The 72,089-nt window shown below is 37.9% G+C and overlaps 1 protein-coding gene and 2 non-coding genes across 3 annotated transcripts; 1 reads left to right on the plus strand and 2 right to left on the minus strand.

Annotated features, from left to right (window-relative positions):
* Window positions 1-17,509: 17,509 nt before the first annotated feature.
* On the minus strand, window positions 17,510-17,617 carry LOC112798509 (small nucleolar RNA R71). Its single transcript, XR_003200119.1, has one exon. It is a non-coding gene; the product is annotated as a small nucleolar RNA R71 (small nucleolar RNA).
* An 11,155-nt stretch (window positions 17,618-28,772) lies between these two features.
* On the plus strand, window positions 28,773-32,029 carry LOC112794846 (uncharacterized). Its single transcript, XM_029297594.2, has 9 exons — window positions 28,773-28,835; window positions 29,312-29,328; window positions 29,486-29,546; window positions 29,649-29,840; window positions 30,141-30,338; window positions 30,427-30,540; window positions 31,478-31,497; window positions 31,774-31,853; window positions 31,962-32,029. The coding sequence occupies exons 1-9, from the start codon at window positions 28,773-28,775 to the stop codon at window positions 32,027-32,029; spliced, it is 813 nt and encodes a 270-aa protein (XP_029153427.2).
* Window positions 32,030-67,611: 35,582 nt separating this feature from the next.
* On the minus strand, window positions 67,612-67,719 carry LOC112798545 (small nucleolar RNA R71). Its single transcript, XR_003200154.1, has one exon. It is a non-coding gene; the product is annotated as a small nucleolar RNA R71 (small nucleolar RNA).
* Between the last annotated feature and the right edge of the window lie 4,370 nt (window positions 67,720-72,089).

The following is a 72,089-nucleotide window of genomic DNA, read 5'->3' on the forward strand; positions in this document are numbered from 1 at the left end:
AAGGGAAATTAAATTGCAGCAGGGGTTCACAAAAGAACCAACAGGGGAAATGGGATCTCAGGACTCCAGAGACTAGATAGTAAAGTCTAGATCTCAATTACCTTCCCAGATCCAAGTTCACAAAACAATTAACAAGAAATTAAAGAAGAAGCAGTAAAGGAAATGTAATTGGACTCAATTGAATGGAGATTGAGACAGAAATTCCTCAATTCTTCACACCCAAGACTCAAACAAGAAAAGTTAAAATGCTCAAGCAAGAACAAGGAAGAAGAGAGATCAATTCTCCTTCCTAATTCTCTCAAATCTCAGTTCAAAGCTCTCAGAGAAGATGAAGTTTCAAAATGTAAAAATTCAAAAATCAAAAGAAGGGTCAAAGGTCCTAATTACATCAAACTATCTCCTATTTATACACTTTCTATTCTTGGATTTTGGAATTTGGATGGGCTTTTGATTTGGTGAAGAAATGAATTAAATTGGATTTTTAATCTAATTTTCAGCCCATGAGAAATTTGCTTCCAGGAGGCTGCCCTGCCCTTGTGGAGGGCAGAGCAGGAAAATTGTGCAAGCGGCCTCGTGCGTGTGATGGGCATTCAAGATGCTATAGGATGCTACCCTGCCCTTGTAGAGGGCAGGGCAGTGTTGCCATGGTGCGCCAAGTGCTGCCCGTGCGTGCGTGCTTGCTGGCCGAGTGCTCAAGTCCTGGCCGTGCCAAAATGCTGCGCCATGCACCAAGAAATGCTGCCCTGAGGGCAGGGCAGTGTGCCAATGGTGAAGTCCCACGTTCGAAACTCGGTGAAGGCACATGCTACTCCTTTTTCCTTGGTTTTCTTGGCACCAAAGTAACGCCTAGTTCCTTGCTTCCTCATGGTGCCGTGTTCAATTCTTGGAGATTGAAAGCAAGCCAATTTTTGCTTGTTTTCCTTGTGTTTGAGCGATACTCTTTTCCTCTTTGTTCTTGGGTTCGAAACCCATAGGAAACACTAGGAAGCAATTTCCTTTGAATTATTCTTGGATGAAGCCCGATATTGCTCTTGAAGAGGGCAGGGCAGAGTTTTTGCTTCCTTTGGTCCTTGGCATCAAATTGTGCTCCGCCCTTGTTGTGGGCAGGGCAGTGATGCTTTTCAAGGCTTGGTTCAATATGCTGCTCTCCTGGAGGGCAGTGTGCTCTTGTGGAGGGCAGTGTTTGCCTCCTCCTACTATGTTGCACCACACTTCTCATTTCTTGGCCACACTTCTTAAGCCACGTTTTTCTTCTTTCCTTCCTTTCTTCACCTACAAGAAACCAAAACAACCAATCAAAGTATCTCTAAACTCATAAGGTTTATAATTCATTAAAAAACAATTAATTTTTGCTCAAACCTCATGATTTAGCATCAATTTAATGGTGGTTGTTTGATTTAAAGAAGTTATGCATTTTCATTCCAAATCACTTACTTAGGATGCAAGAAAGTGCATAAAGACTAATGAAACAAGTGAAATTAGCTTGAAAAATGGGTATATGATGACCTGTCATCAGCTACTTTATGAGTCTTGGCCGTGGCCCAAAGCACTCTGTCTTCCAGTATTACCACCGGATACATACATGCCACAGGCACATAACTGGGTGAACCCTTTCAGATTGTGACTCAGCTTTGCTAGAGTCCCCAATTAGAGGTGTCCAGGGTTCTTAAGCACACTCTTTTTGCCTTGGATCACAACTTTATTTATTTTTTTCTTTTTCTTTTCCCTTTTTTTTTCATTTTTTTCTTCTCTTTTTTTTTTGTATTCAGTGCTTGTTCTTGCTTCAAGAATCATTTTTATGATTTTTTAGATCCTCAGTAACATGTTTCCTTTTTCATCATTCTTTCAAGAGCCAACATTCATGAATAACAAATTCAAAAGACATATGCACTGTTTAAGTATACATTCAAAAATCAAAAGTATTGCCACCACATCAAAATAATTAATCTGTTATAAAATTCAAAATTCATGCAATTCTTCTCTTTTTCAATTAAGAACATTTTTCATTTAAGAAAGGTGATGGATTCATAGGACATTCATAACTTTAAGGCATAGACACTAAGACACTAATGATCATAAGACACAAACATGGATAATCATAAGCATGAAAATTTCAAAAAACAGGAAAATAAGGAACAAGAAAGTTAAAGAACGGGTCCACCTTAGTGATGGCGGCTTGTTCTTCCTCTTGAAGATCTTATGGAGTGCTTGAGCTCCTCAATGTCTCTTCCTTGCCTTTGTTGCTCCTCTCTCATGATTCTTTGATCTTCTTTAATTTCATAGAGGAGGATGGAATGTTCTTGGTGCTCCACCCTTAGTTGTCCCATGTTGGAACTCAATTTCCCTAGGGAGGTGTTGATTTGCTCCCAATAGTTTAGGGAGGAAAGTGCATCTCTTGGGGCATCTCAGGGATTTCATGATGAGTGGGGTCTCTTGTTTGCTCCATCCTTTTCTTAGTGATGGGCTTGTCCTCATCAATGAGGGTGTCTCCCTTTATGTCAATTTTGACTGAATAACAGAGGTGACAAATGAGATGAGGGAAGGCTAACCTTGCCAAAGTAGAGGACTTGTCCGCCACCTTATAAAGTTCTTAGGATATAACCTCATGAACTTCTACTTCCTCTCCAATCATGATGCTATGAATCATGATAGCCCGGTCTATAGTAACTTCGGACCGGTTGCTAGTGGAAATGATTGAGCGTTGGATAAACTCCAACCATCCCCTAGCCACGGGCTTGAGGTCATGCCTTCTCAGTTGAACTGGCTTCCCTCTTGAATCTCTCTTCCATTGAGCGCCCTCTTCGCAAATGTCTATGAGGACTTGGTCTAACCTTTGATCAAAGTTGACCCTTCTAGTGTAAGGGTGTTCATCTCCTTGCATCATGGGCAAGTTGAATGCCAACCTTACTTTTTCCGGACTAAAATCTAAGCATTTCCCCTGAACCATTGTAAGCCAATTCTTTGGGTCTGGGTTCACACTTTGATCATGGTTCTTGGTGATCTATGCATTAGCATAGAACTCTTGAACCATTAAGATTCTGACTTGTTGAATGGGGTTGGTAAGAACTTCCCAACCTCTCCTTTGGATCTCATGTTGGATCTCCGGAAATTCACTCTTTTTGAGTTTGAAAGGGACCTCGGGGATCACCTTCTTCATGGCCACGACTTCATAGAAGTGGTCTTGATGCACCCTTGAGATGAATCTCTCCATCTCCCATGACTCGGAGGTGGAAGCTTTTGCCTTCCCTTTCCTCTTTCTAGAGGTTTCTCCGGCCTTAGATGCCATAAATGGTTATGGAAAAACAAAAAGCAATGCTTTTACCACACCAAACTTAGAAGGGTTGCTCGTCCTCGAGCAAAAGAAGAAAGAAGAGAGTAGAAGAAGAAATAGAGGAGATGGAGGAGGCTTTGTGGTTCGGCCAAGGGGGAGAAGTAATGTTTAGGTTGTGTGAAAATGAAGAAGTGAAGATGGGTTTATATAGGAGTGGAGAGGGGGTGTAGGGTTCGGCTATTATGGGTGGGTTTGGGAGGAAAAGTGGTTTGAATTTGAACGGTGAGGTAGGTGGGGTTTTATGAAGGATGGATGTGAGTGGTGAAGAGAATAGTGGGATTTGATAGGTGAGGGGTTTTTGGGGAAAAGGTGTTGAGGTGATTGGTGAATGGGTGAAGAAGAGAGAGAGTGGTGGGGTAGGTGGGGATCCTATGGGGTCCACAGATCCTGAGGTGTCAAGGAAAATTCATCCTTGCACCAAGTGGCGAGCAAAAATGCTCTTTATGCCAATGCTGGTGTTAAATGCCGGGCTGGTGCCCATTTTTGGCGTTTAACGCCAACTTCTTGCCCTTTCCTGGCATTTAACGCCAGTCTGGTGTCCCTTTCTGGCGTTAAACGCCCAGAATGGTGCCAGACTGGGCGTTAAACGCCCATTTGCTGCCCTTACTGGCGTTTAAATGCCAGCAAGTTTTCCTCCAGGGTGTGCTGTTTTTCTTTCTGTTTTTCATTCTGTTTTTGCTTTTTCAATTGATTTTGTGACTTCTCATGATCATCAACCTATAGAAAACATAAAATAACAAAGGAAAATAGATAAATGTAACATTGGGTTGCCTCCCAACAAGCGCTTCTTTAATGTCAGTAGCTTGACAGTGGGCTCTCATGGAGCCTCACAGGTACTCAGAGCAATGTTGGAACCTCCCAACACCAAACTTAGAGTTTGAATGTGGGGGTTCAACACCAAACTTAGAAGTTCATTGTGGCCTCCCAACACCAAACTTAGAGTTCGACTGTGGAGGCTCTGTTTGACTCTGTTTTGAGAGAAGCTCTTCATGCTTCCTCTCCATGTGTACAGAGGGATATCCTTGAGTCTTAAACACAAGGGATTCTTCATTCACTTGAATGATCAATTCTCCTCTGTCAACATCAATCATAGCTTTTGCTGTGGTTAGGAAGGGTCTGCCAAGGATGATGGATTCATCTATGCACTTTCCAGTCTCTAGGACTATGAAATCAGCAGGGATGTAATGGTTTTCAACTTTTACCAGAACATCCGCTACAAGTCCATAAGCTTGTTTTCTTGAATTGTCTGCCATCTCTAGTGAGATTTTTGCAGCTTGCACCTCAAAGATCCCTAGCTTTTCCATTACAAAGAGGCGCATGAGGTTTATGCTTGACCCTAGGTCACACAGAGCCTTCTTAAAGGTCATCGTGCCTACTGTACAAGGTATTGAGAACTTTCCAGGGTCCTGTCTCTTTTGAGGTAATTTCTGCCTAGACAAGTCATCCAGCTCTTTGGTGAGCAAATGGGTTCATGGTGGACGAAATTGTGATTCCCTTTTTTTCTTGTAATTGGATTTATAAAAGATGTATACTCTGAGGGCATTGTTTATTTTCTTCACAATCTCGTTCAACTAACCAGCAAGTGTACTGGGTCGTCCAAGTAATAACCTTACGTGAGTAAGGGTCGAATCCACAGAGATTGTTGGTATGAAGCAAGCTATGGTCACCTTGTAAATCTCAGTTAGGGAGATTAAAGGGTAATTGTGATTATTGGAATAAAGAAATAAAAAGGAATAATAAAAAGAAATAAATAATAAAAGGGATAGAACACTTATGCAGATTCATTGGTGGGTATTTCAGATAAGCGGATGGAGATGCTGTAGAGCTCTTGGACGCCTGCTCTCCTACTCCTTCTACTCAATCCTTCTTACTCCTTTCCATGGCAAGCTTTGTATAGGGGTTCACCATCAGCTGTGGCTACTTTCATTCCTCACGGGGAAATAACCTGTGCGGCTGTCACTCGCACAGCTAACCAGTCTGGAGGCATCACCCATGGCTGATAGCTACATCCCATCCTCACAGTGAAAACTATGCTAACGCACTCTGTCACAGTACGGCTAATCACCGGTTGGTTCCCGCTCCTACTGGAATAGAATCCCTCTTTTGCGTCTGTCACCAACGCCCAGCAGGTTAAAGTTTGAAGCACGTCACGGTCATTCATGATCGGAATCCTACTCGGAACACCACAGACAAGGTTGGACTTTCCGGACTCCCAGGATCCTACTCAGAACACCACAGACAAGGTTGGACTTTCCGGATCCAGATGAATGCCGCCAACTATCTAACTTATACCACGAAGATTCTGTTGGGGAATCTAAGAGATACGCATTCAAGCTCTGTTGCATGTAGAACGTAAGTGGTTGTCAATCACGCGCGTTCATAATTGAGAATGATAATGAGGGTAATTGAACTCATTACATTCATCATGTTCTTGGGTACGAATGAATATCTTGGAATAAGAATAAGAGAGAATTGAATAAAAGAAGATAGAATTTCATTAATACTTGAGGTACAGCAGAGCTCCACACCCTTAATCTATGGTGTGCAGAAACTCCACCGTTGAAAATACATAAGCAAAAGGTTCAGGCATGGCCGAATGGCCAGCCCTCTCCATGATCAAGTGACCGAATAATGAAAGACTTAAAGTGGTCAAAAGATGGTCAAAAGATGTCTAATACAATAGATAAATGTCCTATATATACTAGACTAGCTTCTGGGGTTTACATGAGTAAGTAATTGATGCATAAATCCACTTCCGGGGCCCACTTGGTGTGTGCTTGGGCTGAGCTTGATGAATTCACGTGTAGAGGCATTTCTTGGCGTCAAACTTCAGGTTATGACGTGTTTTGGGCGTTCAACTCCGGATCATGACGTTTTTCTGGCGTTTTACTCCAGACAGCAGCGTGTACTTGGCGTTCAACGCCAAGTTACGTCGTCATTCTTCGAATAAAGTATGGACTATTATATATTGCTGGAAAGCTCTGGATGTCTACTTTCCAACGCCGTTGAGAGCGCGCCAATTGGAGTTCTGTAGCTCCAGAAAATCCATTTCGAGTGCAGGGAGGTCAGAATCCAACAGCATCAGCAGTCCTTTTGTTAGCCTTCTTCAGAGTTTTGCTCAAATCCCTCAATTTCAGTCAGAATTTACCTGAAATCACAGAAAAACACACAAACTCATAGTAAAGTCCAGAAATGTGAATTTAACATAAAAACTAATGAAAACATCCCTAAAAGTAGCTCAAACTTACTAAAAACTATATGAAAACAATGCCAAAAAGCGTATAAATTATCCGCTCATCACAACACCAAACTTAAATTGTTGCTTGTCCCCAAGCAACTGAAAATCAAATAGGATAAAAAGAAGAGAATATACTATAAAGTCCAAAATATCAATGAATATTAATTTAATTAGATGAGCGGGACTTGTAGCTTTTTGCTTCTGAACAGTTTTGGCATCTCACTTTTTCCTTTGAAGTTTAGAGTGATTGGCTTCTCTAGGAACTTAGAATTTCAGATAGTGTTATTGACTTTCCTAGTTAGGCATGTTGATTCTTGAACACAGCTACTTTATGAGTCTTGGCTGTGGCCCTAAGCACTTTGTCTTCCAGTATTACCACCGGATACACAAATGCCACAGACACATAACTGGGTGAACCTTTTCAGATTGTGACTCAGCTTTGCTAAAGTCCCCAGTTAGTGGTGTCCAGAGCTCTTAAGCACACTCTTTTGCTTTGGATCACGACTTTAACCACTCAGTCTCAAGCTTTTCACTTGGACCTTCATGACACAAGCACATGGTTAGGGACAGCTTGATTTAGCCGCTTAGGCCTGGATTTTATTTCCTTGGGCCCTCCTATCCATTGATGCTCAAAGCCTTGGATCCTTGCTACCCTTGCCTTTTGGTTTTAAGGGCTATTGGCTTTTTCTGCTTGCTTTTTCTTTCTATTTTTTTTTTTCGCCACTTTTTTTTTTTCACTGCTTTTTCTTGCTTCAAGAATCAATTCATGAATTTTTCAGTTCATCAATAACATTTCTCTTTGTTCATCATTCTTTCAAGAGCCAACAATTTTAACACTCATAAACAACAAGATCAAAAAATATGCACTGTTCAAGCATTCATTCAGAAAACAAAAATTATTGCCACCACATCAATATAATTAAATTAAATTCACTAATAATTTCGAAAATTATGTACTTCTTGTTCTTTTGAATTAAAACATTTTTCTTCTAAGAGAGGTGAAAGACTAATGGATTTTATTCATAGCTTTAAGGCATGGTTACACACTAATGATCATGAAGTAGAGACACAAAAACATAGATAAACATAACACTTAAAAACCGAAAACAGAAAGAAAATAAAGAACAAGGAATGAATCCACCTCTAGTGGCGTCTTCTTCTTGAAGGACCAATGATGTTCTTCAACTCTTCTATGTCCCTTCCTTGCCTTTGTTGCTCCTCTCTCATAGCTCTTTGATCTTCTCTTATTTCTTGAAGAGTGAGGGCGTGTTCATGGTGTTCCACCCTTAGTTGTTCCACGTTTTGGCTCAAGTCTTCTAAGGAGGTACTGAGTTGCTCCCAATAGTTGTTGGGAGGAAAGTGCATTCCATGAGGCATTTGTTGATGAACTTCCTCATGTTCTCCTTGGGGGCCGTGAGGAACTTCCCTTGTTTGCTCCATCCTTTTCTTGGTGATGGGCTTGTCTTCTTCAATGGAGACATCTCCATCTATGATAACTCCAGCTGAATAACATAGATGGCATATGAGGTGGGGGAAGGCTAGCCGTGCCATGTATGAAGGCTTGTCAGCTATTTTGTAGAGTTCATTGGCTATGACTTCATGAACCTCTACTTCCTCTCCAATCATGATGCTATGAATCATGATTGCCCGATCCACAGTAACTTCAGATCGGTTGCTTGTAGGGATGATGGATCTTTGGATAAACTCCAGCCATCCTCTAGCTACAGGCTTGAGGTCCAGTCTTCTTAGTTGGACTGGTTTGCCTTTGGAGTCTACTCTCCATTGGGCGCCTTCCACACAAATGTCCATTAGGACTTGGTCCAACCTTTGATTGAAGTTGACCCTCCTTGTGTAGGGGCGTTCATCACCTTGCATCATGGGTAGATGAAACGCCAACCTCACATTTTCCGGACAGAAATCTAAGTATTTCCCCCGAACCATTGTGAGATAGTTCTTTGGATTCGGGTTCATACTTTGATCATGGTTCCTAGTGATCCATGCATTAGTATAGAACTCTTGAACCATCGATAATCCGACTTGTTGCATGGGGTTGGTTATGACTTCCCACCCTCTTCTTTGGATCTCATGTCGGATTTCCGGATACTCATTCTTTTTGAGCTTGAAGGGGACCTCAGGGATCACCCTCTTCTTTGCCACAACATCATAGAAGTGGTCTTGGTGGCTCTTGGAGATGAATCTCTCCTTTTCCCATGATTCGGAAGTGGAAGCTTTTACCTTCCCTTTTCCTTTTCTTGAGGAAACTCCGGTCTTGGGTGCCATTGATGGTGAAAAAAATAAAAAGCTAGGCTTTTTACCACACCAAACTTAAAATTTGCTCGTCCTCGAGCAAAAAGAAAAGAAGAGTAGAAGAAGAAGAAGAAGAAAATGTGAGTAGAGAGGGAGAAGGGGGGTTCGGCTATGTAGAGAAGAAGGGGTTATGTTGTGTGAAAATGAAGAAGAAAAGGGAGGTATTTATAGGGAGGGGGGAGGGTTAGGTTTCGGCCATTTTGGGTGGGAATGGGTGGGAAATTGAATTTGAATGTAATGGGGGTAGGTGGGGTTTATGGGGAAGAGGAGGTTGATGTGAATGGTGCATGGGGTAATTGGGAAGAGAAATTGATGTGATTGGTGAAGGTTTTTGGGAAGGGTGACATTGAGAATGAGATTTGGATTAGGAGAGTGTGAATAGGATTAAAAGAAAAGGTAGGTGGGGATCCTGTGGGGTCCACAGGTCCTGAGGTGGGGATCCTGTCAGGTCCACAGGTCCTGAGGTGAAAAGAAATACCATTCCTTCACCCTATAGGCGTGTAAATTGCCTTCATGCACCATTCTGGCGTTCAAACGCCCATTGGTGCATGTTCTGGGCGTTAAACGCCCATGTGATGCTTGATTCTGGCGTTGAACGCCAGCTTCAAGCTTGTTTCTGGCGTTCAGCGCCAGATTGTCCTCTGCGTGCGCATCCTGGCGTTAAACGCCAGGATGTTGCTTGTTTTGGGCGTTCAGCGCCAGGAAGATGCTCTGTTCTGGCGTTGAACGCCCGCCAGATGCATCTTCTGGGCGCTGAACGCCGGCCCGTGCGTCCTCCAGGGTGAAAAATTTTTTTCTTCTGTTTTTTACTCTGTTTTTAATTTTTTTTGATTTTTTTTCGTGACTCCTCATGATCATGTACCTAATTAAACACAAAAATAACAAAGAAACAAAATAAAATAAAATTAGATAAATAAAATTGGGTTGCCTCCCAACAAGCGCTTCTTTAATGTCAATAGCTTGACAGTGGCTCTCATGGAGCCACAGAGCAATCAAGTCAATGTTGTCTAGTCCCAACACCAAACTTGGAGTTTGGATATGGGGCTTGAACACCAAACTTAGAGTTTGGTTGTGGCTTCACAACACCAAACTTAGAGTTTGACTGTGTGGGCTCTTCTTGACCTTGAACTGAGAGAAGCTCTTCATGCTTACTCTCTTTTGTCACAGAGGGATTGCCATGTGCTTGAAACACAAGGTATTCTCCATTCAATTGAAGGACTAACTCTCCTCTGTTGACATCTATCACAGCTTCTGCTGTGGCTAGGAAAGGTCTTCCTAGGATGATGCATTCATCATCTTCCTTCCTAGTATCTAGGATTATAAAGTCAGTAGGGATGTAAAGGCCTTCAACCTTTACTAGCACGTCCTCTACTGTTCCATAAGCTTGTCTTATGGACTTATCTGCCAATTGTAATGAGAACAAGGCAGGTTGTACCTCAATGATCCCTAGCTTCTCCATCACAGAGAGTGGCATCAGATTTATTCCTGACCCAAGGTCACACAGAGCTTTTTCAAAGCTCATGGTGCCAATGGTGCAAGGTATTAAGAACTTGCCAGGATCTTGTTTCTTTTGAGGTAGAGTTTCCTGAATCCAAGTATCTAAATCACTAATGAGGAAGGGAGGTTTACTTTCCAAAGTCTCATTACCAAACAGCTTGGCATTCAGTTTCATGATGGCTCCTAGATATTGAGCAACTTGCTCACTAGTCACATCTTCATCCTCCTCAGAGGATGAATAATAGTCAGAGCTCATGAATGGCAGAAGGAGATTTAGTGGAATCTCTATGGTCTCTGTGTGAGCCTCAGATTCCTCAGGATCTTTATTAGGAAGCTCCTTCTTGCTTGGAGGACGTCCCAGGAGTTCTTTCTCACTAGGATTTTCGTCCTCCTCCTCCTTTGTGCTTTCGGCCATGTTGACTAAGTCAATGGCTTTGCACTCTCCTTTTGGATTCTCTTCTGTATTACTTGGGAGAATACTGGGAGGAGTTTCAATAACTTTCTTACTCAGCTGGCCTACTTGTGCCTCCAAATTTCTAATGGAGGATCTTGTTTCATTCATGAAACTGAAGGTGGCCTTTGACAGATCAGAGACTATATTAGCTAAATTAGAATTATTTTGTTCAGAGTTCTCTGTCTGTTGCTGAGAAGATGATGGATATGGCTTACTATTATTCAGCCTATTGCGTCCACCATTGTTAAAACCTTGTTGAGGTTTTTGTTGATCCTTCCAGGAGAAATTTGGATGATTTCTCCATGATGGGTTATAGGTATTTCCATATGGTTCACCCAGATAATTAACCTCTGCCATGGCAGGGTTCTCAGGATCATAAGCTTCTTCAGAAGCTACCTCTCTAGTACTGTTGGATGCATGTTGCAATCCATTCAGATTTTGAGAGATCATGTTGACCTGTTGAGTCAACACTTTGTTCTGAGCCAGTATGGCATTCAGAGCATCAATTTCAAGAACTCCCTTCTTCTGAGGGACCCCATTATTCACGGAATTCCTCTCAGAGGTATACATGAACTGGTTGTTTGCAACCATGTCAATGAGTTCTTGAGCCTCTTCAGGCGTTTTCTTCAGGTGAATAGATCCACCTGCAGAATGGTCCAGTGACATTTTCGAAAATTCAGAGAGACCATAATAGAATATATCTAATAGGGTCCATTCTGAAAACATGTCAGATGGACATCTCTTGGTCAGCTGCTTGTATCTTTCCCAAGCTTCATAGAGAGATTCACCATCTTTTTGTTTGAAAGTTTGAACATCCACTCTCAGCTTGCTCAGCTTTTGAGGAGGAAAGAATTTATCTAAGAAGGCAGTGACCAGCTTATCCCAGGAGTCCAGGCTATCCTTAGGTTGTGAATCCAACCATATTCTAGCTCTGTCTCTTACAGCAAAAGGGAAAAGCATGAGTCTGTAGACTTCAGGATCAACTCCATTCGTCTTTACAGTATCACAGACTTGCAAGAATTCAGTTAAGAACTGATAAGGATCTTCAGATGGAAGTCCATAAAACTTGCAGTTTTGTTGCATCAAAGCAACTAGTTGAGGCTTAAGCTCAAAGTTATTGGCTCCAATGGCAGGAATGGAGATGCTTCTTCCATCAAATTTGGATGTTGGCTTTGTGAAGTCACCAAGCATTCTCCTTGCATTATTATTATTATTATTTTCGGCCATCTCCTTCTCTTGTTCGAAAATTTCTGAAAGGTTGCTTCTAGATTGTTGTAATTTAGCTTTTCTTAATTTTCTCTTCAGAGTCCTTTCAGGTTCTGGATCAACTTCAACAAGAGTGCCCTTTTCCTTGTTCCTGCTCATAAGAAAGAGAAGAAAACAAGAAAAGAAAAAGGAATCCTCTATGTCACAGTATAGAGATTCCCTCAGGTTAGTAGAAGAAGAAAGATGTAGAAGAATGAAGAAGGATGAAGAAGAATTCGGATGAAGAGAGGTGAAGAGAAGTGTTAGTAGTTAAATAATTAAATAGAATAAGAGAAGAGAAAGAAATTTTCGAAAATAATTTTGAAAAAATGGTTAGTGATTTTCGAAAATTAAAGATGAGATGAGATTAAAATTAGAATTTAAAACAATTAAAAAGAATTTTTGAAAAAGAGGGGGAGAATTTTCGAAAATTTAGAGAGGGAAAAGTAGTTAGGTGGTTTTGAAAAAGATAAGAAACAAACAAGGAGTTAGTTAGTTGATTGAAAAAGATTTGAAATCAAATTTTGAAAAAGATAAGAAGATAGGAGGTTAGATAAGATATTTTGAAATCAAATTTTGAAAAAGATAAAATTTTTGAAAAAGATAAGATAAAAGATGAAAAGATATATTTGAAAAAGATATTTGAAAAAAAGATTTAATTTTAAAAATTACTTAACTAACAAGAAACTACAAGATAAGATTCTAGAATTTAAAGATTGAACCTTTCTTAACAAGAAAGTAACAAACTTTAAATTTTTGAACCAATCACATTAATTGTTAGATAATTTTCGAAAATTTGATAAAAAGATAAGAAAAAGGTTTTGAAAATATTTTGAAAAATATTTTTGAAATTTTCGAAAATGCTAAAAAATGAAAAAGATATGATTTTTGAAAAAGATTTTGAAAAGATAAGATTTTTAAAATTGAAATTTTGACTTGACTTGTAAGAAACAACTAATTTTTAAAAAATTTTTGACCAAGTCAACCCAAAATTTCGAAATTTTAGAGGAAAATAAGGAAAAGATATTTTTGATTTTTAAATATTGAATGAAAAACACAAAAATGACCCAAAACATGAAAATTTTGGATCAAGACACAAGATGCATGCAAGAATGCTATGAATGTCAAGATGAACACCAAGAACACTATGAAGATCATGATGAACATCAAGAACATAATTTTGAAAAATTTTTGATGCAAAGAAAACATGCAAGACACCAAACTTAGAAAATCTTTAATGCATGAAAATTATGAATGCAAAAATGCACATGAAAAACAACAAAAGACACAAAACAAGAAATCATCAAGATCAAGCAAGAGGACTTGTCAAGAACAACTTGAAGATCATGAAGAACACTATGAATGCATGAATTTTCGAAAACAATGCAAGAAAAATTTTAAAAGCATGCACTTGACACCAAACTTAAAAATTAACACAAGACTCAAACAAGAAACACAAAATATTTTTGATTTTTATGATTTTCTAATTTTTTTTTTTGTATTTTTATTGATTTTTTTCGAAAAACATTTTTGGAAAAACGAAAAATAAAAGAAAAATTTTGAAAAAGATTTTTGAAAAGAAAATTACCTAATCTGAGCAACAAGATGAACCGTCAGTTGTCCATACTTGAACAATCCCCGGCAACGGCGCCAAAAACTTGGTGGACGAAATTGTGATTCCCTTTTTTCTTGTAATTGGATTTATAAAAGATGTATACTCTGAGGGCATTGTTTATTTTCTTCACAATCTCGTTCAACTAACCAGCAAGTGTACTGGGTCGTCCAAGTAATAACCTTACGTGAGTAAGGGTCGAATCCACAGAGATTGTTGGCATGAAGCAAGCTATGGTCACCTTGTAAATCTCAGTCAGGCAAATTAAACATTATTTATGGGTTTGAGGATAGGAATAATAAAAAGAAATAAATAATAAAAGGGATAGAACACTTATGCAGATTCATTGGTGGGAATTTCAGATAAGCGGATGGAGATGCTGTAGAGCTCTTAGACGCCTGCTCTCCTACTTCTTCTACTCAATCCTTCTTACTCCTTTCCATGGCAAGCTTTGTATAGGGGTTCACCATCAGCTGTGGCTACTTTCATTCCTCACGGGGAAATAACCTGTGCGGCTGTCACTCGCACAGCTAACCAGTCTGGAGGCATCACCCATGGCTGATAGCTACATCCCATCCTCGCAGTGAAAACTATGCTAACGCACTCTGTCACAGTACGGCTAATCACCGGTTGGTTCCCGCTCCTACTGGAATAGAATCCCTCTTTTGCGTCTGTCACCAACGCCCAGCAGGTTAAAGTTTGAAGCACGTCACGGTCATTCATGATCGGAATCCTACTCGGAACACCACAGACAAGGTTGGACTTTCCGGACTCCCAGGATCCTACTCAGAACACCACAGACAAGGTTGGACTTTCCGGATCCAGATGAATGCCGCCAACTATCTAACTTATACCACGAAGATTCTGTTGGGGAATCTAAGAGATACGCATTCAAGCTCTGTTGCATGTAGAACGTAAGTGGTTGTCAATCACTCGCGTTCATAAGTGAGAATAATAATGAGGGTAATTGAACTCATTACATTCATCATGTTCTTGGGTACGAATGAATATCTTGGAATAAGAATAAGAGAGAATTGAATAAAAGAAGATAGAATTTCATTAATACTTGAGGTACAGCAGAGCTCCACACCCTTAATCTATGGTGTGCAGAAACTCCACCGTTGAAAATACATAAGCAAAAGGTTCAGGCATGGCCGAATGGCCAGCCCTCTCCATGATCAAGTGACCGAATAATGAAAGACTTAAAGTGGTCAAAAGATGGTCAAAAGATGTCTAATACAATAGATAAATGTCCTATATATACTAGACTAGCTTCTAGGGTTTACATGAGTAAGTAATTGATGCATAAATCCACTTCCGGGGCCCACTTGGTGTGTGCTTGGGCTGAGCTTGATGAATTCACGTGTAGAGGCATTTCTTGGCGTCAAACTTCAGGTTATGACGTGTTTTGGGCGTTCAACTCCGGATCATGACGTTTTTCTGGCGTTTTACTCCAGACAGCAGCGTGTACTTGGCGTTCAACGCCAAGTTACGTCGTCATTCTTCGAATAAAGTATGGACTATTATATATTGCTGGAAAGCTCTGGATGTCTACTTTCCAACGCCGTTGAGAGCGCGCCAATTGGAGTTCTGTAGCTCCAGAAAATCCATTTCGAGTGCAGGGAGGTCAGAATCCAACAGCATCAGCAGTCCTTTTGTTAGCCTTCTTCAGAGTTTTGCTCAAATCCCTCAATTTCAGTCAGAATTTACCTGAAATCACAGAAAAACACACAAACTCATAGTAAAGTCCAGAAATGTGAATTTAACATAAAAACTAATGAAAACATCCCTAAAAGTAGCTCAAACTTACTAAAAACTATATGAAAACAATGCCAAAAAGCGTATAAATTATCCGCTCATCAGTGATGTTCTTATCATCACCAAAGCTGATTGATCTTCATCAATTTAGCTCTTGAATGTAATGTCCTGCTGAAGCTTGGTTAGCCATGTCTAATTCCTTTAGACTGAAGATTTAGACTAACATTGCATGATTCCTGGAATTCTTATTAAAAATTTTGAATCTCTTTATTTTCTTTTTCCACATAATTTTCGAAAAAAAACCAAAAAAATTACAAAATCATAAAAACCAAAAATATTTCTTGTTTGAATCTAGTGTCTCATTTTAAGTTTGGTGTCAATTGCATGTTTCTGTTCTTCTTGCATTTATCATGTGTCTTCAGTGATCTTCAAGTTGTTCTTGATGATTTACTTGCTCTGATCTTTAAATTCTCTTGTTTTGTGTGTTTTGTTGTTTCTCATATGCATTCTCAATTTGTTAGTGTCAGTAGTATACAAACTTCTAAGTTTGGTGTCTTGCATGCATTGTTTATTTGATTTTAGTTGCATTTTGATTTTTCCTCATCATTAAAAATCCAAAAAAATTTTTAATTTGTGTCTTTTCAAGTCAATAATACAGAGAATTGAAGATTCAGAACATTCAGCAGAGAAATTACACAGAAAAAGCTGGGCATTCAAAACGCCCAGTGAGGAAGGCAAACTGGCGTTTAAACGCCAGCCAGGGTGCCTGGCTGGGCGTTTATCGCCCAAAAGGGTAGAGCTTTGGGCGTTAAACGCCAGAATGTGCACCATTCTGGGCGTTTAACGCCAGGATGGCACAAGAAGGAAAGATTTTGTTTTTAATTCAAATTTTTTTTCAAGTTTTCAAAATTTTTCAAATCATATATTTTCAATCATATGTTTTCAAAATCAATTTCTTTCCTTTTTCAAAAATACTTGCTAACAATTAATGATTTGATTCAACATTTCAAGTATGTTGCCTTTTCTGTTGAGAAAGGTTTAATGTTTGAATCATATCTTTTCTTGTTAGCCAAGTCATTAATTTTTAAAATCAAATATTTTTAAATTGTTTTTCAAATCATATCTTCTCAACCATATCTTTTTAAAACTATATCTTTTCAATCATATATTTTTCTCACATCTTTTTCAAAATGGTTTTCAATCGTACCTTTTTTATTTTTAATTTCAAAATCTTTTTCAAAAATCACTTGATTTATTTTCCACTCTTGGTTTTCGAAAATCAATTAGTGTTTTTCAAAATGTTTTTAAAATCTTTTACTTAATTTTCGAACATTTCTTCCCCTCTTCTCACATCCTTCTATTTATGGACTAACACTACTCCTCAATGCACAATTCGAACTCCATCTTTCCTTGATAAGTTCGAATTTTCTACCTCTTCCTTCCATTTTTCTTTTCCTCTGACACCTCAAGGAATCTCTATACTGTGACATAGAGGATTCCATATTTTCTTGTTCTCTTCTCCTTCATATGAGTAGAAGCAAAGACAAAAGCATTCTTGTTGAGGCTGACCCTGAACCTGAAAGGACCTTGAAGCGAAAGCTAAGAGAAGCTAAGGCACAACTCTCTATAGAGGACCTAACAGAAATCTTCAAAGAAGAAGACATAGCAGCCGAAAACAACAACAATGCCAACAATGCAAGGAAGGTGCTGGGTGACTTTACTGCACCTACTCCCGACTTCTATGGGAGAAGCATCTCTATCCCTGCCATTGGAGCAAACAACTTTGAGCTTAAGCCTCAATTAGTTTCTCTAATGCAACAGAATTGCAAGTTCCATGGACTTCCATTGGAAGATCCTCATCAGTTTTTATCTGAATTCTTGCAAATCTGTGACACTGTCAAGACTAATGGGGTTGACCCTGAGGTCTACAGACTTATGCTATTCCCTTTTGCTGTAAGAGACAGAGCTAGGATATGGTTGGACTCACAACCTAAAGAAAGCCTGAACTCTTGGGAAAAGCTAGTCATTGCCTTCTTGGCAAAGTTCTTTCCACCTCAAAAATTGAGTAAGCTTAGAGTGGAAGTCCAAACCTTCAGACAGAAGGAAGGTGAATCCCTCTATGAAGCTTGGGAAAGATACAAACAATTGATCAGAAATTGTCCCTCTAACATGCTTTCTGAATGGAGCATCATAGGTATCTTCTATGATGGTCTGTCTGAGCTGTCCAAGATGTCATTAGATAGCTCTGCTGGAGGATCTCTTCATCTGAGGAAGATGCCTACAGAAGCTCAAGAACTAATTGAAATGGTTGCAAATAACCAATTCATGTACACTTCTGAAAGGAATCCTGTGATCAATGGGACAAGTCAGAAGAAAGGAGTTCTTGAGATTGATACTCTGAATGCCATATTGGCTCAGAACAAAATATTGACTCAACAAGTCAATATGATTTCTCAAAGTCTGTCTGGAATGCAAGCTGCACCAGGCAGTACGAAGGACGCTTCATCTGAAGAAGAAGCTTATGATCCTGAGAACCCTTCAATGGAAGAGGTGAATTACATGGGAGAACCCTATGGAAACACCTACAATTCTTCATGGAGAAATCATCCAAATCTCTCATGGAAGGATCAACAGAGACCTCAACAAGGTTTCAACAACAATAATGGTGGAAGAAACAGGTTTAGCAATGGCAAGCCTTTTTCATCATCTTCTCAGCAATAGACAGAGAATTCTAAGCAGAGCCACTCTGACTTAGCAACCATGGTCTCTGATCTAATCAAAACCACTCAAAGTTTCATGACTGAAACAAGGTCCTCCATTAGAAACTTGGAGGCACAAGTGGGACAGCTGAGCAAGAAAATTACTGAACTCCCTCCTAGAACTCTTCCAAGCAATACAGAAGAGAATCCAAAAGGAGAATGCAAGGCCATTAACATGACCCACATGGCCGAACTTGGAGAGGAGGAAGAGGCAGTGATCGCCACTGAGGAAGACCTCAATGGACGTCCACTGGCCTCTAATGAGTTCCCTAATGAGGAACAATGGGAATCTGAAGCTCACACAGAGACCATAGAGATTCCATTGGATTTACTTCTACCATTCATGAGCTCTGATGAGTATTCTTCCTCTGAAGAGGATGAGTTTGTCACTGAAGAGCAAGTTGCTAAATACCTTGGAGCAATCATGAAGCTAAATGACAAGTTATTTGGTAATGAGACTTGGGAGGATGAACCCCTTTTGCTCACCAAAGAATTGGATGACTTGTCTAGGCAGAAATTACCTCAAAAGAGACAAGATCCTGAGAAGTTCTCAATACCTTGTGCCATAGGCACCATGACCTTCAAGAAGGCCTTGTGTGACCTAGGGTCAAGTGTAAACCTCATGCTTCTCTCTGTAATGGAGAAGCTGGGGATCTTTGAGGTACAAGCTACAAGAATCTCACTAGAGATGGCAGACAATTCAAGAAAACAAGCTTATGGGCTTGTAGAGGATGTTTTGGTAAAGATTGAAGACCATTACATCCCTGCTGATTTCATAGTCCTAGAAACTGGGAAGTGCATGGATGAATCCATCATCCTTGGCAAACCCTTCCTAGCCACAGCAAAGGCTGTGATTGATGTGGACAGAAGAGAATTGATCATTCAAGTGAATGAAGGATCCTTTGTGTTTAAGGCTCAAGGATATCCCTCTGTCACCATGGAGAGGAAGCATGAAGAGCTTCTCTTAAAACAGAGTCAAACAAAGCCCCCACAGTCAAACTCTACGTTTGGTGTTGGGAGGCCACAACCAAATTCTAAGTTTGGTGTTGAACCCCCATATTCAAACTCTAAGTTTGGTTTTAGGAGGTTCCAAAATTGCTCTGAGTATCTATGAGGCTCCATGAGAGCCCACTGTCAAGCTACTGACATTAAAGAAGCGCTTGTTGGGAGGCAATCCAATGTTATATTTATCTAATTTTCCTTTGTTATTTTATGTTTTATGTAGGTTGATGACCATGGAAAGTCACAAAATTAATTGAAAAAGCAAAAACAGAATGAAAAACAGAAAGAAAAATAGCACACCCTGGAAGAAGACCTTGCTGGCATTTAAACGCCAGTAAGAGCAGCAAATGGGCGTTTAACGCCCAGTCTGGCACCATTCTGGGTGTTTAACGCCAGAAAGGGGCACCAGACTGGCGTTAAACGCCAGGAAAGGGCAAGAAGCTGGCGTTAAACACCAGAAATGGGCACCAGCCCGGCGTTTAACGCCAGAATTGGCATAGAGAGCATTTTTGCTCGCCACTTGGTGCATGGATGACTTTTCCTTGACACCTCAAGATTTGTGGACCCCACCTACCCCACCACTCTCTCTCTTCTTCACCCATTCACCAATCACCTCAACACCTCTTCCCCAAAAATCCCCTCACCTATCAAATCCCATCTTTCTTTTCACCACTCACATTCATCATTCATAGAACCCCACCTACCTCACCATTCAAATTCAAACCACTTTCCCTCCCAAACCCACCCTCACATAGCCGAACCTTACCCCTCCCTCCACTCCTATATAAACCCATCTTTACCACCTCATTTTCACACAACCTAAACACTACTTCTCCCTCTTTGGCCAAACCATAAAGCCATCTCCATCTCCTTCATTTCTTCTTCTTCTACTTTCTTCTTTCTTCTTTTGCTCAAGGACGAGCAAACCTTTTAAGTTTGGTGTGGTAAAAGCATTGCTTTTTGTTTTTCCATAACCATTTATGGCATCTAAGGCCGGAGAAACCTCTAGAAAGAGGAAAGGGAAGGCAAAAGCTTCCACCTCCGAGTCATGGGAGATGGAGAGATTCATCTCAAAGGTACATCAAGACCACTTCTATGAAGTTGTGGCCAAGAAGAAGGTGATCCTCGAGGTCCCTTTCAAACTCAAAAAAGGTCAACTTTGATCAAAGGTTGGACCAAGTCCTCATAGACATTTGTGAAGAGGGCACTTAATGGAAGAGAGAGGGAAGCCGGTTCAACTAAGAAGGCATGACCTCAAGCCTATCACCAAGAAAAGGGTGGAGCAAATAAGAGAACCTCATCAAGAGCATGAGGAAATTCCTTGTGATGAAATCCCTGAGATGCCTCAAGGGATGCACTTTCCTCCACAAAACTATTGGGAGCAAATCAACACCTCCCTAGGAGAATTGAAGTTCCAACATGGGATAACTAAGGGTGGAGCACCAAGAACATTCCCTTCTCATCCATGAAATTAGAGAAGATCAAAAAATCATGAGAGAGGAGCAACAAAGGCAAGGAAGAGACATTGAGGAGCTCAAGCACTCCATAAGATCTTCAAGAGGAAGAACAAGCCGCCATCACACTACAAGAAAAATACCCATTCAACCACACTTTTTTTAAGCTACATTTGAAAAGCGTAGCCTATTCTTAGCCTATTCTATGAATAGGCTACGCTTTTCCACATGTTGCCTTTTTATAAGAGAAAAGGATACACAATTGCAGCATCATTTAAAAAGTGTAGCCTTAGGTATTATAGAAATCACTTATAAAGCGTAGCCGTAGGTTGATATCTATAGGTTCACTTTTTGTATCAAAGGAGACGCTTTTAGAGGGTAGCCTATTTATTAAATTTTGGGTTCATTTTTAAAGTGATGCCTAATATATCTAGAACAAAAAATTAACACTTAGTGAAATTTTTTCCTCTTTCTTCTGAAAACAAATAAACTCACACTTAGTAAAATTTTTGTTCATTCCCTCCACAAGCAAACTCATACACAAAGTAAAATTCCCTCCAAATCACTCACATCCACAAGTAGGTTCATCCCCTTTCAGAAACCCTTATCCCCTTTCAGAAACCCTCATCCCCACAAGCACCGTCATCGAAGTGGAAACCCTGCCTCCAAAGCTCACCATCGTTGCCCCCACTTGATGGTATTTTTGTGGAAAAATGAATTTCCAAACATATAGATCTAACCGGCAAGTATACCGGGTCGCATCAAGTAGTAATAACTCAGAGTGAGGTCGATCCCACAGGGATTGATAGATCAAGCAACTTTAGTGGGTGATTAGTTTAGTCAAGCTAACATTGGTGAGTGAGAATTGTGGCAGCAGAATATAAATAGCAGTGAACTTAAATTGCAGAATGTAAATAGGCAGGAAGCTTAAAGAATAAGCAATGTAAATTGCAGAAACTTAAATGACAAGAAATGTAAATTGCTTGAATCTTAAATGGGTCAGGGATGTGGGATTACAGAAATTAATCAAGGAAAAATAAATTGCAATAAGTAGAAGAGTAGAGGATTGATTCAATGGAACTAGATTTTAACAGAAAAGTAAAAATGCCTTAAAGATTAAATAGAGAAATACTGGTGCTTAATTTGCAGCAAAACAAGTGCTTAAGTTGCAGCAATTAAAAATTGGGTTCAAGATCTCAGGAAACAAGTCTAGATCTCAAATCCTTCCTTGATTCAACAAGAATAGTTTGCAGCATAAAGAAGAAAAATGAATTGCAGAATTAAAGAGAAGATAAAGCAGTATGTGAATTTCAATTATGCAGAAAAAGTAAACAAGAGATCTCAAGGTGAGATTGAAACAGAATTTCTTCAATTCTCTACCCAAGATTTAAAGCAGAAAAGAAAACTAAATGAGAGAGCTATCTATTCCTAATGCTCCCTATTGTAGCCAACCTCCTGAAATGAGAGTGATGCCTTTATATAGGCTTTTTACAAAATGAAAATAAAATGAAATTGAAATTAAAAACAAATTCACAAAAATAAAAATCCTAATCTAGCTTTTCTGTGTGCCTTTGAGTCATGTTGTGTGGGCTTTGCTTGCTTTGGATTCGAGGAGAAATGGGTCTTGGATGGCCTTGGTTCAATTTGAGTTCAAAGGGAATTTTAATTGAATTTTGGCCCCTGTTGCTCCCAGGAGGCTGCTCTGCTCTTGTAGAGAGCAGAGCAGTGAAGCCTTGCATGTGGATCCAATTAGCGCGCCAAGTGTGGGAGGGGCATCAGGATGCTGCCCTGCCCTTGTGGAGAGCAGGGCAGTGGTGTCATGGTGCGTGCCATGCTTCCCTGGGCCGTGTCAAAGTGATGCGCGCAAGCTCCCTTGTGTGTAGCGCTCCCCACTTCCCCTTAGGTGCTTGGTTCGAAACCCATGGGTGGCACTTGGAGTTGATTTTTCTTGGATTTTCTTCAAGAAGAGCATGACATTGCCCTACTCTCCAAGAGGGCAGAGCAGAATAATGAGCACTACTTTGCTTTGGTGTGAGGCTCCAGCTTCGAACCTTGGTGGAAGCACTTTGGTTTATTTTCGCTTATTTTTTGCCCTTAAAGATGCCTTTCACTCATGCTTCAATTGTACGCCAAATATGGATTGCTATATATCGTTGAAAATCTCTGAATGTCAGCTTTCCAACACAACTAAAAGCACATCAATCGGACGTTTGTAGCTCAAGTTATAGCCCTTTGAAATAGGCATGGTCATGCTGTGAGCGGCCAGATTTTAACTTAGCGAAAATTTGCTCCAACCTCACTTTGTTTCATCATGATTCTGCCCTGCCCTTGGCAAGAGCAGAGCAGTGTGTGCTGATTGCTTATTCTTCATTAATTTGGTCATGGGCCACGCTTTTAAAAGCGTGGCCTAAGCCTCCAAAGTGTGCTTCAAGTTCAAAGTGTGCTCCAAAGCTCTTTTTTCCTCTTTTTTGTGCTTCTTTGCTTCTTTTTCTTCTTATTTCCTACAAGATTTATAAAATTAAAAGATCAAGGAAATCTTCCAATTAAGCACAAAAGAATGCAATATTTAAGCACTAATCATCAATTTCTTGTATGAAAAAGCATAGAAAAATAGGTATATGATGACTTGTCATCACAACATCAAACTTAAACCTTGCTTGTCCCCAAGCAAGAAAAGAATCATGCAATAAAGATTGACAATCCAAGGTAAGAAGAATAGCAACTCAATGTTCATGGTTAGCTAGTTTTCTATGCGTGCTTCAATCACAAAAGAAATGTAAATGATTGATGCTTCTATCTAGCTCATTTTATGAAATCTTTTTCTTATAATTCTTCCTTGAAACAAGCTTTTGATTTTTTTTAGCTTCTCCATTTGGGTGCTTTGCCCCATGAGTTAATAACAAAGCTACGACTTCTAAATGCTTTGTTTTCAAGTATTACCACTTGATACATAAGCACCACAAGCATTTGAATTAGAGGACTTCATTAAGCTCATTTTTTTTCTTTTCTTTGACTCTCTAATCATTGATGCTCAGAACCTTGAGCTTTGAAGGAGTGCTTTTGCACTTGAGCCTAGCCTTGACTTCTAAGCGTTTTGTTTTCAAGCATTTGGCTTGATACATAAACACCACAAGCACTTAGCAAATAAATTGCCATTGGTACTCAGAGCCTTTAGCTTTCTCATTCCTTCCCTTTTTCTTTTCTTGCTTTAATTGTATTTGCTTCTTCAAGGTTTTCATGATTTCAAAAGATTTCACAAAATGTACTAGATGAAAAACTTCAATTAAATAAAATCCAATGCAATTGAGCAACAATTAATCATACTAGCTTTCCAATACTTGTATGCACATGCTAAAATCTTCTTTAATGCCTTGTTTGTTTATGATCATGATGCTTTATTGCTTTTGAATTCACAGAATTCAAGTTGGTAGTTATAATGCCACAGCAACATATTACAAATCAAGATTCAAACTATGCTTATTCATACACACATGTAAACAGAAAAGATAATAAGACAATCATGCAATTTAAGTGTTGGAAACAAATTAGAAGAAAAGGAACTCTACAACCTTGTAGTTCATCTTCATTATTGTTGTCCTTTTTCCTCTATTCTTCCTCTTTCCCTTGCCAAACTCAGAATGCTTGCTCATCCTCAAGCAACAATTAGAATAATGGCTATGGGGCTAAGATGGATCATGAATGTCTTACACAATGAAATGTTAGCATTACATGTGTTGCAAGCAAAATTAAAGATAACAATCAAGGCACAAGAGACAGAGACATTTTGATTGCATAAATAAGAAGGTGAGCACAATACATTGCATAAAAGATAAGTGGCACACCAAACTTAGTGTGACACTTTCACTTGAAATTAATGCAAGTATCTAGTAAGCATTGGAACCAAATTTTGTTGCATAGCAACACCAAACTTAGAATGCAACCATATGTCAATTTATTTGAACTAAAACTAAACAAAAGAAACTATTATTTGTTGAATACAATCACCAAGCCAAAAATCTGTCATGAATAAGGATCTCTTGATGCTGTATTAACAAAAACAGTTGATAAAAGAAAGCTTAAAAATAAAGAGGTGACTAAAACAAAGAGAATGCAAACGAACTATCAAAACAAAAGAAAAATAATAATGCAAAGGCAATATGATTATGCAGACAAGTGATGTTGCTAGATGAGTTGCATAGAAAAATAAGTGGCACACCAAACTTAGAAACTTAGTGTGACACTTTCATGTAGAATTGATGCAATCATCCTAAGGAATTGAAAACAATTTGTTGCAGGGCAACACCAAACTTAGAATGTGATCATATGCCAATTTATTGAAATTTAAACACAGCAAAGAAAGAGAATAAACCAAGCAGAGAAATGAAATGTTACCTAAGGTTGGGTTGCCTCCCAACAAGCGCTCTTTTAGTGTCATTAGCTTGACATATTGTTCTTCACTTTCTTCCTCTTCTTCCAGTTTGTTAAAAGGAATGACCTCAAGGGGGGAGAAGTTTCAGCTATTGTCCCCTTTCTTGGTTTCCTCTCAGCAAGCTTCCTTTTGAATTTGGCTTGATTGATCTTGCTTACTGGATTAGGGACAGAATTGGTGCTCTTGCTAGTTGCCTTCACTTCTTTGGATTTAAGACTTGGTGGTTGTGTGATTGTTGGAGTGATTTCTTCATTAAGAGCTTCTTGCATTGGTGGTTCCATGAGCTTTTCCTCTTTGCACTTCTCCACTTCAATTGAGTGTGACTTTTCTGGAATGACTTCCTCACTTTCTTGCTCCTCCACTCCTTTCTTTGCACTCAACAATTGACTTAATAGTTCTTTTATGGAGGAGGTTTGTTGTTCTTCCCAAGATTTCTTCATCTCCTCTTCATATTTTTCGATCACAGATTCAAGGGAAATCTGTGAGGGTTGTGAGTGTTCATGTTTCTTTGTCACCTCAAGTGGCTTTTGTGAATATAAAATCCTTGGCTCATGTTCCTCATCTTTTATTGCAATTTCACTTGACACAAGGACCTTTTGTTCTTGTTTTTCCACTTCCTCTCTCACAAATTGATTTTCACTGTTTGATGGTTCTAAGTGTTTCCTTATGTTCTCCAGGTGCTTATTTGTCCTCTGACGGAGGATTTCTTTCCTTTTCCAGGCTTATTCTTGTCTTTCAAAAAATCCTCTGGACTTTTGAAGGAGATCCTCTGAATCACAATTTGAAGAACTGTTGAACTCTTCACAGTATGGATTGCTAAGATTTCTTTGATTTTGACTTTCCCAGTCACAATATGAGTAGTTGTTAGACTCATCGGAATCTGGATCATATTGTGTCTCTGGGAAGTGTCCCATATGATTCTCTTGCTCATCTTGTGTCTCTGAAGCAAGTCTCCATGGATTGGTTTGCTCAGAATCTGTTAATTGTTGGTGATATCCCCAGCCACCATTAGAGATTTGTGATGGTGGGTGATATCCCAGAAAATTTGTTTGATCACAAGATGAGTTGAACTCCATTTGAATTTTGTAAAACACAACACCAATGAAAATTGAAGTTCATCTTTTAGAGAAGAACTTCTGAGTGAGGCAAAAACACAAACACCTTGATTTCAATTTAGAACAGAGAATAAAAACAAAAAAATGCCTGATCTAGACTTCTCACCCACTTAATCATTGTTGATCTAATCAATCCCCGACAACGGCGCCAAAAACTTGATGGTGTTTTTGTGGAAAAATGAATTTCCAAACACATAGATCTAACTGGCAAGTATACCGGGTCGCATCAAGTAGTAATAACTCACTTAGAGTGAGGTCGATCCCACAGGGATTGATGGAACAAGCAACTTTAATGGGTGATTAGTTTAGTCAAGCTAACATTGGTGAGTGAGAATTGTGGCAGCAGAATATAAATAGCAGTGAACTTAAATTGCATAATCTAAATAGGCAGGAAGCTTAAAGAATAAGCAATGTAAATTGCAGAAACTTAAATGACAAGAAATGTAAATTGCTTGAATCTTAAATGGGTCAGGGATGTGGGATTACAGAAATTAATAAAGGAAAAATAAATTGCAATAAGTAGAAGAGTAGAGGATTGATTCAATGGAACTAGATCTTAACAGAAAAGTAAAAATGCCTTGAAGAGTAAACAGAGAAATACTGGTGCTTAATTTGCAGCAAAACAAGTGCTTAAGTTGCAGCAATTAAAAATTGGGTTCAAGATCTCAGGAGTATAAGAAACTAGATAACAAGTCTAGATCTCAAATCCTTCCTTGATTCAACAAGAACAGTTTGCAGCATAAAGAAGAAAAATGAATTGGAGAATTAAAGAGAAGATGAAGCAGTATGTGAATTTCAATTATGCAGAAAAAGTAAACAAGAGATCTCAAGGTGAGATTGAAACAAAATTTCTTCAATTCTCTATCCAAGATTTAAAGCAGAAAAGAAAACTAAAGGAGAGAGCTATCTATTCCTAATGCTCCCTATTGGAGCCAACCTCCTGAAATGAGAGTGATGCCTTTATATAGGCTTTTTACAAAATGAAAATAAAATGAAATTGAAATTAAAAACAAATTCACAAAAATGAAATTCCTAATCTAGCTTTTCTGTGTGCCTTTGAGTCATGTTGAGTGGGCTTTGCTTGCTTTGGATTCGAGGAGAAATGGGTCTTGGATGGCCTTGGTTCAGTTTGAGTTCAAAGGGAATTTTAATTGAATTTTGGCCCATGTTGCTCCAAGGAGGCTGCTCTGCTCTTGTAGAGAGCAGAGCAGTGAAGCCTTGCATATGGATCCAATTAGCGCGCCAAGTGTGGGAGGGGCATCAGGATGCTGCCCTGCCCTTGTGGAGAGCAGGGCAGTGGTGTCATGGTGCGTGCCATGCTTCCCTGGGCCGTGTCAAAGTGATGCGCGCAAGCTCCCTTGTGTGTAGCGCTCCCCACTTCCCCTTAGGTGCTTGGTTTGAAACCCACGGGTGGCACCTGGAGTTGATTTTTCTTGGATTTTCTTCAAGAAGAGCACGACATTGCCCTGCTCTCCAAGAGGGCAGAGCAGAATAATGAGCGCTACTTTGCTTTGGAGTGAGGCTCCAGCTTCGAACCTTGGTGGAAGCACTTTGGTTTATTTTCGCTTATTTTTGGCCCTTAAAGATGCCTTTCACTCATGCTTCAATTGTACGCCAAATATGGATTGCTATATATCGTTGGAAAGCTCTGAATGTCAACTTTCCAACGCAACTGGTAGCACATCAATCGGACATTTGTAGCTCAAGTTATAGCCCTTTGAAGTAGGCATGGTCATGCTGTGAGCGGCCAGATTTTAACTTAGCGAAAATTTGCTCCAACCTCACTTTGTTTCATCATGATTCTGCCCTAACCTTGGCAAGAGCAGAGCAGTGTGTGCTGATTGCTTATTCTTCATTAATTTGGTCATGGGCCACGCTTTTAAAAGCGTGGCCTAAGCCTCCAAAGTTTGCTCCAACTTCAAAGTGTGCTCCAAAGCTCTTTTTTCCTCCTTTTTGTGCTTCTTTGCTTCTTTTTCTTCTTATTTCCTACAAGATTTATAAAATTAAAAGATCAAGGAAATCTTCCAATTAAGCACAAAAGAATGCAATATTTAAGCACTAATCATCAATTTCTTGTATGAAAAAGCATAGAAAAATAGGTATATGATGACTTGTCATCACCACTCACTCTCTTCACTCTCGCCGTCGACACTCTCGCCGTTGACTCTCTCGCTCTTGTCATTGACCCTCTCACTCTCGCCATTGACCCTCTACCACTCACCACTCACCCGCACTCACCACTCTCCACATTGCTGCACTACTGACCGTCGCTGCGCCGCCCTACCGTCGTCGCTGTGCCGCCCTCACCACCGTCATCACCCCCAAATTAGAGAAAAGTGTTTGCCATCACCACTCACCACTCACGGCGTCACCACTCACCACTCCAGGAAGACTCTGTGCTCATTCATCTTCCCCACTCATCTTCATCGTCGCTTCTCTTCGCTGCGGGTCACGTCTCGAAGACTCTGTGCTCAACTGAACGCTTTCTTCATTCGCGAGGTTAGGGTTCTGAATTTAGGTTTCAATTTGGGGGTTTGGTACAATAATCTGTGACATCATGAATTGATGAACATGCATGCTATTGTGCAGTGCAGGAGAACCCGTGAATTTAGGGGTTTTATTCCATTAACACAGGTGAGTTTGGCCATGATTAGTTGCTGCACAGGAATACCAGGATGAGTTGCTTATTCTATTTGTTGCTTATTATTAGTTTTCTTTTTCTTTCAATTCTACTAATTAATAGTTTCAAGTATTGTGTAGCTTCAATTCTTACTATTAGGTCTCAAGCTAAATTTGTTGGATTCTTGATGAACTCAAATAAAACAAAATATGGCTGTGAAAGTCTGATCCCTTAAATAATGTGTGAATCACCTGGCACCACAAGAAAAATACCCAACAAGTTGATGCATGAGCCAGATATGCCATTTTTAAAACCGGTTTCTGCTCTATAATCACAAACACAACAACTATGGTCTTGTTTATTTCTTGTATTTCAATTAGAATGTTGAAATTTGAGAGTAACCAAGTTGATGCATGAGCCAGATATGCCATTTTTTAGCTGAAATCGTATTTGATTTGGGTGACATTTTAAGATGTTTATTTATTTTCAGGTGACATTTGTATTGAAGTGTGATTAGTTAATTAGATCCGAGTAATTTGTTTGGTGTTTTGGTATTATCTTTCTCCTTCACCACTGAATAATAATTTGATGTTCACAAGTTTGATTAAATTAAGCAAAAAACTAAATTATGAATAAACCTTACTTATATCCTTCCTGTCCTGAGGCTCTGTCCTGTTCGAGCAGGAGGTCATGAGTGTGGTTGTTTGCCTGTTTTGGCTAGAATGGTATGCTTTTTCTTTGTTACTTATATCCTTCCTTTCTGTAAGGAGCTTTTCATTCCCCTTTACTTTGCATGAAATACTGAGTAGATGTAAAACCTTTCTCAGGTCATGGAACATTGCATAGCTAGACTATATGTAGCAATGTTCAATGCAATTCGTTGGGAGTCAGCACTTGAGATCCCAACTGATCCTGTATCAGATCCTATTGTGGATTCGAAGGTTTTGCCAATTCTCGCAGGAGATTTGAGCTTTGGTTCTGGTGCACAGCTGAAAAATTCTATATGTATACATTTGTTTGTATTAAATCTTATGGGGTGTGTCTATAACTTGAATTTGAATGTTTGGACAATAGAAAAATCTTCTATTGATTAAAGCACCATTTTCTTAGAGGGATAGTCATTATGCATAAGATTCAAATTTTTGTTGCCTAGCATAGAATATTGCTGTAGTGATTGTTGGAAATAAAAATGATTAATATGAACTAACAAAATTAGGGTTTACAAACATGTTGATGTGAACAGCACAACTACTGTAGTTTCACATTTTCATCTTATGGAAAGTTCATTTAGGCTTATGAAAGGACTACTTGAACTGTAGGTTGGCAATTGGTCTCGATGGCTTACTGATATGTTCAGCATGGATGTTGAAGATTGTCTGCAAGATCAGGAGAGTGGTGAGAACGATGAGAGCAGGGACAACGATAGCAAACCTAAATCTTTTCTTCTCCTTAACGATTTGAGTGACCTTCTAATGCTCCCAAAGGATATGCTTATGGATAAACAAGTCAGACGAGAGGTTAATTCTCTTCTGTACCATTTCCTTTTCACTTTCTTTTTTGTTGCTCTATCATTATGTTTATTCTGTTTCTTTAATTGTTGAGCAGGTATGTCCATCTATCACCCTTTTGTTGATTATACGGGTGCTCTACAACTTCACTCCTGATGAGTTCTGTCCAGATCCCGTTCCAGGAATTGTGCTGAAATCTCTGCATGAGGAGGTTTATTCATAATTTAGTTTTTTTGCTTGATTTAATCAAACTTGTGAACATTAAATTGTTATTCAACTATACTATGTTATGAATGATTGAATGTCAAACTTAGTTATTGTGGTTTCTCTAAAGATTCAAATTTGACCATTACCATGTTTTTGGCAGTTAGAAATTTACGAGTAATATAAAATGTGTAGTATCCCATCACTTTGAAAAAGAGAAAAAAAAACACCATATAGGATCATCTAAGTTTTGATTTTGTTTTGGACAATACTGTTAGTTTCGTGCAGAAAAGAATGTGGGACTTGGCAAAGACTATACCATCCTCTCCTTGATTGATGGAGTTGTAAAAAATTTGGGCCTGACAGGAAAAATGTTAAGTGAATCTTTTTACACCTTGATTATGTTACTTAGAAAAATTATAGAGAATACAAATTGAAGCTTAATTATTATGATTTCTTCTACTTCATGTGAGTGTTTACCCACGAGAAGTGCAACCTGAGAATCCCAACAGCTATAGAGCAAGGAAGAGGGAGTATTTCACGATGAGGCACAAACACAGAAAGGCTAGAGAAGCAGGAGCAGTACTTTAACCCCAACTGGTGCTAGCTTCTGTTCCTGATGTTGCCATCACTAATCCAGTGTGCTAATATATGTGTAAAATTCCCCCTGTATCTGTGATTCCCTTATAGCATTGTATTCAGTTTTGTTTTGAATTTTGAAATAGAAAACTAATTATGATTTTATGTATTATTCCTGACATTTCTTTTTCTTCAATAATTTTCTGTTTGATGATGAGTTCTCACACTTTCCACCTTCACAAGCTAAGCTAAATTGATATACATTGATATCACCGGGTCATTCACCCTTCCGATTATTTTTTTTACTTTGGGTCCCTAACTTTAATTATTTAATCATTTTTCTTGTTCTTATTCATCTTTTTCAGGTAGCTAACCTCCGCGAAAGGTTCGAGCAACACAGACACGTGGTTCGTTTCTCATCCAACATTACATTCCTTTTAATTAATGCTGAATTTAGGTTGATGATTCTCACTTTACTCTTTGAAACAACGCCGTTTTCCCCTTTTGCACTTGAAATTAAACTGATTGGCATGATTTTGTGAATTTAGCATTCAGCTTTAATGAGAATAATAAAAAAGCAACAAGTTTATTTTCTTGTATTTTTAATCTTTAATATGATACTTGCAATTGGAACATGTGCTTCATTTGTTGCTTTTGCCAGGCAGACTTTTCATAATTCATTCGGTTCTATGATTTTGTTTTCTTCATGTGTCGCAAGAATGGTCAAAAGAATATTTGTAAGTAGCCCAGTCATTTCCTTTAACATAATCTTGTATTGATTGCGTATGGTGGTGAATCAGTATGCAAAATCTTTACATGCTTCTCTTTTTGAATTATGATAATATGCAGCTGTAAGCAGGGCAGTAACTGCTTGGAAATTAGTTCTTGCTGGGAATGAACAAGGGAATGAACACTGATACAATTGTTAAGGCCAAGAGTTTTTTTTATGGTGATGAAGATCAGCATGAAAAAGATGTGTTTGAGAAGAATTTGAAGGCGCGTCATTATGCCAAGATTAGAAGATTAACGATTTTCTGTTTGTTAAGTTCTTTTCGGATATAGAGTGCAAACTTTGAATTTTAATTGATATGTGATACAAGTTTCATGCGACTTAAATTATCTTAAGTTATATTTTGATTGTTAATGGCTTCTTAAGATTATGTCTTTGTATTGTGTAAGGATAATTTTTATTATTTAAAAAAATTATTTAGTATAATTATATGTTTAATTTTATTTTATAATATTTAACTCATTTAATTAAAAATATAAAATTATATATGTAATAATATTATTAAATATTATGTTGTATAAAAAATTATTAGAATATTATATACATATAGAAAATTAAAAAAAATTAAAAAAATGAGGAACCTAAGGCTACACTTATATAGAGTAGCTATAGTTATACAGAAAATTAAAAAAATAATAAGGGACCTAGGGCTACACTTATATAGAGTAGCTATGATATACAATGGGGCTACGCTTTACAGGTGATGCAGTAGCGTTGAAAAGCGTAGCCTATTCTGGTAAAAATGGAAGCTAAAAAGCGTAGCCTTTGGTCCTGGACAGCATCACTTGAAAAGCGTAGCCTATTCCCAAACGCCAAAAGCGTAGCCCTTGGTGCAGAAAAGCATAGCCTTTGAGAATAGGCAACGGCCGAATAGGAATCACCCCAAAAAGCGTAGCCGTAGCCCAAAAAGCGTAGCCATAGCCTAAGGCATCATTTTTTTTCACTTTTAGCTACACTTTTCAAGTGTACCTGAATGGGTGTTTTTCTTGTAGTGTCACTAAGGTGGACCCCTTCTTTAATCTCCTTGTTCTTTAATTTCCTGTTTTTTAAATTCTCATGCTTATGTTTATCTATGTTTGTGTCTTGTGATCATTAGTGTCTTAGTGTCTATGCCTTAAAGTTATGAATGTCCCATGAATCCATCACCTTTCTTGAATGAAAAATGTTCTTAATTGAAAAAGAGAAGAATTGCATGAATTTTGAATTTTATAACATATTAATTATATTGATGTGGTGGCATTACTTTTGTTTTCTGAATGTATGCTTGAACAGTGCATATGTCTTTTGAATTTGTTGTTCATGAATGTTGGCTCTTGAAAGAATGATGAAAAAGGAGACATGTTACTGAGGATCTGAAAAATCATAAAAAAAATGATTCTTGAAGCAAGAAAAAGTATTGAATACAAAAAAAAAATCGAAAAAAAGAGAAAGAGAGGAAAAAGAAAGAAAAAGAAATAATAAAGTTGTGATCCAAGGCAAAAAGAGTGTGCTTAAGAACCCTGGACACCTCTAATTGGGGACTCTAGCAAAGCTGAGTCACAATCTGAAAAGGTTCACCCAGTTATGTGTCTATGGCATGTATGTATCCGGTGGTAATACTGGAAGACAGAGTGCCTTGGGCCACGGCCAAGACTCATAAAGTAGCTATGTTCAAGAATCATCATACTTAACTAGGAGAATCAATAACACTATCTGGATTCTGAGTTCCTATAGAAGCCAATCATTCTGAATTTCAAAGGATATAGTGAGATGCCAAAACTGTTCAGAGGCTAAAAGCTAAAAGCCCCGCTCATCTAATTAATACTAATCTTCATAGATGTTTTTGGAATTCATTGCATATTCTCTTCTTTTTATCTTATTTGATTTTCAGTTGCTTGGGAACAAGCAACAATTTAAGTTTGGTGTTGTGATGAGCGGATAATTTATACGCTTTCTGGCATTGTTTTTAGTATGTTTTAGTTAGTTTTTATTATATTTTTATTAGTTTTTAGTTAAAATTAACTTTTCTGGACTTTACTATGAGTTTGTGTGTTTTTCTGTGATTTCAGGCATTTTCTAGCTGAAATTGAGGAACCTGAGCAAAAATCTGATTCAGAGGCTGAAAAGGACTGCAGATGCTAATGGATTCTGACCTCCCTGCACTCGAAGTGGATTTTCTGGAGCTACAGAAGCCCAATTGGCGCGCTCTCAACGGCGTTGAAAAGTAGACATCCTGGGCTTTCCAGCAATGTATAATAGTCTATACTTTTCCCGAGATTTGATGGCCCAAACCGGCGTTCCAAATCAGCTCAAAACTGCCCACCGTTAAACGCCGGAACTGGCACAAGAATGGGAGTTAAACGCCCAAACTGGCACAAAAGCTGGCGTTTAACTCCAAGAAAAGTCTCTACATGAAAATGCTTCAATGCTCAGCCCAAGCACACACCAAGTGGGCCCGGAAGTGGATTTTTATGTCACTTACTCATCTCTGTAAACCCTAGGCTACTAGTTCTCTACAAATAGGACCTTTTCCTATTTTATTTTCATCTTTAGATCTTTGAATCTTTTGATCACATTTTGGGGGCTGGCCTCTCAGCCATGCCTAGACCTTGTTCTTATGTATTTTCAACGGTGGAGTTTCTACACACCATAGATTAAGGTGTGGAGCTCTGCTGTACCTCAAGTATTAATGTAATAAGTGTCTCTATCTTTACTTTATGCTTTATTCATATATCATCCATAACCATTTGAATCTGCCTGACTGAGATTTACAAGGTGACCATAGCTTGCTTCATACCAACAATCTCTGTGGGATCGACCCTTACTCGCGTAAGGTTTATTACTTGGACGACCCAGTACACTTGCTGGTTAGTTGTGCGAAGTTGTGATAAATAGTTGAGATTGCAATTGAGCGTACCATGTTGATGGCGCCATTGATGATCACAATTTCGTGCACCATTTTCCTTTCAATTTCTTGTTGCTACATCTTTACTCTCTTAGTTCTTCTTGTTAATTTCTTCTATTTTGCTATTTTTATGTTCATGCACTCATGTTGGATTTTAATTTCCTTTAATGCAATTTTATGTTTTATGTTCCTTTATTGTTTAATTGCTTTGTTATTGTTAATTCCTTTAATTGGTAGTTTTTAGATTTTATCTTTTCTTGCCATTTATTATCCCTTCCTTCTATGCCTTCCAAGTGTTTGATAAAATGCTTGGGATGATGTCAGAGTAGATTTTTGTGTTCTTAGCTTGGGATGGTAACTTAGGTGACCTTGAGTTACTAATGTCCAAGTGATTGATAATTGAGGTCCATTGACACTAGCTTCCACTAAGTTAATTAGTGAGTGGCTAGGACTTAAGGATTGGGATTGATAAAGCTCATTTGACTTTCCTTCACTTGTTAGCGGATGACTTATTGAGATTGATCCTTGCAATTATCATGTTGTGGTTAGTGACAAGGATAAAGATCCTTAACCATCAACCCTTGCCAAGACCTTTTTATCATTTGAGTTTCATTTACTTTTTTTGTCTCTTATTCAAAACCCCAAAAATACTTGTCCCATAACCAATAACATGAACACTTCCCTGCATTTTCTTGAGAGACGACCCGAGGTTTAAATACTTCAGTTTATTTTTATTGGGGTTTATACTTGTGACAAACTAAATTTTTTATTGAGGAATTGTTTGTCAATAAACAATTCCTCAATCAAAAATTTGTTTGTCATAAGTACAAAACCTAATAAAATTAAACCGAAGTATTTAAACCTCGGGTCATCTCTCAAGGAATTGCAGGGAAGTATCCTTATTATTGGTTATGGAAAAGTGTTTTGGGGTTTTGGAATAAGAGACAAGAAAAGTAAATGAAACTCAAATGATAAAAAGGACTCGGCAAGGGTTGATGGTTAAGGATCTTTATACTTGTTACTAACCACAACATGATAATTGCAAGGATTAATCTCATTAATTCATCATCTAACAATTGAAGGAAAGTCAAATGAGCTTTATCAATCCCAATCCATAAGTCCTAGCCACTCACTAATTGACTTAGTGAAAGCTAGTGTCAATGGACACCAATTATCAATCACTTGGACATTAGCAACTCAAGTTCACCCTAGTTACCATTCCAAGCCAAGAACACAAAAATCTACTCTAACATCCTTCCAAGCATTTTATCAAACACTTGGAAGGCATAAAAGAAAGGCATGGTAAAATGACAAGAAATGTAAATTCTAACAACCACCAAAGCAAGAAATTAATAATAACAATGCAATTAAACAATAAAGGAACATAAAACATGGAATTGCATTAAAGGAAATTAAAATCCAACATGAGTGCAGGAACATAAAAAAGGCATGAAAAGGAAATTAACACTACAAACTAAGAGAATTAATATGAAGGAACAAGAAATCATATAGAAAACAAGATGAAAACAAGAAATTAAACCTAGATCTAAGAGAAATTAATCCTAAGAACCCTAACCTAACCTAAAAGATGATAAAAACTAAAACTAACACTACTTGGTTCATCCCCCTTCAATCCTTGGGTTCAATAGAATCAGAAATGAGTTGGATTGGGCCCAAAATGAGCTAGAAATCGCTGGCTATGAGTTGCTCAAAATGGCCCACACTGATCATGCGACACGTGCGCGTAGAACGACGCATACGCTTCCCAAAACGCAAGACAACTATGACAAATATTATATCATTTTGAAGCCCCTGATGTTAATTTTCTAATACAACTAAAACTATCTCATTTGGACCTTTGTAGTGCAAGTTATGATCGATTTTGTATGAAGAGGTCAGGATTGACAACTTAGCAGTTCCTTAATTTCTTCACGAGTTCTCCATTTTTACATGCTTTTTCTGCATTCCCTCAATCCAATCTCTGGCTTCTAAACCTGAAATCACTTAACCAACATATCAAGGCATCGAATGGGAGAAAGGTGAATACAATTTATCTTTCTTAAGACCTAAAAAATATGTTTTCACACTTAAGCACAATTTAAGGAGAATTTACAAAACCATGCTATTTTAGGGAATAGATGTGGGAAAAGTTGATAAAACCCTCTAAATTTACTACAAGAAAAACACCCATTCAGGTACACTTGAAAAGTGTAGCCAAAAGTAAAAAAAATGATGCCTTAGGCTACGGCTACGCTTTCTGGGCTACGGCTACGCTTTTTGGGGTGATTCATATTTGCCCGTTGCCTATTCTCAAAGGCTACGCTTTTCTGCACCAAGGGCTATGCTTTTGGCATTTGGGAATAGGGTGCGCTTTTCAAGTAACGCTGTCTAGGAGCAAAGGCTACGCTTTTCAGCTTCCATTTTTACCAGAATAGGCTACGCTTTTCAATGCTAATGTATCACCTGTAAAGCGTAGCCACATTGTATACCATGGCTACCATTTATAAGTGTAGCCTTAGGTCCCTCATTTTTTTTGTATACCATAGCTACTGTATATAAGTGTAGCCTTAGGTCCCTTATTATTTTTTTAATTTTCTGTATATATATGATATTCTCATAATTATTAATACAACATAATATTTAATAATATGATTACATGTATAATAATTCTGCATTTTTAATTAAATGAGTTAAATATTATAAAATAAAAATAAATATATAATTATACTAAATAATTTCTTTAAATGGTAAAAATTATCTCTAACCAAAATATATTTATAATAATAATCCAAAAGTATTAGAATGAAATTAATTGTGAATATTTATACATCTAATAAAAGTCATTAGTCAACTATACATGTATCAATTTTTATATAATAATTCTCAATAAAATTCACAAGATTCCTCTCCTCAAGCCATGGATTCGCTACGGGCAATTATTTATCTGCAGAACATATTTGACTATCTGCTTAATAAGATCAGCATCACCTCCCTAGCATAATATGAAAATAAACCAGAATTAAAAAGCATACTAGATATACTTATTCTTTTACTAAAAGAAATCTAAATTGGTGAGAGAATAAGAGTTTCACTCACAACTCAACTGCCATATATTGGTGAGAGAATCAGAGAAAAATATTGGTATTGATCATAAGTTCATAATACCAAAATAGCAATGGTGTTTTCTTTAGTGCTCTCTCCCACCCTCAACCTTGCTATGCCTTCTTCTCATTCTTGTTATGTTTCCTCCAATAAGTACTATTACAGTTACAGAAGGAGAAGAACACAACACAAGAAGAAGAATAGTGAGAGTGAGAGGTAGCAGTCGCAGTAGCAGCTCCTCCAATGAAAAGGACAAAGAAGATTCACATTTTTATTCTTTCAGCCCTTCTGGATTTGTGACCGATAACCCTTCAATCCAACAAGCAATGAATTGTATAAGGAACACAATTAATCAACAATTCTAATTCCTTAAACTAACCACAGATCTGGAACCAGTTAGACAATCACAGACATTGATAAAACTATTATTTCCTTTAACAGCAAGAAATCATCATTAATTCATTATTTATTGATGGCATCAATTGAACAAAACAAGCAAAATAGAAATTGCATATCACTAAATCCAGTTGTGTAAATACTACTAAATAGCTAAGTATAACACTGCACATAAAGCCCGAGGGCCCATTTTCTCTCAACAGGGATCTGTGGACTCATTCCTACTTGATAGTTCATATAACCTGGAAGGTACCCAGCAACTGGAGAAGAAACTTCACTGGAATGATTACGATTGAAACCAGCATCCTAAACAATTACATTATAAAACCAAAAATAAACTTTACACTATATCCTATTTGAAAAGAGAAAACAAAGAAATCTACTACCAAGAACAGAAAATCTACAACTCCAACACAAACTCCATAAGAACTCGTTCTAGCTAGAAAGATAGATTCCATCACATGGAGTGTAGAAAGAAATACTGAGCTGCTTCCCATTTGACATGAGTATAAAGTTAGAAACAAGTTAAAAAGTCATATCACTTCATTTAAGATGGACAAGTGAAGAGATCTTGAGCAGTTAGAAAGGAAAGAAACCCACCATAGTCTCTCAAACTATTTGACATAGCAATCGCAACAGCACTCAATAGCCTGCTAGCCTCTGGCGCATCAAGAAATACACCACTTGCACTTTAAGGAGCAATGAGCTAGTGATATACAAGACATTAATCTTTCAATGAAAAATTAGATACAGTATTAAACCATACCAAAAGTTCTTTTACACCAAAACATAACTACAGATCATAAAAAATAAAATTCCAGTCAAAAGATTTGCCTGCATCACCCAGAAGGCAAAACAAATAAACAAAAACAAGTCCTCAAAACCAACCAAACATTTGCAAACAAAAAAATAGTCAACATTAGCACCAGTTTTGGTTTCAAAATAGTACTCCATATATGCAATAACTTTTCACATCATACTGCAGTTCAGATTTGATCTTGTATGAGTTTTTGAAATTCTCCAAGGGAATTGCACCTTTCTCATAGAATAAAAGAAAACAGCGAAATTCCACTAATAGAAATGTAAAGAATAGGAAAACACACTTGGTATACTAAACTGATAATATCTTAGAACTGCTTTTAAAGATTTAATATTCATACTAGCAGCAACTAAACAAACTGTATTTACCATGAGATAATCTAATTCAAATCCCGAAACTTGAAATTAAACAAGCATACCAATAAATTGTTAGGACCATCAGCCATCCAAAGACGACAAATTGCCTCAATTTTAGAAATGAACCTACAAAATAAATTTATTAAGTAACATAAAAGAATAATGTTATCATGATAGTAGAGTAGCATCATTTCAACACAAAAAATCATTTCTCTTACAGTAATGCTATAAAGTGTTCTTGTAATTGAGATTTCATGCAAATTTGAATGAAGAGGGCTCAAAAAATAAACAAACCTTTCCCATGAAGAAGCTATAGTAAAATCATCAAAATGCTCAAACTGCATTGACATTTGAAGAAGGAGGTAGTAAAATTAGCACTACCCCTAATACCATCATCACACGCAATAAGGAATCCACCAATTAATTAAGAAATAAGAATTTTGATTCAGTGGTGAAGGAGAAAGAGAATACCACTTCCTCTGAAACATCGATACTTTCTTTAAAAGTCTTACTTCTTCCCGTGAATGATACTCACCTCTTCAGGGAACAAATCTGGGTGTTTGGAAAATATTATGAGCATCAAATCATTGTATCTGAAAGAAATGGGAACTGCACAAATTAAAAGAGAAAAAGGATTATAATCAATAAAACCCTGAAGAAATATAAGGTACAAACAATTGATTCATACGTTCCAATAACATCATTAATCCTGTCAACTGTTCTCTCCTAAATTTGTGAAGCTTCCAAATTAGCGATCTAGTTCTGCTTGTGGCCTGAAATGACACCAATCAACTACAGTGAGATCAATTAGAGAGTAGAGTAGACCGCTTTATTATTTGTGAAAATAAGATAAAAAGTTCATTTAATCTATCCTTTGCTTGACGCCAAAATTAAGATAGTAAAAGCATGGAACAATATAAGAACAACAACAACTAATTAAAAGATTAAAAAACCTAAAATTAGATCCCAAAACCCCCTAAAAATTCACAGAATAACCAATTGAAAATTAATACATACCATCTCTATCTTATTTAGCCATTCCAGTTCATCATTACTATCAAAATCATACACACCTTCGAACTGAAAAGTGAGAGCGATTTAGAAAATGAGTGAGAAAGAGAGGATACAGAACATAGAATGGTTACCTGGTGACACGGGGTACTCCCTTCGAGCTCCTTGGCAGTGGAACAGCATCCCGATGGTGCAGAACAGCGAAGGCAACAAGCCCTAGCAATGGCGGTGGAGTTTCAGCGGCGACCGAGCACCCCCTTCTTCTCTCCTCCATCGCGTTTTCTCTCTTCCTCGAGCTCTTTTTCACTGGTGCTCGACAGCGGTGGAGCCCTAGGCGGCGTCGTCGTTTCTTTCCTTCCTTCTCCTCTCCTCTCTTTTTCTCTTCTTTTTCCTATGCTCCTCTTTTTTTATTTCTTCTCTTTCGTGTGTGTGAGTTGAGGGAGGATGAGAGTGCGTGAGTGACGGCGTGGTGAGTGGTGAGTGACGAATATGAGTGACTGGTGGAGATAGTGAGTGGTGACTGGTGATGGCGATCCCTTTCTCTTATTTGGGGGTGATAAGTGGCGCGAAGAAGGGAAAAGCTAAGGGTAGTGATGATCGAGTGTTATGTTTTCAGTGGCTAAAGGTTATGTTTTCTGATTTGGCTAAGTGTTTGTCCGCATGTATCATTTGGTGAAAATTCAAAAACTTTACTAAGTGTTATTGGGAATTTGACTTAGATACATTAGGCAACACTTTGGAAGCGCACCCAAAACTTAGCAAATAGGCTATTCTTAAAAAGTTCTCTCTTTAATATAAAAGTGTACCCATAGATATTAACATACGGCTACGCTTTATAAGTGATTTTTATAATACCTAAGGCTACGCTTTTTAAATGATGGTAGAATTGTGTTTCCTTTTCTCTAAAAAATAGGCAACACAGAGAAAAGCGTAACCTATTCATAACGCTTTTCAAATGTAGCTTAAAAAAGTGTGGTTGAATGAGTATTTTTCTTGTAGTGATTCAATACAAGATAAACCCTAAAAATGTGGTTTATCAACCTCACCACACTTAAATAATAGCATGTCCTCATGCTATACCAAGAAAGACAAGAAAAGGGGTGTGAATATTTATTCAATGCAAAGAAACTATATAAATCTATCTACATACATGTAACTAAATGCAATATAACTCTATTAACATGGTTAAAAGTAAATCAATCTCCAAGACATACATGAACAAGTAGGCCAAGTAGTATGATGATTCATGAATAATACCAATTCAAATATCAAAATGAAGTACAAATAGACTTGCAAAAAGAAAGCTCATGAAAGCCGGGAACAAGGAATTGAGCATCGAACCCTCACCGGAAGTGTTTGCACTCTAGTCACTCGAGTGTATAGGGTTGATCCCTCAATTCTCTTCTACTCATGCTTTCCAAGACTTGTTTTTCATCTAACAATCAACAATTATTTCATGCATGCATACATCTATCATGAGGACTTATTCTTAGGTTGTAATAGGGATAGGGTAAAGGTAGGGATGCATATGGTCAAGTGAGCTTGAAATTTGAATCTTTGATTAACCTAAACTCTCACCAAACACATATAACAACCTATACAATAATAATACAATACTTAGCTACCCATGATTCCCACTTTTTTCGCATACTCACACATTCTCCTTAATTCACATTCCATATGCATTGATATTATTACTTTGCTTTGGGGCATTTTTGTCCCCTTTTTATTGCATTTTTCTATATATATATATATATATATATATATATATATATATATATATACATATATATATATTATTTTTCTATTTTTTTATATATTTTTTTCTTTTATTTTTATTTTTTTCTTTTTGCAATAAATTATATATAATAGTATGTACCCATTTCCCATGATCTTCAATGAAAATAAAAACACACTCTTACCTTAACCAATGTCCCAAGTTTTCCCACACTTGAATGATACACACACTCACTAGCCTAAGCTAATCAAAGATCCAAATAAAGGTCCTTTATTGTTTTTGCTTTAAGGCTTGTAATGTGCTAAAATTAAGAACAAATGGGTTAAAATAGGCTCAAAGTTGGCTAACAATGGTTGATGAAAGGGAGGCTATTTGGGTAAGTGAGATAAATAAAATGATGGCCTCAATCATATAAATGCATGTATACATGGAATAATGGAAATAAAGAATCAAAAAAATCAAAGATTACAATCATAGAAAGAGAACAATGCACACAAGAATGGAAATAAGTGGTTATAAGATGTAACCACGTAATTAGGCTCAAAAGTCACTAGCTTGTGTGTTCTTAGCTCAAAAACCATGTTCCAAAATAAATTCTTTCAAGCAAATTCAACAAAAAATTTTTTTTTCAAATTGGTAGGGTGCGCTAAAAACAGTTTCTTGGAAAATCAATTATCACCCTAACCAAGTAGTCATAACATAAAAAGAAGTGGTAAAATATATACAAATTCTAACTATCATGCAACCTATCATGCAATACAACACTAACATTGGTGTTGAAAAAGGAAGTGGTTACCTGATGAGCGGATAATTTATATGCTTTTTGGCATTGTTTTTAGTATGTTTTTAGTATATTTTAGTTAGTTTTTATTATATTTTTATTAGTTTTTATTTAAAATTTATTTTCTGGAATTTACTATGAGTTTGTGTGTTTTTCTGTGATTTCAGGTATTTTCTGGCTGAAATTGAGGGACCTAAGCAAAAATCTGATTCAGAGGCTGAAAAAGGATTGCAGATGCTGTTGGATTCTGACCTCCCTGCACTCGAAGTGGATTTTCTGGAGCTACAGAAGCCCAATTGGCGCGCTCTCAATTGCGTTGGAAAGTAGACATCCTAGGCTTTCCAGAAATATATAATAATTCATACTTTGCCCAAGATTTGATGGCCCAAACTGGCGTTCCAAATCAGCTTCAGAATTTCCGGCGTTTAACGCCGGAACTGGCACAAAAGTTGGAGTTAAACGCCCAAACTGGCACAAAAGCTGGCGTTTAACTCCATGAAAAGTCTCTACATATGAAAGCTTCAATGCTCAGCCCAAGCACACACCAAGTGGATCCCGAAAGTGGATTTTTACGTCATTTACTCATTTTTGTAAACCCTAGGTCACTAGTTCACTATAAATAGGACTTTTTGCTATTGTATCTTCATCTCATGACACATTACACGTTTCATATTGTATCTTCTATGGCATGAGTCTCTAAACCCCATGGTTGGGGGTGAGGAGCTCTGCTGTGTCTTGATGGATTAATGCAATTACTACTATTTTCCATTCAATCATGCTTGCTTCTATTCCAAGATATCACTTGTTCTTCAACCTGATGAATGTGATGATCCGTGACACTCATCATCATTCTCACCTATGAATGTGTGCCTGATAACCACCTCTATTCTACCTTTGATTGAGTGTGTATCTCTTGGATTCCTTAATCAGAATCTTCGTGGTATAAGCTAGAATCCATTGGCGGATATTCTTGAGAATCTGGAAAGTCTAAACCTTGTCTGTGGTATTCCAAGTAGAATTCAAGGATTTAATGGCTGTGACGAGCTTCAAACTCACGAGTGTTGGGCGTAGTGACAGACGCAAAAGGATCAATGGATTCTATTCCAGCATGATCGAGAACCGACAGATGATTAGCCGTGCAGTGACAGCGTGCGTTGAACATTTTCACTGAGAGGACGGGAGGTAGCCATTGACAACGGTGAAACCCAACATACAGCTTGCCATGGAAGGAGCCTTGCATGCATGAAGAAGAAGACAGTAGGAAAGCGAGATTCAGAAGATAGAGCATCTCCAAAACCTCAACCTGTTCTCCATTACTGCAAAACAAGTATTTATTTCATGTTCTTTACTTTCTACAATTAAATCGAAGAATTATTAATATCCTGACTAAAAGTTACAAGATAACCATAGCTTGCTCCAAGCCAACAATCTCCGTGGGATCGACCCTTACTCACATAAGGTATTACTTGGATGACCCAGTGCACTTGCTGGTTAGTTGTGCGGAATTACAAAAGTGTGATTGTGATTTCGTGCACCATTACCCACGGAGGTCGGTCATCAACCGAACCTCTCCACACTTGAAGATTGCACCGTCCTCGATGCATGCAGAGAATAGTAAGGTGGACGGGTTGAAACAACTGATGAGCTTCGTCAAAAGGTTGTGCGGATGACTTGTTTATTGCCCCATTGAGAAGCTTTTCCTTTCCTTCTCGGTGGTCAGCCTAAAAGGAAAGAAAAATAAAGAAAATTAAGCCAACAACAAAGGTATCAAAGCAAATAGAACATAGGTGGAGGCTAATGCCAAATAAGATTTTAGTTCTCAACTACATGGTAGCTACAACATGTAAGTGGGAAAGCAAAATAAGCTAAGGCATATCAACTAATACTTGATGCAAGAGTAAAATCAAAGCATGTAGAGCATATTGAGCATCAAGTTCAAACAAGAAAGAATGGGTCATGAAAGACAATAGAAGTTTATATCAATGCACAAAGAACACAAGAATCATAAAAGATTAAGCATTGATTTAAAAATTTCATCACCCATCAATATTAAACAAGTCAAGAGGCACCAAAATAATGCAAGAAATTCCCAACAATTGAGTAGAAAAATTCAACACCATTATTAAAATAAGAAACTTAGAAAGGAAAAGAAGAACAAGCTATAAGAACAAAATTAAAATGCAATGAAGAAAAGCATGCAAATGCAATAAACAAAAGAAAATGAAAGATCAAAAAAAAATGAAAAATTTTTTAAAATTTTTTAAATTTTTTTAATTATTTATTTTTTCTTTTTTTTGGAAGAAAGTAAGAAAGGAAGAAGAGAGAAGAAAAAAGGTCGAAAGAAATAAGAAGGAGAGAAGAAGAAAGAAGAAAGGAAAAAGGAGAAGAAACAGGGTGCAAGGTGACGCGTAAGCATCGCCCATGCTTACGTGTGGGATACAACAGAGGCAAGCGACGCGTTAGCATCACCCACGCGTACGCGTGGAATGCAGAAAGTGCAGGTGACGCGTAAGCGTCGCCCATGCCTACGCGTGGGTTGACCTTTTTTTTGTCAATTTTTTTTAATAGAAACATAAAAATAGAATTTAACACTCTCCTAACCTATAAACATTCTAAATCAACCAGAATTCAAATTTAACAAAAATCTTTAAGTTTTCGAAAAAATTTTAAAGACAAAACAAACAAAACTTGGACTACAAGCAAAATGCAATTCAAAAAATAACTATTCTAATCACAGCACGAGCCTAACAAGCAACCTAGCAATCAAAGCATGATGTGCAAAAGTATGAAAAGAAGAAAACTACCTAAAAATGGCAACTCAATTCATTCATTGATTATATATACAAGAGAATGGAAAGAGTTTACCATGGTGGGGTGTCTCCCACCTAACACTTTTATTTATTGTCCTTGATAAACCACTATTTTATAGTTTATCTTGTACTCAATTGAGTGATTTTTATCAAGTCTTTACCCACTTATTCATATGATTTGAATGGCTTTACAACTCCTTCCTAGTCTTGATCTATAGTTGAAAACTTGCTTCCTAGAAGTCTTTAATTTGTGTATTTTAATTCTCCTTTATACCATTCGATGCCGTGATCCATGTCTTAAGTGTTTTAGGCTTTATAGGGCAGGAATGGCTTAGAGGATGGAGAGGAAGCTTGCAAAAAAATGGAAGGAACAAAAGAAACTAAGGAGATAACCAGCGAGCAGCGACGTGCACTCATGGCTCACGCGTGCGTGAGACATGGAGAAAATTGCAGTGACGCATGTGCGTGCCTGACGCGTACGCGTGGATTGGAGTTCTGCAATATAAGTCGAGCGCGTGCTTGACACGAACACGTGACACGCCAAAACGACCAGCGACACGAACGCGTGACTGACGCGTACGCGTGACATGTGCGATCTGTAGAATTAATAGAAAATCCTGGTAGCGATTTCGGGCCGTGTTTTGACCTAGTTTTCGGCCCAGAAAACACAGATTAAAGGCTGCAAAGTGGAGGAATAAGGAGGGCGGCTCATAATTCACACAATTTTAGTTTTAGATGTAGTTTTTTAGAGAGAAAGGAGCATCTCTCTTAGGTTTTAAGTTTTAGGATTTCTCTTAGGTTAGGTTTACTTCTTCTTCATTCCATGTTCAATGTTCCTTTACTTTGGTTTCTCTTCTATTTTTATTTATTCTATTACTTTGATTTATGAATTCTCATGTTAGATTTGATTTTATATTTAATATAATTTGAGGTATTTCAGATTTATGATTGCTTTCTTTTATTTATGATATAAATAATTTGGATTTTTCCCCCTTTGGCTTTGGTTGAATAATTGGTGACACTTGAAAATTGGAATTTGCTGATTGATTTGGATTCCTTTAATGCTAGTCTTTCCGTAGGAGTTGACTACGATTTGAGAAATCAAACTGATTAGTCCACTTGACTTTCCTTTATTTAATAAGGGTTAACTAAGTGGGAGTAATAAACAATTCTCATCACAACTGATAAGGATAACTAGGATGGGATTTCCATTTCTCATACATTGCCAAGAGTTTTTCTAGTTATTAATTTATTTTCTTGCCATCTAAATTCCTTGTTCAAACCTTTCAAAAAACCAAAAAGATACTTTTCCATAACAAATAATAAATCATACCTCCCTGCAATTCCTTGAGAGACGACCTGAGGTTTGAATACTTCGGTTATAAATTTTATTGGGTTTGCTTTAGTGACAAACAAGTTTTTGTAAGAAAGGATTCTCTGTTGGTTTAGAAACTATACTTACCGGCAAAATTCCTATCGTCAAAATGGCGCCGTTGCCAGGGACTTGCAAACGTGTGCCTTATTATTGGTTATTGTAAATATTTGCCTTTTCATTTCTTTGTTAGTGTTTCTAGTTTTAGGAGTTTATTTTCATTAATTTTTATTAGTTTTTATTTTCTTTAGCTACTATGAATTATCACCCCTCTGGTTTCAAGGTTGGAAGAATCAAAGATGAGAGGAGCCACAAGGATTTGATCAACCCTCTTGGCAATAACCCCCTCCAATGCGCTATAACCAACAACCATTCTATGATGCATACCAAGACAATAGTTATGGTGGACCTTTTTGTTACAACCAACCTCCACCAAATTACTATGGTCAAGAGCCATTCTGAGGTGCGTACCAAGATGATAGATATGGTAGACTCCCTTGTAGTTACCAACAATCCCCACCATATGCTTATGAACCACCTCCTCAACATAACTCTGAACCACCATACTCACAAGCCCCTTTTCACCATTCACCTCCATATGACCTGAACCATCATCCACCATACCAACCACCTAATGAGCCATATGAATCATACATAAAGCCACCCCAATTCCAACCCAATTACTCCCAAGAACCACCACCTCCACATACACCATGTCCATATCCATCAATCCAAGAGCACTATGTTCCTACTTATGATAGCCGAGCGCAACAAGACTCAAAGGATCGTCTCAAGGAAATAGTGGATCAATTTCATACAACCCTTCATCAACTGGAGCAAGCGATAAATCAATTAGCTTCCCGATGTTCGGACACTCAAGGAACTCCCACAACTTCATGTGGAGAATCTACTAAAAAATGCAGCATGAATGAGAAGCTAGAAACTCCAGTGGACAGTGAGCAGTATGACTTTATGTTGGAAAAATTGGAGGAAACCGAAATGGTCAAAGAAGAGGAAGTGGTTGAAGACTTAGGATACTCAAAACCTCCATGGGAAACTCAAGTCATAGATCCTCCTTCCAAGATGTTTGAATTTGATGTTCAGGAGGGTGTACAACCTCCAAGGCATATCATGGTTGAAGACTTTGAAGGAGATGATCAAGAGATGGATTTAATCATTGATGAATTCTTATCTACATTTGAATCCTCTCCCATTGGACTAGACATGGAGATTAAAGAAGAAGAAGCACAACCTCCCATGCCCTTGGTAAACAATGAAGAAGAGATCGAATTAGAAGAAAACTACTAAGAGGAAGACGTTGATATTTAAGAAGCTTGCAAAGAGGTGGAAGTGGTCAAAGAAGAGCCCAAGGGAATGGAGCCGGAAATCACCTTGCCAAGGTTGCTAGAGACCTCTCCCCCAAAGACATCACCATCTATCCCTTCATTCAAGTGGGTAAATCTATCATCTCTAACCTTAATTAGCCCACTTGAATATGCTTTGCTTGAGACGGATGGGCAACTTAGAGCTCTTTGTGGCTTTAAGAGTAAGAGGGAGATGGTTAGATGTAAGAGTTGTCATGCAAGGTTCATTATGGTTGCACGCTCCAAGTTGAAGTGCAAGGATTGGTGTAGAGCTCGATTGAATGGGTCTAGGAAGTTGTTTGGACGCTTTGGTGAGAATTCAAATTGCTTGCCACGCGGTTGGAACAATGATGATCAACAAGAAGACGGGTGCAAAAGCAAGGTTTGGGACCCGAAATTCAGTCTAGCAATCAACACTCTTGGGGCCGTGTCACTTGTTTTAACTTGCTTGAAGGCTCTTTGCGCCTAGTTTGGGATCCCGGAGGCCATTGGAATTACAAACATTGGTGGAGATTCCTGGATGAGTTCAAGCACAAGCCTCCATGACAAGGAGCTCACCAAACGTCCAACTTAAGGACTTAAACCAAAAGTGCTAGATGGGAGACAACCCACCATGGTATAATCATTCTTTTTTAATCCTTGGTCTTAGTTTATTTTATTTTCATTAATGTTTGATGAGCAGATAATTTATACACTTTTGGCACTGTTTTTAGGTAGTTTTTAGTATGATTTAGTTAGTTTTTAGTATATAATTATTAGTTTTTATGCAAAAAATCACATTTCAGGACTTTACTATGAGTTTGTGTATTTTTCTGTGATTTCAGGTATTTTCTGACTGAAATTGAGGGACCTGAGCAAAATTCTGATTCAGAGGCTGAAAAAGGACTGTAGATGCTGTTGGATTCTGACCTCCCTGCACTCGAAATGGATTTTCTCGAGCTACTGAAGCCCAATTGGCACGCTCACAATTCCGTTGAAAAGTAGACATCTTGGGCTTTCCAGCAATATATAATAGTCCATACTTTGCTTGAGTTTTGATAATGCAAACTGACATTTTAACGCCAACTTTCTACCCTTTTCTGGCGTTAAACGCCAGAACTGGCATAAAAGCTGGAGTTAAACGCCCAAACTGGCACCAAAGCTGGTGTTTAACTCCAAGAAAAGCCTATGCACGTGAAAGCTTCAATGCTCAGCCCAAGCACACACCAAGTGGGCCCCGGAGGTGGATTTCTGCATCATTTACTTATTTCTGTAAACCCTAGGTTACTAGTTCATTATAAATAGGACCTTTTACTATTGTATTTGAGCAGAGGGGAGATCTTGAGATCATTTTGGAGACTATCTTTGTATCACTATGATCTCTTGATCACGTTTAGGGGGCTGGCCATTCGGCCATGCCTGGACCTTCATCACTTATGTATTTTCAACGGTGGGGTTTCTACACCTCATAGATTAAGGTGTGGAGCTCTGCTGTTCCTCATGAATTAATGCAATTACTACTGTTTTCTATTCGATTCAAGCTTATTCTTGTTCTAAGATATTCATTTGCACTTCAACATGATGAATATGATGATCAAGTGACACGCATCACCATTCTCACTTATGAACGCGTGCCTGACAACCACTTCCGTTCTATCTGAAAACAAGCTTGAATGTATATCTCTTGGCCTCCTGGTCCATGATGCATGTTTGCCTCTCCTGATAACAAAGCCTTCCATTCCGTGAGATCAGAGTCTTCATAGTATAAGCTAGAATCAATTGGCAGCATTCTTGAGATCCGGAAAGTCTAATCCTTGTCTGTGGTATTCCGAGTAGGATCTGGATGGGATGACTGTGACGAGCTTCAAACTCATGAGTGCTGGGCGCAGTGACAATGCGCAAAAGGATCATTGGATCTTATTCTAATACAAGTGAGAACCGACTGATGATTAGCCCTACGTAATCCGTAGCCGGACCATTTTCACTAAGAGGACGGACGGTAGCCATTGACAACGGTGATCCCCCAACATACAGCTTGCCATGGAAAGGAGTACGCATGACTGGATGAAAGCAGTAGGAAAGCAGGGATTCAAAAGGAACAAAGCATCTCCATACGCTTATCTGAAATTCCTACCAATGAATTACATAAGTATCTCTATCCTATTTTATGTTTTATCTGTCTTTTAATTATCAAAACCCCATAACCATTTGAATTTGCCTAACTGAGATTTACAAGATGACCATAGCTTGCTTCAAATTGACAACCTCTGTGGGGTTGACACTTACTCACGTAAGGTATTACTTGGACGACCCAGTGACTTGCTGGTCAGCTACGCAGAGTTGTGAAGAAAATGTGTGAGATCACGATTTCGGGTACCAGTGTTCATTCATAACTTTTGCATATTCATGTGCATTCTGCATTCTGCATAATAAAAAAAACCTTACATGACGCGCAAGCGTCGCTGACGTGTTCGCATCATATGTGTGTGCATGAAAAAAATAAATATTGAATAGAAAGTTACGCGGGAGTGGCGCCGGAAGTGTGCATTGCGCACAGACCTGATCACACACACGCGTCCATGTCGCGTGCGCGTCGTTTGCAATTTTGTCACTTCATGCGTACGCGTCGATCACGCATACGTGTGGAAGAGGAAATCGGTGTAAATCGAGGTATAGGCAGAGAGTTCTGATGGTGTAGGGCTGGTACTGTGCTAGAGGAACAAAATCAACCCACGCGTACGCGTCCCTGATGTGTGTGCGCCACTTCGCTTTCAGACCACCCACGCGTACGTGTGGGCGACGCTTACGCATCGAATGGCCAATTCAATTTTCAAGCTTCCGCGTGATGCCCGCGCGTGCGTCGCGTCCCATTTTTCATTCCTTTTTATTTTCTTCTGTCTTCTCTCCTTCTTTCTTCCTCCCTTCTTACTTTCTTTTTCTTCATCTCTTTAACTTCTGATCCATCTTTTCTTTCATTCTATTTTACTTAATTTATCTGCATACTTTCATTCATTGCATTTTAATTTTGTGCATATTTTTATTTTCTTTTCTAAATTTATTATTTTTCAATTGGTGTTAAAATTTTCTTATTCGACTGTTGCATCTTTTTCTTGAATTATTCTGGTGCTTCATGACTTGTTTTATTCTGATTGGGTATTAATATTTATAAGTCAACGCTATTCTTTTATGATACCTGTATTTCTTTTGCATTGACATAAACTTAAACTGTCTTTCATTACCCACACTCCTCCCCTTTGTTACAAATTTTACACCACTGGTATGCCATGTGCTTCTATTGTTTTCTCACTTACATGTTGTAGCTACCATGTAATTGAGATCCCCATTATTTGGCATTAACCCACCCATACTTTACTTATTTTCTTTTCTTTAATCCTAGGTTACTTTTCTTCTTTTTCCTATTCTTTCATGATGGCCACCGAGGACGGTACAATCTTTAAGTGTGGGGAGGTCGATACCGATCTCCGTAGGTTAGTTATTTTCTTCCTAACACCAATGTCTTATTTTCTTTATTAGTTCATTGTTGCATTTACATGTTTGATTGTATATTGATGAGCGGATAATTTATACGCTTTTTGGCATTGTTTTTAGTATATTTTTAGTATGTTTTAGTTAGTTTTTATTATATTTTTATTAGTTTTTATTTAAAATTCACTTTTCTGGACTTTACTATGAGTTTGTGTGTTTTTCTGTGATTTCAGGTATTTTCTGGCTGAAATTGAGGGACCTGAGCAAAAGTCTGATTCAGAGGCTGAAAAGGACTGCGGATGCTGTTGGATTTTGACCTCCCTGCACTCGAAATGCATTTTCTGGAGCTACAGAAGCCCAATTGGCGTGCTTTTAATTGCGTTGGAAAGTAGATATCTTGGGCTTTCTAGAAATGTATATTAGTTCATACTTTGCCCGAGATTTTGTGGCCTAAATAGGCGTTCCAAGTCAGCTCAAGAATTCTGGCGTAAAACGCCGGAACTGGCACAAGAATGGGAGTTAAACGCCCAAACTGGCACAAAAGCTGGCGTTTAACTCCAAGAAAAGTCTCTACACGAAAATGCTTCAATGCTCAGCCAAAGAACACACCAAGTGGGCCCAAAAGTGGATTTTTATGTCATTTACTCATCTTTGTAAACCCTAAGCTACTAGTTCTCTACAAATAGGACCTTTTGCTATTGTATTTGACATCTTTTGATCATGTTTTTATCATTGAACCCTCTTTGGGAGGCTGGCCATTTGGCCATGCCTAGACCTTGTTCTTATGTATTTTCAACGGTGGAGTTTTTACACACCATAGATTAAGGTGTGGAGCTCTGCTGTACCTCGAGTATCAATGCAATTACTATTATTCTTCTATTCAATTCAGCTTATTCTTATTTTAAGATATCACTTGTTTCTCAACTTGATGAATGTGATGATCCGTGACACTCATCATCATTCTCACCTATGAACGTGTGACTGACAACCACCTCCGTTCTACCTTAGATTGAGTGGATATCTCTTGGATCCCTTAATCAGAATCTTCGTGGTATAAGCTAGAATTGATGGCGGCATTCAAGAGAATCCGGAAGGTCTAAACCTTGTCTGTGGTATTCTAAGTAGGATTCAAGGATTGAATGACTGTGACGAGCTTCAAACTCCTGAAGGCTGGGCGTTAGTGACAGTCGCAAAAGAATCACTGGATTCTATTCCAACCTGATTGAGAACCAACAGATGATCAGCCGTGCTATGACAGAGCACGTTGAACATTTTCATTGAGATGACGGGACTGTAGCCATTGATAACGGTGATGCCCAACATACAGCTTGCCATGGAAAGGAGTAAGAAGGATTGGATGAAGATAGTAGGAAAGCAGAGAGATGGAAGGGACAAAGCATCTCCATACGCTTATCTGAAATTCTCACCAATGAATTACATAAGTATCTCTATCTTTATTTTATGCTTTATTCATAAATCATTCATAACCATTTGAATTTGCCTGACTGAGATTTACAAGATGACCATAGCTTGCTTCATACCAATAATCTCCGTGGGATCGACCCTTACTCGCGTAAGGTTTATTACTTGGATGACCCAGTGCACTTGCTGGTTAGTTGTGCGAAGTTGTGATAAAGAGTTGAGATTGCAATTGAGCGTACCATGTTGATGGCGCCATTGTTGATCACAATTTTGTGCACCATATATTTTCTTGATTTTGTGCATATTTTACCATTGCTTGGTTAAAGTAATGAGTTTCTTTTCAAGACCCTTTTTATAATATTTCACTAATTTAAATTGAAATATTTGTGTTAAACTTGTTTGAAGATTGTATTTGGAACATGGTTTAGAGCTAAAGAACACACAACCCGTGAGATTTGAGCTTAATTACATGGTTACGTTATTTAACCATAATATTTTATTCTTGTGTGTTTCCTTCTCTATGATTGCAATCTTTGCTTTGTTCCATTCTATATGTCCAATGTTTAGTGTATTTAAATGTATGCATATGATTGAGGCCATTATTTGATTATCAGCTCACTTATCCCAAATAGCCTACCCTTCCATTTACCTTTATTAGCCACTTTGAGCCTTTTAATCCCCATTTGTTCTATATTTTACCACATCACTAGCTTTAAGTGGAAAAACAAATTAATTACCCCAAATTGAATCTTTGGTTTGTTTAAGTTAGAGATTGTGTATCAATTAAGTGTGGGGAACTGTGGGAAATTGAATTGATGAAAGTGTATAGGTTCCATTGACAAAATATTGGGAATTTGGGTACCTACTTATGTGAGACTGATGAGCGGATAATTTATACGCTTGTTGGCATTGTTTTTAGTATGATTTAGTTAGTTTTTAGTATATAATTATTAGTTTTTATGCAAAAATCACATTTCTGGACTTTACTATGAGTTTGTGTATTTTTTTTTGTGATTTCAGGTATTTTCTGGCTGAAATTGAGGGACCTGAGCAAAAATCTTATTCAGAGGCTGAAAAAGGACTGCAGATGCTGTTAGATTCTGACCTCCCTGCACTCGAAGTAGAATTTCTGGAGCAACAGAAGCATAATTGGCACTATCTCAATTGCGTTGGAAAGTAGACGTCTTGTGCTTTCCAACAATATATAATAATCCATACTTTGCCCAAGTTTTGATAACGTAAACTGGCGTTTTAACGCCAACTTTCTACCCTTTTCTGGCGTTAAACGCCCAAACTGGCACCAGAGCTGGCGTTTAACTCCAAGAAAAGCCTATGCACGTGAAAGCTTCAATGCTCAGTCCAAGAACACACCAAGTGGGCCCCGGAAGTGGATTTCGCCATTATTTACTTATCTCTATAAACCCTAGGTTACTAGTCATTATAAATAGGACCTTTTTCTATTGTATTTTCATCGGGAGCTCTTTAGATCATTTTTAAGGCTATCTTTGGATCACTTTTGATCTCTTGATCATGTTTTGGAGGCTGGCCATTCGGCCATTCCTGGACCTTCATCACTTATGTATTTTCAATGGTGGAGTTTCTACACCTTATAGATTAAGGTGTGGAGCTCTGCTGTTCCTCATGCATTAATGCAAAGTACTATTATTTTTCTATTCAATTCATGCTTATTCTTGTTCTAAGATATCCACTCATACTTCAACCTGATGGATGTTATGATCTGTGACACTCATCATCATCCTCCCTTATGAACGCGTGCCTGATAACCACCTCCGTTCTATCTGCAAGAGCTTGAGTGTCTATCTCTTGGCCTCCTGGTTCATGATGCATGGTTGCCTCTCCTGACAATAGAGCCTTCCATTCCATGAGATCAGAGTCTTCGTGGTATAAGCCATAATCAATTGGCAGCATTCTTGAGATCCGAAAAGTCTAAATCTTGTCTATGGTATTCCGAGTAGGATCTGGGATGGGATGACTGTGATGAGCTTCAAACTCTTGACTGTTGGGCGCAGTGACAGTGTGCAAAAGGATCAATGGATCTTATTTTGACATGATTGAGAACTGACAGCTGATTAGCCATGTGGGAAACCGTAGCGGATATGTTTTCACTGAGAGGACGGATGGTAGCCATTGACAACGGTGATCCACCAACATACAGCTTGCCATGGAAGGGAGTACGCAAGATTGGATGAGGATAATAGGAAAGCAGAGGCTCAGAGAGAACAAAGCATCTCCATATGCTTATCTGAAATTTCCACCAATGAATTGCATAAGTATCTCTATCCCATTTTATGTTCTATTTCACTTTTAATTATCAAAACCTCATAACCATTTGAATCTGCCTGACTGAGATTTACAAGATAACCATAGCTTGCTTCAAGCCGATAATCTCCGTGGGATCGACCCTTACTCACGTAAGGTATTACTTAGACGACCCAATGCACTTGCTGGTCAGCTGCACTGAGTTATGAGAGAAGTGTGAACTCACGATTTCGTGTACCAGAGACCAAAAAAATTAAAAATCCATGTGCATTGATATGTTATGTTTACTTTTATATTTTTAATCAAAAAAATAAAAAAGAAAAAATAGAAAAAGTAAAAAAAAGAAAAAACCAAAACTATTCAAGTAATTAAGTAAATAAATAAATAAATAAGGGGACAAAATTACCCCAATGTTAAGTTAATGAAAAGATCAATGCATAGGTGATACAAGTTAAAAGAAGGGTTGATGGATGAGTATGTAATGCAAAAGTGGGAACTTTGGGTAGCTTGGCATGATTTAAGAAGAATATAGAATGTGTTTAGTTGAGAGCTTAGGCTATTCAATGATTCAATTCATAGCTCACTTAGCCATATATATACCATCACCTTTGCCTTAGCCCCATTACAACCTTGAAAAGACCTCAAGATGTATGCATTGGCACATTAAATATTTGTTGATTGGTTAGGTGAAGAACAAGGTTTAGAAAGCATGACTAGAGAAGAGTAGAGTGATCAACCCCTAGACACTTGAGAGATTAGAGTGCATATACACTACCAGTGAGGGTTCAATGCTTAATTCTATGTTCCCTGCTTTCATGAGCTATCTTCTTACAAGTTTACTTGTCTTTTATTGTATGATTTGAATTAGTGGAATCTGATCTATTTTTGTCTTGAAAAACTTGTTTACTTTTGACCAAGTAGATAGAACCATCTTAGCATATAGTTGCATTCATATATAAGTTGAATTTCATGAGTCTTACTTTCCCCCATTCATTCCTTTTGTCTCCTTGAGCTTAGCATGAGGACATGCTAATGTTTAAGTGTGGGGAGATTGATAAACCACTATTTTATGGTTTATCTTGTACTCAATTGAGTGGTCTTTATCAAGTCTTTACACACTTATTCATATGATTTGCATGGCTTTACAACTCCTTCCTAGTCTTGATCTATGGTTGAAAACTTGCTTCCTAGATGTCTTTAATTTGTGTATTTTAATTCTCTTTTATACCATTCGATGCCGTGATCCGTGTGCTAAGTGTTTCAGGCTTTATAGGGCAGGAATGACTTAGAAGATGGAGAGGAAGCTTGCAAAAAATAGAAGAAACACAAGAAACTAAAGAGATAACCAGTGACCAGCGACGCGCACGCATGTCTCACGCGTGTGCGCGACATGGAGAAAATTGCAGTGACGCATGTGCGTGCCTGATGCGTACGCATGGATTGGAGTTCTGCAACATGACGCGAGCGCTTGCTTGACGCGAACGGGTGAACGCCAAAACGACCAGCGTCGCGAACACGTGATTGACGCGTACGCGTTACATGTGTGATCTGCAGAATAAACAAAAAATGCTGGTTGCGATTTTGGGCCGTGTTTTGACCCAGTTTTCGGCCTAGAAACCACAGATTAAAGGCTGCAAAGTGGAGGAATGAGGAGGGCGGCTCATAATTCACACAATTTTGGTTTTAGATGTAGTTTTTTTAGAGAGAGAGGCTCTCTCCTCTCTCTTAGTTTTTAGGATTTATGATTTCTCTTAGGTTAGGTTTACTTCTTCTTCATTCCAGGTTCAATGTTCCTTTACTTTGGTTTCTCTTCTATTTTTATTTATTCTATTACTTTGATTTATGAATTCTCATGTTAGATTTTATTTTATATTTAATATAATTTGAGGTATTTCAGATTTATGATTGTTTTCTTTTATTTATGATATAAATAATTTGGATTTTCCCGCTTTGGCTTTGGTTGAGTAATTGGTGACACTTGAGTTATCAAACTCGGTACTGATTGAAAATTAGAATTTGCTGATTGATTTGGATTCCTCTAACGCTAATCTTTTCATAGGAGTTGACTAGGACTTGAGGAATCAAACTGATTAGTCCACTTGTCTTTCCTTTATCTAGTAAGGGTTAACTAAGTGGGAGCAATAAACAATTCTCATCACAACTGATAAGGATAACTAGGATGGGATTTCCAGTTCTCATACATTGCCAAGAGTTTTTCTAGTTATTAATTTATTTTCTTGCGATCTAAATTCCTTGTTCAAACCTTTCAAAAAACCAAAAGATACTTTTCCATAACCAATAATATATCATACCTCCCTGCAATTTCTTGAGAGGTGATCCGAGGTTTGATTACTTTGGTTATAAATTTTATTGGGTTTGCTTTAGTGACAAACAAGTTTTTGTACGAAAGGATTCTCTGTTGGTTTAGAAACTATACTTACAGTGTGATTATTTTTGTGACATTCTTTATCGGCAAAAGTCCTCTCATCAGTCCTTAAGTTGGACTTATGGGGAGCTCCTCATCAAGGAGGCTTGTGCTTGAATCCATCCTTGAACATCAACCAATACTTAGACTTCCAATAAGCTCCATCATTCAAAATCAATATCTCCAAGCTTTAATGGAGTTCCGCACAAGCTAATGGTTCCCAAAATTGATCCTCATGTATGCCGGGATCCCAAATCAGGTTTCTACACACATCTTCAAATTGATTATCATTATTCCATTTGGGTGGCATAATCTTGGAATTCTCACTCAAGAGACCAAACATCATCTTAGACCCAAGAAATCTAGTTCTACACCAACCCTTGCTATTAAGCTTTGAACATGCAACCATCATGAATTTTGATTTACGATCCCAACCACTAACCATCTCCCTTTTGCTCTTAAAGCCACAAATATTTCTAAGTTGACCATCTGTCTCAAGAAAACCATATTCAAGGGGGATAGTAAAGCTTAGGGATGAGAGATTTACCTACTTGAATAAAAGAATAGATGGTGATGGCTTTGGGAGAGGTGTTTCCATTGGTCTTGCAAACTTCACACCCTTGTGTTCTTCCTTGATTACCTCCACCTCTTGACAACTTTCTTTAACTTTTCCTTGCTTGTCAACTTTTTCCAGCTCCTCATCATCATCAAACAAATCAAATTTGGGAGGTTGTGTAAAGTCCACTTCAACATTGACTTCACACCCAATGGAAGAGTCTTCAACAAGGTCACCAATGTCACTTGGTGTGGAGTTGTCTTCAATGATCTCAATTTCATGTCCAATGGGAGGGGATTCAATTGTGGATAGGAATTCATCAATGATTGAATCCATCTCTTGATCAACCTCTTCAAAATCTTCAAGCATGATATGTTTTGGAGGTTGTACACCCTCCTCAACATCAATTTCAAGCATCTTGGAAGAGGGCTCCATGATGCTACATTCCCATGGACTTTCAACATATCCTAAATCTTCAACTACTTCTTCCTTTTCTTCAACAATCATAGGTTCCTCCAATTATTCTAACACAAAGTAGCTTCCCTCATTTTCCATTAGAGTTCCCAATCTCTCTTTCATGCTATGCTTTTCAATTGATTATCCACATGTGGCCATGGGAGTGCTTTGAGTATTAAAACATTGGGAGGCTAAATTGCTTATCATCTTGGTCAAGGTAGCCACAAATTCTAGTGTCTCCTTTTGCATTTCTCTTTTCCCTTGAAGTAATAAAGTGAGAGAATCATCCAGTGGGGCTTGGGGTGGATAGGAGGGTTCATTGTTTGGAAGAAAGGGTTTATAATTGGAAGACGGATTTTCTTGGGAGTAATTGTGTTGGAATTGTGGTGGTTCTATGTGTGGTACATATGGCTCATATGGTTGTTGGTATGGTGGATAAGGATTAGGGTCTTATGGAGGTGTTTGGTGGTGGAGGGCATGTGAGTATAGTGGTTCAAAACTATGTTAAGGAGGTGGTTCATAGGCATATGGTGGTGGTTATTAACAACCACAATGAGGATCACCACATCCATTAGATAAATATGCATTAGGAGTGGAATTATACCTATAAAAGACCAGAGGAGGTTGTTTCCAAGAAGGTTGATCAATCCCTTGAGGCTCCTCGCATCTTTGATTGTTTCATCCTTGATGCATATTGTCATTATGATCTCCACTTCCTACAACATAATTTGAACCAAACTCATAGTCAAAGGGGTGAGAATTCATAGTAGCAGATAAAAACAAAAGCTAACAAAAATAACTAACAAAGTCCTAATCCTAACAAAAACTAACAGACAAGAAAAAGCATATTCACAATATTCACATATACACATAACCAATAACAAGGTACACATTTGCAAATCCCCGGCATTGGCGCCATTTTGATGAAAGGAAATTGTCTATCGGTAAAGAATTTCACAAATGAAATTTCGTTGCAAGTATAGTTCTAAACCAGCAAACAATTCCTCAATCAAAAATTTGTTTGTCACAAGTACAAACCCCAATAAAATTAAACTGAAGTATTTAAACTTCAGGTTGCCTCTCAAGGAATTGCAAGGAAGTGTTCTTATTATTGGTTATGGATAAGTGTTTTTGGGGTTTAGGAATAAGAGACAAGAAAAGTAAATGAAACTCAAATGATAAAAAGGTCTTGGCAAGGGTTGATAGTTAAGGATCTTTATTCTTGTTACTAACCACAACATGATAATTGCAAGGATCAATCTCATTAAGTCATCCTCTAATAATTGAAGGAAAGTCAAATGAGCTTTATCAATCCCAATCCATAGGTCCTAGCCACTCACTAATTGACTTAGTGAAAGCTAGTGTCAATGGACACCAATTTTCTATCACTTGGACATTAGCAACTCAAGTTCACCCTAGTTACCATCCCAAGCCAAGAACACAAAAATCTACTCTAACATCCTTCCCAGCATTTTATCAAACACTTGGAAAGCATAAAAGGAAGGCATGGTAAAATGACAAGAAATGTAAATTCTAACATGATAAAAACTAAAACTAACACTACTTGGTTCATCCCCCTTCAATCCTTGGATTCAATAGCATAAAAAATGAGTTGGATTGGGCCCAAAATGTGCTAGAAATTGCTGGCTATGAGTTGCTCAAAATGGCCCACACTGATCATGTGACACGTGTGGATGGAATGACGTGTACGCATCCTTAAACACCAAGCAACTATGGCAAATTTTAAATTATTTTGAAGCTCCGGATGTTAGCTTTCCAATGCAACTAAAATCGCCTCATTTGAATCTCTGTAGTTGAAGTTAGGATCGATTTAGTACGAAGAGGTCAGGATTGATAGCTTAGCAGTTCCTTCATTTCTTCATAAGTTCTCTATTTTTACATGCTTTTTCTTCATTCCCTCAATCTAATCTTTGTCTTCTAAACCTGAAATCACTTAGCAAACATATCAAGGCATCGAATGGGAGAAAGGTGAATTCAATTTAGCTATTTTAAGACCTAAAAAGTATGTTTTCACACTTAAGCAAAATTTAAGGAGAATTTACAAAACCATGCTATTTTAATGAATAAATGTGGGAAAAGTTGATAAAATTCTCTAAATTTAACACAAGATAAACCTTAAAATGGGGTTTATCAATGTGTGCAGCTTGTACCTCAAGTATGCCCAACTTCTCCATTACAGAAAGTGACATAGGTTAATACTTGACCCTATGTCACACAAAGTCTTATCAAAGGTCATGGTGCCTATGGTGCAAGGCATCAGAAAGCATCCTGGATCAGGAAGCTTCTGAGGTAGCTCTTGCTAAACCAAAGTATGGAGTTCTTTGGTATGCAGTGGAGGTTCTTCTTCCAGAGGCTTTGTACGAAATATCTTGGTATTCAGTTTCATTAGAGCTCCTAGGAAACGAGAAACTTGCTCTTCCCTAGTGTCTTCATCCTCATCTGAGGATGAGTAGTCATCAAAGCTCATTCATTGCAGAAGTGCATTCAAAGGAACCTAAATTGTCTTTAGAGGGTTCTTAAGTGGGATTTAGGCACTCAAAGGGTGTGCTTTCACTGGTGTTCAACACCAGCTCTGTCAGCTTATTGGTCATTGAACGCCCTTGCTGTCCACCCTGACTGGCGTTAAACGCCAGTCCCTCTAGTATTCTGTGCGTTGAATGCCCAGCAGGGATGTCCTTGCTGGCGTTCAATGCCAGCTTCCCTGGGTGAGTGGGCGTTGAACGCCCAGTGAGGGGTTCCTCACTGGTGTTCAACGCTAGAAAGCCTTCTTGTTTGGGCGTTGAAAGCCCAGCCAGTGCTCCCTGGCTAGTCCTCACTGGGCATTTAATGCCTATCCTGGCAGCAAAGCTGGCGTTGAATGCCTTCCCATTCTCTTCTAATTCGGCCTTTACCTCCATGGTTATGGCCTTGCAATCTTCTCTGGGGTTTACCTCAGTGTTATTGGGAAGAGTGTCTAGAGGAGTCTCAGAGATCCTCTTGCTTAGTTGACCAACCTATACCTCTATATTTCTAATGGAGGACCTTGTTTCATTAATGAAACTATGGGTGGTCTTAGTGAGGCTAGAAAGCATAGTGGCTAAGTCAGAAAGGCTCTGATTAGAGGTTTCCATGTTCTCTTAAGAAGATGGGAATGATGGTCTGTTGTTGAACCTATTCTGGTTCCTACTACCATGGTTGTTATTGAAACCGTTCTGAGCTTTCTATTGATCCTTCTATGAGAGGTTAGGATGATTCCTCCTTGAAGGGTTGTAAGTGTTTTCATAGGGTTCTCCTATGTAATTCACCTCCTCCATGGTGGGTTAATTAGAATCATAAGCTTCTTCTTGAAGAGAAGTGATGAGCGGATAATTTATACGCTTTTTGGCATTATTTTTATGTAGTTTTTAGTAGGATCTAGCTATTTTTTGGGATGTTTTTATTAGTTTTTATGAAAAATTCATATTTCTAGACTTTACTATGAGTTTGTTTGTTTTTTTGTGATTTCAGGTATTTTCTGGCTGAAATTGAGGGACCTGAGCACAAATCTGATTCAGAGGCTGAGAAAGGACTGATGATGCTATTGGATTCTGACCTCCCTACACTCGAAGTGGATTTTCTGGAGCTACAGATCTCCAAATGGCACGCTCTCAATTGCGTTGGAACATCCAGAGCATTCCAGCAATATATAATAGTCCATACTTTGCTCGAGTTTTAACGACGCAAACTAGCTCAAACGCCCCTTCTCTGCCCTATTCTGAAGTCAAAATGGCAGAACTGGCATAAAAGTTGGAGTTAAACGCCCAAACTGGCATAAAAGCTGGTGTTTAACTCCACGAGAAGTCTCTACATGTGCAAAGCTCAATGCCCAGCCCAAGCACACACCAAGTGGGCCCGGAAGTAGATTTCTACATCATTCACCTATTTCTGTAAACCCTAGTAGCTAGTTTCATTATAAATAGGACCTTTCACTATTGTATTTTCATCTTTTGATCATTTTTTGATCTCTTGATCACGTTTTGGGGTCTGGCCATTCGGCCATGCCTAGACCTTGTTCTTATGTATTTTCAACGGTGGAGTTTCTACACACCATAGATTAAGGGTGTGGAGCTCTGCTGTACCTCAAGTTTTAATGTAAGTACTACTATTTTCTATTTAATTCATGCTTATTCTTATTCTAAGATATTCGCTGCACTTCAACATGATGAATGTGATGATCCGTGACACTCATCATCATTCTCACCTATGAACGCGTGACTGATAACCGCTTCCATTCTACTTAAGACTGAGCGTGTATCTCTTAGCCTCCATTCCGAATGATCGGAGTCTTCGTGGTATAAGCTAGAATTATTGGCGGCCATTCCTGAGATCCAGAAAGTCTAAACCTTGTCTGTGGTATTCCGAGTAGGATCTGGGAAGGGATGACTGTGACGAGCTTCAAACTCGCGAGTGTTGGGCGTAGTGACAGACGCAAAAGGATCACTGGGTTCTATTCCAACATGATCGAGAACCGACAGATGATTAGCCGTGCAGTGACAGCGCATTTAGAACATTTTCACTGAGGACGGGAGGTAGCCATTGACACCGGTGAAACCCAAACATACAGCTTGCCATGGAAAGGAGTATGAAGGATTGGATGAAGGCAGTAGGAAAGCAGAGATTCAACAGGAACAAAGCATCTATATGCACTTATCTGAAATTCTCACAAATGAATTACATAAGTATCTCTATCTTTACTTTATGTTTTATTTATCTTTTAATTATGAAAACTCTATCACCCATTTGAATTCGCCTGACTGAGATTTACGAGGTGACCATAGCTTGCTTCAAGCCGACAATCTCCATGGGATCGACCCTTACTCACGTAAGGTATTACTTGGACAACCTAGTGCACTTGCTGGTTAGTTGTGCGAAGTTGTGACAAAGAAGTGAGATTACAATTGTGCGACCAAGTTGTTGGCGCCATTGTGTATCACAATTTTGTGCACCAAGTTTTTGGCGCGGTTGCCGAGGATTGTTCGAGTTTAGACAATTGACGGTTCATCTTGTTGCTTAGATTAGGTAACTTTTATTTTATTTTCAAAAAGTTTTCAAAATTTTTCTTCTTTGTCGTTTTTCCAAAATTATTTTTGAAAAATCCAAAAAAAATTCATAAAATCATAAAAACTCAAAAATATTTCATGGTTCTTGTTTGAATCTAGTGCCAAATTTTAAGTTTGGTGTCAATTGCATGATTTTAATTGTCTTGCAATTTTTGAAACTGGTGGACGAAATTGTGATCATCGAAGTTGTACTCTTTGTACTTGTATGAAATTTAATTCAAGATAATAGCTCTTTACTATGTGTGGACACAACTCCGTTCAACTAACCAGCAAGTGTACTGGGTCGTCCAAGTAATAAACCTTACTCAGTCAGGCGGATTTAAATAAATTATGGAATTTGGAAAATCAAATAATAGTAAATAAACATAAAATAAGGATAAAGTTACTCATGTATTTCCATGATGGGAATTTCAGATAGGTGTATGGAGATGCTGTGCTCCTCCTGAATCTCTGCTTTCCTACTGCTTCATCCAATCCTTCTTACTCCTTTTCATGGCAAGCTGTATGTAGGGCATCACCGTTGTCAATGGCTACATCCCATCCTCTCAGTGAAAAAGGTCCAAATGCTTTGTCACAGCACGGCTAATCATCTATCGGTTCTCAATCAGGTTGGAGTAGAATCCCTTGATTCTTTTGCGTCTGTCACTAACGCCCAACCTTCAGGAGTTTGAAGCTCGTCACAGTCATTCAATCCCAGAATCCTACTCGGAATACCACAGACAAGGTTTAGACTTTCTGGATTCTCATGAATGCCGCCATCAATCTAGCTTATACCACGAAGATTCTGTTTAAGGAATCTAAGAGATACGCGCCCGGCCTAAGGTAGAACGGAAGTGGTTGTCAATCACGCGCGTTCATAGGTGAGAATGATGATGAGTGTCACGGATCATCACATTCATCAAGTTGAAGTGCAATGAATATCTTAGAATAGGAATAAAGAGAATTGAATAGGAAATAGTAGTAATTGCATTGAAACTTGAGGTACAGCAGAGCTCCACACCCTTAATCTATGGTGTGTAGAAACTCCACCGTTGAAAATACATAAGTGAAAGGTTCAGGCATGGCCAAATGACCAGCCCCCCAAAACATGATCAATAGTCTCCTCATATGAAGAATAAAATAAAACTGAGACCAAAGATGTCTAATACAATAGTAAATTATCCTATTTATACTGGACTAGCTACTAGGGTTTACATGAGTAAGTAATTGATGCATAAATCCACTTCCGGGGCTTACTTGGTGTGTGTTTGGGCTGAGCTTGATCTATCCACGAGCTGAGGCTTCTTTTGGAGTTGAACGCCAAGTTGTAACGTGTTTTGGGCGTTCAACTCTGGGTCGTGACGTGTTTCTGGCGTTTTACTCCAGACAACAGCATGGAACTGGCGTTGAGCGCCAGTTTACGTCGTCAATTCCCGAATAAAGTATGGACTATTATATATTTCTGGAAAGCTCTGGATGTCTACTTTCCAACGCCGTTAAGAGCGCGCCATTTGAAGTTTTGTAGCTCCAGAAAATCCATTTCGAGTGTAGAGAGGTCAGATTCCAACAGCATCAGCAGTCCTTTGTCAGCCTCCTATCAGAGTTTTGCTCAAGTCCTTCAATTTCAGCCAGAAATTACCTGAAATCACAGAAAAACACACAAACTCGTAGTAAAGTCCAGAAATGTGAATTTAACATAAAAACTAATGAAAACATCCCTAAAAGTAGCTTGAACTTACTAAAAACAATGCCAAAAAGCGTATAAATTATCCGCTCATCAGAAACACATACATTGTGTTCTTGATGATCTTCAAGTCGTTCTTGATGAATTGCCTTGTTTGATTTTCATGATTTATTGAATTGCACTGCATGATGTTCTACACATGCATTCTTGCATTCATATGGCCCAAACATGAGAAAGTTCTAAGTTTGGTGTCCTCCATGTTTTCTTTCATTAAGAAAACTGAGTTCTTGATGTTCATCTTGATCTTCAAGATTGTTCTTGGTGTTCATCTTGACATTCATAATGTTCTTGCATATATTTTGTGTTTTGATCCAGGAATTATATGTTTTGACTCATTTTGTTGTTTTTCATAATTGAAAACATATCCTCTTGAATAAATAATTTAGTAAAATGGAGATCCAAGAACATAAAGCAGAGGAATTATAGAGAAAAAGCTGGGCATTCAAAATGCCTAGTGAAGAAGGAAAACTGGCGTTTAAACGCCAGCTAGGGTACCTGGCTGGGCGTTTAAACGCCCAAACCATGCAACAATTGGGCGTTAAATGCCCAAAACATGCAGCTCCTGGGCGTTTAATGCCAGGATGACACAAGGAGAGGAATTTTGTTTTCAAATAAAATCTTTTTCAAATCTTCATATTTTTTTAAAAATCAAATCTTTTTCAAATCAACTATTTTCAATCATGTCTTTATCAAAATCATATCTTTTCAACATATCTTTTTCAAAAATCAAATCTTTTTAATTTTTATCTTTTCAATCATATCTTTTTAATCATATTTTTTTCAAATCATATCTGTTTTTTTCAAAAATTTGATTTCAAAAATGTTTTCTAAACTTCCTATCTTTTCAAAAATTAATTTTCAAATATTTTTCAATTAACTAATTGTTTTGAATTTTCAATTTGATTTTCGAAAATTTCCTTCGCTTTTTCTCATTTTTTTAAACACTAACATTCCTCCTCCATTGTCAATTCGGACTCACTCCTTCTTTATGTGTTCGAATTCTGCCTTACCCCCTTCTTCTATTCTTGTTTTTCTCTGACACCTCAAGGAATCTTTATACTGTGATATATAGGATTCCATATTTTCTTTATTTTCTTCTCTTTCATATGAGCAGGAACAAAGAAAAAGGCATACTTATTGAAGCTGATCCTGAACCTGAAAGGACTCTGAAGAGGAAGCTAAGAGCAGCTAAAGCACAAAACTCTGAAGAGGACCTCACTGAAATTTTCGAAAAGGAAGAAGCAAAAGAAACAATTATGGCCGAACCAAACAACAATGCAAGGAAGATGCTTGGTGATTTTACTACACCAACTTCCAACTTCTATGGAAGAAGCATCTCAATCCCTGCCATAGGAGCAAACAATTTTGAGCTAAAACCTCAATTAGTTTCTCTACTACAATAGAACTGCAAGTTTCATGGACTTTCATCAGAAGACCCTTATCAGTTTTTAACTGAGTTCTTGCAGATCTGTGATACTGTTAAGACCAATGGAGTTCATCCTGAAGTCTACAAGCTTATGCTTTTCCATTTTGCTGTAAGAGACAGAGCTAGAACATGGTTGGACTCACAACCTAGAGATAGCCTGGACTCTTGGGATAAGCTGGTCACGGCTTTCTTAGCCAAGTTCTTTCCTCCTTAAAAGCTAAGCAAGCTTAGAGTGGATGTTCAGACCTTCAAACAAAAAGATGGTGAATCCTTCTATGAAGCTTGGGAAAGACACAAGTAGATAACCAAAAAGTATCCTTCTGACATGCTTTCAGAATGGACCACATTAGATATATTCTATGATGGTCTGTTTGAATTTTCCAAGATGTCACTGGACCACTCTGCAGGTGGATCCATTCACCTAAAGGAATCACCTGCAGAAGCTTAGGAACTCGTTGAAATGGTTGCAAATAACCAGTTCATGTATACCTCTGAGAGGAATCCTGTGAGTAATGGGACGCCTCAAAAGAGAGGAGTTCTTGAAATTGATGCTCTGAATGCCATACTGGCTCAGAACAAAATATTGACCCAACAAGTCCATATGATCTCTCAGAGTCTGAATAGATTACAAAATGCATCCAACAGTACTAAAGAAGCATCTTCTGAAGAAGAAGCTTATAATCCTGAGAACCCTACAATGGCAGAGGTGAATTACATAGGTGAAGCCTTTGGCAACACCTATAATCCTTCATAGAAAAATCATCCAAATTTTTCATGGAATGATCAATAGAAGCAAGGCTTCAATAATAACAATGGTGGAAGAAATAGGTTTAGCAATAGCAAACCTTTCCCATCACCATCTCAGCAACAGACAGAGCATTCTGAGTAGAATCTTTCTAGCTTAGCAAACATAGTCTCTGATCTATCCAAGGTCACTCTCAGTTTCATGAATAAAACAAGGTCCTCCATTAGAAACTTAAAGGCACAAGTGGGTCAGCTGAGTAAAAAGGTCACTGAAACTCCTCCCACCACTCTCCCAAGCAAAACAGAAGAGAATCCAAAAGGAAAGTGCAAGGCCATTGATATGATCAACATGGCCGAAACCTTAGGGAAGGAGGAGGACATAAACCCCAATGAGGAAGACCTCAAGGAACATCCACCATTCAGTAAGGAGTACCCTAATGAGGAACCAAAGGAATCTGAGGCTCATACAGAGACCATAGAGATTCCATTGGACTTTCTTTTACCATTCATGAGCTCTGATGATTATTCATCTTCTGAAGAAGATAAAGACATTGTTGAAGGGCAAGTTGCCCAGTATTTAGGAGCAATCATGAAGCTGAATGCCAAATTATTTGGTAATGAGACTTGGGAAGGTGAACCTCCCTTGCTCACCAATGAACTGAATACATTGGTTCAGCAAACTTTACCTCAAAAGAGACAGGATCCTGGTAAATTCTTAATACTCTGTACCATAGGCACCATGACCTTGAAAAAGCTCTGTCTGACTTGGGGTCAGGAATAAACATGATGACACTCTCTGTAATGGAGAAACAGGGAATCTTTGAGGTATAAGCTGCTAAATTCTTAATAGAGATGGTAGATAAGTCTATGAAAAAGGCTTATGGACTAGTAGAGGACGTGCTAGTGAAGGTTGAAGGCTTTTACTTCCCTGCTGATTTCATAATCCTAGACACTAGGAGGGATGAGGATGAATCCATCATCCTTGGAAGACCCTTCCTAGCCACAGCAAGAGCTGTAATTAATGTTGATAGAGGAGAGTTGATCCTTCATGTGAATGAAGAACGCCTTGTAGTAAAGACTCAAGGTTCTCCATCTGTGACCATGGAGAGTAAGCATGAAGAGCTTCTCCCAATATAGAGTCAAATAGAGCCCCCACATTCAAACTCTAAGTTTGGTGTTGGGAGGCCACAACCAAACTCTAAGTTTGGTGTTGAGAGATCTCAACCATATTCTGATCATCTGTGAGGCTCCATGAGAGCTCACTGTCAAGCTATTGACATTAAAGAAGCGCTTATTGGGAGGTAACCCAATTTTATTTTAATTTTATCTATATTATTTTGTTTTCTTTTAGGATGATGATAATGTGAAGTCACAAAGACAATTACAAAAGTAAAGAAAAGAATCAAAAATAGCACACCCTGGAGGAAGGACTTACTGGCGTTTAAACGCCAGTAAGGGTAGTAAAATGGGCGTGTAAATGCCAAATCTGGTGCCTTTCTGGGAATTTAAATGCCAGAATAGGGCACCAGACTGGCGTTTAGATGCCAGAATAGGAAGGAAAGCTGGCATTTAAACGCGAGAACAGGGCAGCAAACTGGCGTTTAAACGCCATAATTGCACTCAAGGCGTTGTGAACGCCCAATGGGAGCAGGGATGAAGAATTCCTTGGCCCTTCAGGATCTAAGGACCCCACAGGATCCCCACCATCCTCAACTCACTCTCTCTCCTCTTCACACCTTTCTACAAAACTCTTCCCCAAATACCATTTACCAATCACCTCCATATCTCTTCCCTAAATACCCAACTTCACTCCTTCATTTTCACACATCATACACATATTCCCCTCCCCTTGGCCAAACACATACACCCTCCATCTCCTCCATTTTCTTCATCTTCTACATCTTTCCTTCTTCTTTTGCTCGAGGACGAGCAAATATTTTAAGTTTGGTGTGGTAAAAGCATTGCTTTTTATTTTTCCATAACCATTTATGGCACCTAAGGCCAGAGAAACCTCTGAAAAGAGGAAAGGGAAGGCAATTGCTTCCACCTCTGTATCATGGGAGTTGGAGAGATTCATCTCACAAGCCTATCACTAAAAAGGGGATGGAACAAACTAGAGAGCCCATTCATGGCACTCAACAAGAGCATGAGGAAGCCCCTCATCAAGAAATCCCTGAGATGCCTCAAGGGATACATTTTCCTCCACACAACTGTTGGGAGCAACTAAGGATGGAGCAACAAAGGCAAGGAAGAGACATTGAGGAGCTCAAGCACTCCATAGGATTTTCAAGAGGAAGACACCCCCTCACTAAGGTGGACTAATTCCTTAATCTCCTTGTCATTTTTCTGTTTTATGTTGTATGTTCTATCTATGTTTGTGTCTTCACTACATGATCATTAGTGTCTAGTGTCTATGCCTTAAAGCTATATGAATCTTTCACCTCTCTTAAATGAAAAATGTGCTTAAATACAAAAGAACAAGAAGTACTTGGATTTCAAATTTTATCTTGAAACTAGTTTAATTATTTTGATGTGGTGGCAATACTTTTTGTTCTCTGAATGAATGCTTGAACAGTGCATATTTTTAATCTTGTTGTTTATGAATGTTAAAGTTGTTGGCTCTTGAAAGAATGATGAACAAAGAGAAATGTTTTTGATAATCTGAAAAATTGTTAGCTCCAAAATTGTTAGCTCCAATGGTAGGTACAGCAATACTTCTACCATAAAAGTCAGAGGTAGGCATGGTGAAGTCACCAAGGACCCTTCTTGGCTCCTCTTGTGGTTCGGCCATGTCCTCCTTTTCTTGTTCAAAACTTTCTGAAAGGTCTCTTCCAGAGTGTTGTGCTTTAGCTTGTTGTAAACGCCTACTTAGTCTTCTCAGGTTCAGGATCAAGAGTCAAGAGGGGTTCTTTATCCCTGTTCCTGGTCATAAACAAGAAGAAAAGAAAAAGAAAGAAACGAAGAAGACTTTCTATGCCAATAGACAAAAAGCTCCTCCTTAAAGTCAGATGTGAATAGAGAAGAAGAAAGAAAAGAAGTAAAAGAAGTACAAGAAGAATATTTTGAAAATAGGGGATAGAAGTAAATAAGAGAAGATAGAAAAAGTGAAGATGGAAGATGAGAGAGGGTGAGAAGTCGAATAATAGAGATGTGAGAAGAAGAGAAGTATAAATAGAAAAAGTAAATAAGAATTAAAATATTTTTATTTTTATTTATTTATTTATTTAATTTTGAAAATTAATTAATTAATTTAAAAATAATTTAAAGTTTAAATGTTAAATTTTTTAAAATAGAAGAGAGAAAAGAGGAAGAAGTTTTCGAAAATTAAGAGAGATGGGAGTTAGTTATGTAGTTTTGAAAAAGAGGAGAGAGAAGATAAATAATTAATTAAGAAAAAATTTGAAAATAAAATAAGATAAGAGATAAGATAAGAAAAGATTTTGAAATTGAAATTTGAAATTATAAAAAGATAAGATAAGAAATTAAAAATATTTGAAAAGGATTTCATTTTAAAATTTAAAAGAAGAAAAGATAAGATAGAAAAGTTAAGATAAGTTAGGTAAGATAAGATAAGATAAGATAAGAAAGTTAAGAAATGATAAGTTTAATTAAAAAGATTTGAAATAAAAAATTGAAATTTGAAAATTAAATTTTGAATTTTGAAATTTGAAATAAGAAAAGATAAAATTTTGAAAAGGATATGATTTTTGAAAAATATATGATTTTAAAATGATTTGATTTTTAAAATTTAAAACTAAGATAAGATAAAATAAAAATTTTTAAATTAAAATCTGAAATTTTATTAAGAATTTTCGAAAATTAAATTAATTTTAAGATAGAAAAGATTTTTTTTATTTTTGAATTTAATGAGGAGAGAAAAAAAATAAGTAAAAGACACAAAACTTAAAATTTTTAGATCTTGCACCCATATATTTCAAATATTTTGGAGGGAAACAC

This window comes from Arachis hypogaea, chromosome 4 (genome assembly GCF_003086295.3).
Source record: "Arachis hypogaea cultivar Tifrunner chromosome 4, arahy.Tifrunner.gnm2.J5K5, whole genome shotgun sequence".
Taxonomy (NCBI): domain Eukaryota; kingdom Viridiplantae; phylum Streptophyta; class Magnoliopsida; order Fabales; family Fabaceae; genus Arachis; species Arachis hypogaea.

Coding starts and splice junctions, on each gene's coding strand:
- LOC112794846 (XM_029297594.2), top strand. CDS start 28,773: ATGCATGCTATTGTGCAGTGCAGGAGAACCCGTGAATTTAGGGGTTTT. Junction 29,547..29,648: donor TGCCTGTTTTGGCTAGAATG/GTATGCTTTTTC, acceptor AACCTTTCTCAG/GTCATGGAACATTGCATAGC. Junction 30,541..31,477: donor TGAAATCTCTGCATGAGGAG/GTTTATTCATAA, acceptor CATCTTTTTCAG/GTAGCTAACCTCCGCGAAAG.